The following is a 62,937-nucleotide window of genomic DNA, read 5'->3' as shown; positions in this document are numbered from 1 at the left end:
GTGCAGGCATGCCATGTCCGACTGTTTCTCAGAAGATAATAAGAAAATGCCTGCATGGTCGACCAGAATTAATTGTTGATCCGTTAAGTTTGATTATTTCTCCTGTAATTTGATCATATACATCTTCTGATCCACATACCTATCCCTGATTTCTGTTCATCTTCTTCGATGGTTTTCAAAGTCAATAACATTTATTTACAGAAGCCACTTCAGATCAAAGATCAAACTCCTAATATGAAAAGTTGAAAACATACAAGAAAGAAACCTTCGTGAAGTTAAACCATAATCAGCCAATAGTTTCTTTTCCTTTTCCAGGAATGTGTGATTTAAGAGGAGCAATCCTAGAAGCAATCACATACCATTCAAACCCACTTATTCTCTGAACACCAAACCACAAAACTCCTTGGTACGAAAGGTTGGTTCAATTCCATCATAAACTCTTCATAGAAAATGAAACTAATTGGAAATAGTTTTGCTTTGACATTAGGGTTAATTACTTGTTTCCACACCCCAATTCTAAACATCAAGTTCTTGTAAACTACAAAACATGAACTTGCTGTCGTAGTTCATGTTTTGTTTTGAATGTTTACTTATCAAGTTTATCCATCCATGGTAAGGTTCTCCCCTAATCCCAACACAACTTCTCTTAAATTTCCCAAACTCAAAAATGTACGCAAGCAACTCACTCCCTCAACTCTATATATAGAGACATATGTGACCTGGGTATAAGCCATAAGTTCTAAGACATCATTCATACAAGATAAAGCAGCAAACCATTTATCATGTCTTCTGGTTCTGCTTCTTCTCAACCCAGTGTCCGTGAAGCTATTTGGCGCAAGGAACTCGGATCAAATTCAAATCCACCAGTTAGTCAGCCCGTGGCTACTCAGCCAACTGCTCAAGCTTGTCTAACAAAAAACAAAGGGAGATAAGCAAATCAAATGACGTAATGTGCGCTAGCTTTTTGTGCTTCTGTTTCATATGTTGATAATACATAGCAACTGAAGGGCTCATTTGACACCATTTTTCTTTGTGGTATTCTTTTCCTTCACATTTACCATTTCTATCATCAATCTCTATTTGGTAGAAAGAAACTACAAAAAGAGGAAAGTAGTTACCAAATGGGCCCCAAATATAATAATACGATTGTTTTTATTCATTGTAGAAATTAATGTTCTCTTTTTAATTTTTGCTTTCAGTTGTACTATGCAATAAGAAATACATGTAATATATTATTTGATCTTGTTCGTATACGATGATGCTGTACTTGAGGATTTTGATTGTTTCTTAATTGATTGTCTAGTAGACGATTCAAAGTTGTTGCTGTTCTTTAGTTTTCTAACTAACAAAATGTTGGTCGCTGCACTATTGCATCTCCCTAAACCATGAACCAGAACAGTTATTTCTTCCTCGCTAATTACTTGCTGACTTTTTTTTTTAATCAAATCACGATGATTTCTCATTTAACTCAAACCAGAGTGACACGTTACATATTTTTCTATTGTCATGAACACAAGCAAATAAGAAAAGTGACATATAAAAGGCAACACTCATTAAAACATCAAATGTTCACTTATTAAAATTAGCCTATGAACTATGAAATAACATAATAAATAGTTTAAGTTAAAAAGAAAATAAAACTTAAATTTTCTCCTTGCTCTTCAAACTAGGGCTATGAGGCTTTGTAAGATAAGCTAGGCAAAGTTCCTGTGCTTCAGCTACCTTCTTTGACTTGGTGAGTTTTTTGTTCTTGGAACCAAGTGGCGGTGTACCCCTTTTCTTCTTTGGTTCAACTTTCTCCTCATGTATAGCTTCCTTAGGCACCAAAATGCTTCATGGAACCTTGATCATGCCAAGAGACTTAGCAGAGAACTTTGTAGTGAATCCGGCAGCCTCAGCTTCTTTGTAGGCGCATCCGCATATTTGTTCAGCAGTTCTGGCAACAATACCTTCAGCTTCTTTGGAGAGGAGGCTAGTGATAACAACTTCATTAACCAGATCAGGTTCCTCTATAGGTACATGCTTCTCAACTGGGCACATTACAGGCTGACTTAAAAGATCGCCAACCAAAGAAATACAATAGCAACAAGAACAACCAATAGTCCAGTACAAGAAAATAAAAAAGTTATTGGTACATATTTAATGTATTTTGGGTTTGTTTTGGACATGAATAGGATCTCTGCCATTACTTTTGACAATGATGAATTTTGATACTGTTAAGAGTGAAGATTCTAGTTGATTCGATATAATCTTGTATTGACTGTCATTTAGGATTGTTTCCTAGAATGCCTCCTACAAGTTAGGAATGTTATTGTAACTCTTGTATATATTGGCAGAGCCACTAATCAATTGAATACATACGAAACAATTCAATCACTCTCTGTTTCTTTATGGTATCAAAGCCATTGCGCTCTTGAGACCTTGAAAACCTCCTCAAATCATTCCCAGGGCTGGCGACGAAGAACATAAATCCCAACACCAACTCGTGAAGGGTTCAGCAACTTCCAGGGCTGCAGCACCATGGGAGAACTCTTCTTACCCACTCTTTATCCACCACTCAGACCAACCGGGGGTCATGTTGGTTTTTGAGCCTTTGGCGGAGGACAATTACTCAATATGGGCACCTTCGATTATGATGGCACTCGAAATCAAGAACAAAGCTGGATTTGTAAATGGAACTCTTAAAAGGTCACAAATCAACGAAGAAGAAGCTCTTCAATGGGACAGATGCAATACTCTCGTAAAGAATTGGCTCATCTCGTCTATGACAAAGAACATGTCCAAATCTGTGATTCACCGTAAGGAGGCTCGAACCATATGGCTGGAATTAAAGGATCGTTTCGATCAAACAAATTTTGTTGCCCTGTTCTGAATTGAAGCCAACATACACAACTGTGAGCAGGGAAGCCGTTCCGTCACGACTTACTACACGGACTTGAAAGGGATGTGGGATGAGAAAGACGCTCTATGTTCTTTCCCTTCATGCACCTGTGATGCAGTGGCAGAAATTAACAAATTCATGGAGGCACAGAAGACAATGAAGTTTCTTATGGGTTTGTATGAAAGCTTTGAACAAACCCATGGAAACATAATAGGTATGGATCCTCTACCAAGCTTGAGTAAGGCATATGCGATTGTGCATCGGCATGAGAAGCAATCACAAGTTGCGGCAGACAAAGCCACTGCAGTTCTAGAATCTGCAGCTTTCTCCGTCAAAGGTTTGGGCCGAGAATCCAATGTTGTAGACAAGGAAGTCGCCGACTCCTCCATCAACTTTGTCAAGAAAGGGAATTGTGATCGACGTTCTGAAGGAGCGAGTGACTTTCGTCGATCTGATGGAGGAAGCAGGTATTGTGAGAAATGTGATATGACTAATCACAGTACCAAATATTGCAGAGCTCACATCACATGTTCCTATTGCAACTTGAAAGGACATTCACAAGCGTATTGCCGTAAACGGAAGAATGATATTGCAAATGGTAGGTTGCAACAGTCCAAGGCAAACCTTGTTGGAGCACAGGACGCCTCAGAGGGACACAATGAAGACTTTCCTCTCACAAAACAAGAGTGTCAACGCTTCCTCAACAAGCTCATGGCCCAATCACAATCATCTTCTGCGAACTTTGTCGGTAATATACAAAATTATGAAGAGTTATCGGGTAAAGTCCATCAACTTTCACAAAATAGCACTAGGCCTTTTTGGATCTTAGATAGTGGTGCCACTGATCATATTGTGTGTAGCCCTAAACTCCTCTCCTCCTACAAAACGTTTCCTAATCGCTTTGTGAAGTTACCTAATGGCACTTCAGTTTGTGTCACACACATAAGCACTGTCACTTTTTCATCTCAATTTGTTCTTCACAATGTGCTATGTGTCCCGCAATTTTCTCTCAATCTCATATCAATTAGCAAACTGGGATTTGATTCGTTTTATATCACCATCTTTCTAAGACAACTTTGCTTTATACAGGACCTACGATCGGGGAAGATGATTGGGACGGGAACTGAACATGAGGGACTCTACCGCCTTGATCTTCCAGGGAAAGCCACGTGCAATACCGTCCATCTTGAATCCAATAGCTTGTGGCATCAGCGTCTCGGTCATCCGTCTGCTAAAGCGTCTTCTTTAATTCCCTTTCTTTCGAATAAGTCTTATGACACCACCATATGTTATGTTTGCCCTCTCGCGAAGTTAACTCGCAAACCTTTTCCGTTAAGTGTTAATCGAAGTCTTTCGAGTTTTGATTTGATTCATGTTAACATTTGGAGTGGATATAACGTCCCCACTTATTCTGGTGCTAAGTATTTTTTGACTATAGTTGATGATTATTCACGTAGTACTTGGGTCTATTTGATGCAACGTAAATCTAAAGCTCGATCTTTACTCATCAATTTCATTCTCTTTGTCGAAACACAGTTTTCTAAGCATGTTAAGATGGTTAGGAGTGATAATGGTGCTGAGTTTAATATTCCTGTTTTCTATTCTTCACGGGGCATTGTTCATCAGACGAGTTGCATCAACACACCACAACAAAATGGTGTGGCTGAGCGCAAACACCGTCATTTACTCAACGTTGTTAGAGCACTTCTTTTCCAATCACATTTGACAAAGCCCTTTTGGGGGGATGCTATCTTAACCGCCACTTACCTAATTAATCGAACCCCGACTCCTAATCTTCAAGGACATAGCCCATTCGAAAAACTCTTTGGTCATCAACCTAGCTATTCTCATCTTAGGGTTTTTGGTTGTCAATGCTTCGTATCCACGCACCCATCATGTTCGTCTAAGTTTGATCCAAGGTCAGTTGAGTGTATCTTTCTCGGATATCCAAATGGGAAGAAAGGCTATAAGGTATATGATCTCTCCACAAAACAGATCCTCTTTTCTCGAGATGTTGTTTTCATTGAAAATATCTTTCCATACAAACACATTGTTGACAAGCATAAAAACATTCCTAATTCCCTTCCTTATCCTATCCCTTCGAAATCTCTCTTCCTTGATTTCGACTCTTCTCCTACAATATCTCCTCACGACTCCACTCCTATAATCTCTCCTCAAGATTCCACTCCTCTATTTTCTCTACAGCTCACGTCGCCTCCTACTTCTCCTCCGTCAATCCCACACAGCATCACAGATTCCTTCCCTCTATCGTCTCCTACTTTCTCTCCTACCTCTTCCGCTGATAATTCTCACGATCTCCCTCCTTCTCCTAACTCTTCTCCTCAATCTCCTCTTGCCACCGAATCTCCACCTTCACCCACAATCTCGGCCTCACATCCGCCACCCTCTCCGATACCAGTTCGACGCTCCACTCACGCCACCAAAGCCCCTATGGTACTGCACGACTTTCATGTTGAGGTGGGCCTCCCATCACGCACCGTCACTTCATCTTCTCCGGGCGAGGTCGTCCATCCTGGTATGGCTCACAGTCTCTCTCATGTGTTGTCCTATTCTCACCTTTCTCCACCCCATCGGGTTTTTACTGCTAACATTAGCTTGCACCGAGAACCATCCACTTTCTCACAGGCAGTACAAGACCCTAAATGGAGAGGGGCGATGCGCTTGGAAATAGAGGCATTACAAGCCAACAAAACGTGGAGTTTGGTGTCTCCCCCGCCACACAAGCAACCCATTGGATGTAAATGGGTCTACAATGTGTACAATCCGGATGGAACCATCGAACAGTATAAGGCACGCCTAGTGGCCAAGGGTTATAGCCAAGTTGAGGGACTTGATTATCGCGAGACATTTGCTCCTGTTGCCAAGCTTACCACCGTGCGTGTTTTGTTAAGTTTGGCTGCTCTCCAAAATTGGCATCTTCATCAATTGGATGTCAACAATGCTTTTCTGCATGGTGATCTTCATGAAGATGTTTATATGCACTTGCCACCTGGATTCGAACGAAAGGGGGAGAAACCTGTTGTCTGCAAGCTACACAAGTAGTTATATGGGCTGAAACAAGCCTCTAGGCAATGGTTTCTGAAGCTTTCGGCAGCACTCAAGGCTGTCGGCTTTCGACAGTCATGGTCAGATTATTCTTTATTCGTTCGCAATCATGGTGGCACCTTTACCGCTCTCTTAGTCTACGTGGATGATGTAATTCTGGCGGGAAATAGTTTGGATGATATCACAAAGACTAAAGCCTTCTTGTCAAGTCAATTCAAGTTAAAGGATATGGGCAAATTGAAGTTCTTCCTTGGATTTGAGGTGGCACGATCAAAGCGAGGCATTGTGTTAAGTCAACGAAAATACGCCTTAGAAATTCTGGAGGATACGGGGTTTCTAGGGGCCAAATCTTCGCGTTTTCCCATTGAACAGAACATATGTCTCACGCAAGGTGATGGAAAATTGTTACAAGATGCATCAAGGTACAAAAGGTTAGTTGGACGTCTCATCTACCTTACCATCACAAGGCCAGACTTGGTTTATGCAGTGCACACTCTTAGTCAATTCATGGACAATCCACGAGAGCCTCACTTAGAGGCAGCTTATAGGGTATTACGGTACCTTAAACACACTCCTGGGCAAGGCATACTTCTACCCTCTAGTGGGTCTTTAGATCTAACGGCATATTGTGATGCAGATTGGGCAAGATGTAAGGATACAAGAAGATCAATTACAGGATATTGCATATTTCTTGGTAATGCCCCAATTTCATGGAAGACAAAGAAGCAAAGCACGGTCTCTCGTTCAAGTGCCGAAGCCGAGTATCGCTCTATGGCAACAACTTGCTGCGAGGTAACATGGTTGCTATATATTTTACGTGATTTGAATGTTAGGCAAGTACAACCAGTGAGCTTATATTGTGACAACAAAGCAGCGATTCACATAGCTTCTAATCCCGTATTTCATGAGAGAACAAAGCATATTGAGATTGATTGCCATGTGGTGAGAGAGAAGATACAAAGGGGGATGATAAAGACACAGTATGTTAAGACCCAAGAGCAGCCGGCAGACATCTTTACAAAGCCATTGAACTCGAATCAATTTCTGACATTGTTAAGCAAGTTAGGAGTGATTAACATCCACTCCAACTTGAGGGGGAGTGTTAAGAGTGAAGATTCTAGTTGATTCGATATAATCTTGTATTGACTGTTATTTAGGATTGTTTCCTAGAATGCCTCCTACAAGTTAGGAATGTTATTGTAACTCTTGTATATATTGGCAGAGCCACTAATCAATTGAATACATACGAAACAATTCAATCACTCTTTGTTTCTTTAGATACATAACCTTTCTTGCAACTACATATATAGATTAATGAGAGATGAAAGTGGTGATATGAATTTCAATTTTATTTCTTATTGTCAGACAATAAATTTTCTATAATATACTTTTTTTTTTTGCAAGAGTAATAGAGATTTCATTTAATCCCAAAGCCAGCACATACAAATAAACCCTATATGCTTGTACCCTAAATCAGTGGTTAAGCAGGTAAGGGAATACGGGTACCATCCACTAGTACAATGATGCTCATTTGAATTTTACGAGCCTACACAACTACAAATCTCAGCGTACACTAAGAAAACTATTGCGAATCTCCCTTCGTCAATGCACTCAATTGTGGTACTCAAGGAGATTCATTAACTTGGTGTAAGAAGAAACCATAGCAATATAGACTAAAGCCCACTTAAAAAGCAGGCCTAAACTGGGCCAAAACCCACTACTTTCCCCGAACAAACTAGGGAGTTATTGGAATTTAAAAAAAAAACCTTAAAAAAACCCTAAAGCCCAAAAGAAAATCATAACCCAAGGTCCACCTGTGGCCCAGCCCATTCCAATCATCCCTTCCCTGTGCAGCACTGCTATACACACCAAAACTCGCCGCCAACTTCACACCGCCGCAAGCAAGCCAAAGCCACGACGCCTAAAGGAACGATCACCAGAAAGCATCGATGAAGCCTGAGCAAGCCAGCCAAACTTGGATCGCCGTCTCAAGCCGCTACCAGCTCCCCCCGAAGTATCCATCTCCGCCGCCGAAACCCACCTCACGCCGTGAATCGCCTCCCTCGAGATGATGTCCATGGCCTCCATGGCGTAGAGAAGAAAGATCCCGAACTACGCCGCCGCCACAGACAAACCTCAAACCAGAAATCCCTAAGCCAATAGGGTAGCCCAAAACCATTCCCGTCCGGCAAACGATACAACAACAGCGAGACAGAACCGCCAATGCTGTTGTCGACAGCCGCCGGACGAGGAAAAGATCACCGGAGTCCGCCTTGCCTCCTTGTCTCCGACTTCTCCTTTTTATTTCTCCTATTGTAGTGTTTGGTAAGTCATAAGAATACCAATAATAATAATAATAATAATAACTCTATAATATACTTAGTGACAATAAAATTCATGTTACAATACCAATTTAATAAAGAACGTGTCAATCATTACAGAAGGGCCTATTATTGCACGACTTAAGTTATTTGAAACATCACAATTTCAATAAAAAGATATGCATTCTCAATAATGGAAAAGTAATAAGTGATAACAAAACAAACAACAATAGCGATACATCATCATTCGTGAAAAACTTTTGACCTAGCCGTCTTTGCTAGGGTTTCTCGGTGGTCTCTCCATCGACAAATTACCAAAACTTCATCGCTTGTGTCTCGATCTCTCTTTCTCCCTGATGGCAGGCGGTGTGGATGGGCTTCTTGCGTCGGTCATCGACACAGACTCGTCGTTAGTTACGCTGGGGGAGGCAGGGGCTGCTGCGTTCCATGGTGGCTATTGGTTCATGGCTGGCCGTCTGTTGGCCCCAAAAGCTACGCTTCCAAGCTTTAAAGGAACCATTGCTGCTATTTGGCACCTTAGATCAGGGCTCACTATACAAGATGCCGGTGAGCGATTTGTTTTCCAGTTTGAGAGTGAAGCCGTGCGGAATCGTATATTGCATGGGGGTCCTTGGTTCTATCGCAATACGATGTTGGTGGTGGGTGCGTATGATGGCCTCTGTCCGGTGGAGGCTGTGCCGCTGAATACAATGGAGACTTGGGTTGTCGTGAAGGGTCTTCCTTTTGCTCTTCGTAATAAGACGGCACTCGAGTTGGTGGGGGCGTCATTAGGGTTAACTGCCCGGGTGGATCAGAACGCTATTAAATGAAAGGAGGAGGAGCAGCGGGTCAAGATTGTTTTTGACGTTCGACGTCGGATCCGTACCTGGAAGGTCATCGAGTTTTTCCCTGTGGTGAAGCCGGAATTGCCCTTCATTTATGAGAAGGTTAAGGGTTTTTGTCGGGACTGTGGTTTGTTCATCCATGATGCTCTCGGGTGTGATAAGTTGTTGATTAAAGAGAAGGCAGTGATTCAGGCCTCTCCACCAGCATCTGCTATGGCTGGGTTGTCTCTAACCTCGGAGTCAGTGAGTCATCGTTCACCGGTGGGATCTGGCCGTGTGTTGGAGATTGAGAACTGGATGCCGAAGAGCTCTACTGCACCAAATTTGGAGAACGGCTCGGGATCAAATAATAAGGGTGTAGTTCCCGCTGGGAAGGGAGGCCAGGAGGTTTTGAGATCATTCGGGGCCGTGGGATCCAAGTTGGTGGGAGCTCCCATTATCTTGGGAAACACTCTACCTGGTCTTAAAGATGGGGTTGGTATGCAACTTCCTGTGGTTCAGGGTGGGGTTAGTGATTTGTCATTGGCAGTGGTTCCTGCTGCTACGATGACTATGCATGAGATTGGCCATGTGAAGTTTGCCTCCATGCAAGTGGAGTCACTGGGAAGGAAAAGAAAAGCTATCACAAAGTTGGATAGGTTTGGGAAGAAATACTTGGCATTGCCTGATTCGTCGCTTGAGGTAGGAGAAGATGTCTCATTGATCCTACAGCATAAGAATGGTAAGATTTTGGTTTCACCGAAGAAGAAGAAAATTGGACGTCCCAAAGGAAGTAAGAATAGGGTGAAATCCACTGATGAGAAGGAAGAGAAAAAGCTTCGCAAGTATAAACGCCGGGGAAAAGCTTTGACTTTTGATTCCATCCTTGAAGCTTCTGATCCTGACAAGGGTGGTGGACAAGCTATAGTGCTGGAGGGGGTGCCTGAGTCTATTCCTTTGGCGGTGGATACTGCTGTGGAGGGAGCAGTGGAGTGTGATTGTTCACAGTCCACCAATGAGTTAGTTTAATTCTGTTTTGGGTCGCAAAAACCAGTGCCTTAGTTGGTTACTTTTAAGTCTTGCTTCGAGGTTTCTTGGTTTTTGTTAGAATAAAGAGGCGTGAATTTACCAAAAGGTGGGTGTACTCGGGATTTTGTGGGATTTTATTCTTCTAGAATAGGTTTTCATGAGATTCTAAGGGGCGATTCTTTCTGACGACCCCATAGGGGTGTTTCGTTCTTGTACTGCTTGCTTAATTATAATGAAAGGCCAGGGCTGACCTATTTCTCTCAAAAAAAAAAATAATGGAAAAGTAATGTTTGGGAATTAATTTCTACAAGCAATGAAAACATAAGAACTCAATTTTAGCTCACAATTGAGAAAGAAGAATGAGGTTTAGAGCACGAAAGGTAAGATAATGATTTCGTCCAAGTAACTGAGGCACAATTTTTTTTTTTTTTCAACTTGGATCCAAATTGAGCACAAAAGGAAATTAATCATATATATATATATATATGTAAAAGTAAATTGACAATTGGAATTGGTCTACTCATTTCATTTCATAGTCCCTTTATATAGGGATAGAATTACAACGGAAATATCGATTACATTAATGATACTAAATGCTGATTGATCCGTAATTGTGCTGATTGATGGTAATCACTGATTCCTTGATTCCCTCTCCGTCAGTTGCTTTGACGAAGGCACACAATATGTTTTTCCTTTAACACTCCCCCTTGTGCCAAGTCAAAGCGAAATGGTGCATGAGTTGTTGCCTCACTAAAAACCTTGCCAAGTAACAATAAAAACCCTGTGGGACAAAAAATACGCCTTGGTCGAAGGAAAAGAGCACAACGCACCTTTTACATTTGAGGATGACATGTGTGTGTTAGACTCCCCCTGACGTCTACACCTCCCCCTGATACTTACATTAATCAAGGGAGCTTGGAAAGTCTTCACATTCCTATGCTTTTCACATGTTTCTCAAATATGGCCTTAGGCAATGGTTTGGTGAACAAATCTGCCACATTCTCCTCAGATCTTACTTGATTCACTTGAATCTTGAGGAGGGCCTGTTGTTGCTAATTGTAGAAAAACTTTGGCGATACGTGTTTTGTATTATCACCCTTGATATATCCTAGCTTCATCTGTTCGATGCAAGCTGCATTATCTTCATAAATGCAAGTAGGCTCTTCAGTGGTAGAACTCAAACCACTAGTCCCTCGAATATGTGTGATGATAGCTCTTAACCATACACATTCACGAACCGCCTCATGTAGAGCAATGATCTCTGAGTGGTTCGAGGAGGTAGCCACAAGGGTTTGCTTGGTTGATCTCCAAGATATCGTCGTGTTCCCAATGGTGAATACATAACCAGTTTGGGAACGACCTTTATGTGGGTCAGAGAGGTACCCAGCATCAGCAAAACCAACCAAAACGTTATTTGGCGTTTCGGTGTAGTGAGTGGCGCTTTCGCCATCAACATTTCCTTTAGGGATTGCAGTTCCATTTGCGGTCCCTTTTGTCTTTCTGTAGGGAAAGAACAGTCCCAAGTCAATGGTTCCTTTTAGGTATCGAAGATGTTCTTGATACCATTCCAGTGACGCTGCGTTGGCGCTGAGCTAAATCTAGCTAACAAGTTCACTGAGAATGCAATCTCTGGTCGAGTACATTGGGCTAAGTACAATAATGCGCCTATTGCACTTAGATAGGGAATTTCAGCTCCCAACACATCTTCGTCATCTTCCTTTGGACGAAATGGATCTTTCCTTGCATCCAAACTTCGACCGATCATGGGAGTACTAGCAGGATGCGCTTTGTCCATGTTAAATTGCCTGACTTTTGGACATATGCAGACTGGTGGATTAGTATTCCACAAACTCGGTTTTCTAGTTCAAGGCCTAGACAGAATCGAGTTTTCCCAAGATCCTTCATCTCAAATTCGGATTTCAAGTAGCTCGCGGTTTCTCTTATTTCATCAAGAGTACCTATTATGTTCATATCATCGACATATACTGCTACAATTGCAAATCCGGAACTTGTTTTCTTTATGAATACGCAGGGGCATACTTCATCGTTCTTATATCCCTTCCCAATCAAGTAGTCACTTAGACGGGTATACCACATCCGCCCGGATTGTTTCATTCCGTAAAGTGAGCGTTTCAACTTAATTGCAAACGCACTCCGTGGTTTAGAGTCACTTGACTTGGGTAATGTAAGGCCATCAGGCACTTTCATATATATCTCTGAATCTAGATCCCCCTAGAGATATGTTGTAACCACATCCATGAGCTGCATTTCCAGTCCTTCGGAAATTACTATGCTAACTAAGTAGCGGAACGTTATAACGTCCATTACGGGAGAGTATGTCTCCTCGTAGTCAATTCCAGGGCGTTGTGAGAAACCTTGCGCCACAAGGCGAGCCTTGTACCTCAGGACTTCATTCTTCTCATTACGCTTTCTGACAAAGACCCATTTATGTCCTACAGGCTTTACACTTGGTGGGGTTAGCACTACCGGACCAAATACCTGTCTCTTTGTCAGAGAATCTAATTCTGCCTGGATTGCTTCTTTCCATTTAGGCCAATCTGCTCTTTGTTGACATTCTGCAACAGAGCGTGGTTCGATATCATCGTGCTCTATGATTTCTTGAGCAACAGTGTATGCAAATATATCATCAATGTGTATGGAAGATCTTTCTATCAACTCATACGCACTCTCATAATCCATTGAGATTTCTTTGTTCTCTGGAATCATTTCAAACATCGGAGCGTCCTCCAGTATTGATTCATGGACATAACTATAATCAGAGACAATCTCATGAGAGGGATTCTCTACATTGATGATTAATGGATCGGTTTGTGCCTTACTCGCCCTCTTCTTCCTTGGGTGAGTGTCAATCGAACCAAGTGGCCTCCCCCTCTTCCTTTGGGGAGCCACGGCCTCAACCACACCTCCACTAAGTGTGGTTGCAGTGCCTCTATCTGCGGCACCGTGCCCCTTGTTGGGGACTTCTAACCTTGCAGGCACATTTGCAGCTGGTATATGTGATCTCGTCACTTTTACGATATCAGTAAACGCATCAGGCATCGAATCTGCTACGTTCTGAAGATCGATTATTCTTTTCACTTCACTTTCACTTTGTGAAGTGCGGGGATCAAAATGAGACAAAGTGGGGACAAACCACGACAATTCCTGTCGTTCCCTTGGAAAATCCTTTTTCCTATCTCCCCCTAACGACGGGAAGACTGTCTCATCAAAGTGACAATCCGCAAATCTAGCGGTAAAGAGATCGCCTGTCAAGGGTTTCCAAATAGCGGATAGTTGTTGGGGATTCGTATCTAACATAAATACTTAATCGTCTCTGATGACCCATTTTGGTGCGCTGTGGGGGCGCAATAGGCACATATACTGCTCAACCAAATATGCGTAAGTGTGAAATGTCAGGCTCATATCCAGTTACCAACTGGTACGCAGAAAATGGTTGGCTAGCTGTGGGTCTTAAACGAATAAGTAAAGCTGCGTGCAATATTGCATAACCCCATGCAGATATAGGCAGGTTGGTGAGCATAACCAATGCCCTAGCCACCATCTGTAGCCTTTTGATGGTGGCTTCTGCGAGACCATTTTGTGTATGCACATGGGGTACAGGATGCTCTACATCGATCCAAATAGATATGCAATAATCATCAAATGCTTTTGATGTAAACTCTCCAGCATTATCAAGCCTTATAGACTTGATAGGGTGATCAGGGTGGTGAGCCCTTAAACGTATAATCTATGCTAGGAGTTTTGCAGCATTTCTTGTGGACACTAAAGCGACATGTGACCAGTGTGTCGAAGTATCCACCAGAACTATAAAGTACTTAAAATGGTCCGCATTCTGGATGGATAGGTCCACAGATATCTCCTTGTATCCTTTGTAAGAATGGAATGTTTTGTTTTGTATCTTTAGCATAGGAAGGTCTCGATCCTGTTTTTGCTAAAGAGCAGGCTTTGCAAAACGAGTGATATGCCTTTGAAATAGTCAATGAGGCATAATGGGAGGGAGGTAGTGCTTCTGGTACTTCAGAAGGCAATGACTGTATTTGAGCAGTACTAGGACCGACACCTTGCAGTGTGACGGATTTTTGTCCCATTTTATTTTTCACTCGAAAGAAGGGATGTCCATATGAGTTCTTTAAAATACGGATCATCATGTCACGACCGGGGTGCCCTAGGCGGTCATGCCAAAAGCCTCTATGAGTCAGAGTCCCATATTTCATTATTGGTGACAACATAGGATTCAATGATCCGAATCGTAGTGAGGTACAGTCCACTAGATTGACTCATAAGTTTCTCTAAGATGCGTTTCCTTCCACATTCATTAGAGGTAATATCAAGGTATTCAGTTCCATTCTCACGGTGTGTTTTTACATGATAATCGTTGGCACAAATTGCTTTGAAACATTAACAAGGTTCGATTAGCTCTTGGTGCATATAGAGCTTCTTTAAATATATCTCATATTCTTTAGAGTATTTCTATTTTAGTAGAATGTTGATAAATTTTTTTTCATTCTAATAATTTTTTTTCTAGATGTATTGCTTTACATCTTTATAGTGCTTTTTCGAACCATGTGAAGATGTGTAGTAAATAAAAATCGAATAAATTCAATGCTTCAGAATAAAATCCGAAATTTATTAATAAGCCAACGATAATCAAATCAAGGTCTTGTTCAGAAATCTAATTCATCAAACTATTATTGAAATAAACTTTAAGACCAAGTAATAGTCTAATTAAAAATGAGGCATTATGCCTTCACAACTGTTTTTGGAAAATAAAATAAATAGAGCAGATCAGTCAAAATCTGAAGCATCCATTGACTGAGCAGGTTCCTTGTTGCCATTGAAATCTGCAATTGTGAGGTTGACGTCTGGGTCATTGCCTCCTTCTTCCATATAGCCTCCTTCTTCCATATAGTGAGCCTCTTGTTCTTTAGACTCCCTATACCTCTTGTAATTGGCTGCTACTCTGTTGCTTGCTTGGCAGTTCTTGTACCAATGCCCCATGACTCCACACCTATAGCATGGTTCATTGCCAACTCTTCCTTGTTTGACTGAAGGGTTCTTAGGTGCCCTTTGCACCTTGTTTCCTTGACCACTAGGGCCAGCACCACCATCTCTGCGCCACACATTGGGAGGGCCTCCACGGCCCATACCACGACCCCCACGTCCCTTGCCACGTGGTGCATTGTTGCCACGTGGGTAGGGATCAGCACGTCCAACTCCCTTTGCATTGGGGTTCTTTCCACCTTTCACTTTGCCATAATTAGCTTCGGGAATTTTCTTTGTCCCAACAGGCCTGGCATTGTTGTTCAAAAGAACCTCATTATGTCTTTCAGCCACTTGCAGTAGGTTGATCAGCTTATTGAAGGTTGTGATTCTTTTGTTGTCATACTCCAGCCTATACTGGTTCGCTAGTATAATTGCTGAAGTAGGAAAAGTGGAAAGAGTCTTCTGGATCATATCATCTTCTGTGAGTTCCTTTCCACAGAAATTTAGACGTGCCTTTAGGCGCAACATGTCCTTGTTGAAGTCATTGACCCTTTTGTAATCAAGCGGATTTCATTCCACTGAACGGTCAGTTCTGGGAGCAAGGTGTCATGAATGTTCCCAAAACGTCCCTTAAGGGCATCCCATAGTTCTTTGGGTGTCTTCAACTGAAGATATTCCCAACGTAGGCTAGGATCAATATGTTTCCTCAAAAACATTAAGGCATTTGCTTTCACCTTATCAGACGGTCCATCGTCTTTGGGGTCAGTGGGAGTTTTGATGGTGGCAGTGTATTCTTTTGCCACAAAAGCAGTTTCTACATCGGAAACCCAACGGTGGTACTCAAGTCCTTCTGAGTCCAAAATGTCAAATTCAGGTCGAGTTGGATCAGCCATCTACATAAACAAGAGAGAAGAAATAAATTACGCAGTCATAAAGACATCCACGTTAATTATTTTCCAAACGTATGAATTAGATTTCAAGACCAAGATTCGTAATGGTCACATTTTTTTTCGATGCTATGTGAAAATACTTTATCACAGTAAGTGTGTGTATAATGCACATGAATTTTCATTATCATGGCAAAATGGAATTTATATGTTGCATTACAAAAATAACTATAACACATTTAATAATATAAAAAAAAAACATTGCATATATAAAAATGAACTACATGACATGCTCAAATTGCACAAATATACAACAAAATATATGTTACATATATCATGCGTAAAAATAAAATATAAATAATAATATAAAGGCATGCTTAGGAATAATTATATAAACGTAAATAAAAATCACAAAACATGCTCAAAGTTTCATAAATAATATATAACAAAATATAAACAATAAAATATATAATCATGCTTAAAGATAATCATATAAAGCATAAATAACAAGACATACTTTAAATGATCAAAATTATCTAACTAAACATGCTTAATAACAAAACGTAATAAAGGTATAAACAATAACGTATAAAGCATAGAAAATAAATAAAATTTACATGCTTGGCTAAAATCATAAAATAAAATAAAATAAAGAAAACATACTTGATTTCGAGAAAACAAAACGATCCTACTGCACGCGCGTGTTGATGCAGACGTGCGTAGCGAGGTTTTCCTTTTTTTTTCTGTCTTTTCTGGGCCGGGATTCCTTTTCTTCTGGGCAGCAGGGCCTGTTTCTTTGGGCCGAGATTTTTTCTGTTTTTTTTTTTTTTGTTCTGGGCCTTTTGTTCTTTGGGCCCCTTTTTTCTTTTCTTTTCTTTTTTTTTTTTTGGATTGGGATTTTTTCTTTCTGGGCCGGGTCCTTACTTCGGCCCGAGTTACCTCTTTTTTTTTCTCTTCTCTTCTTCCTCCTCCTGCTTTCCTTCCTTCTGGTTTGCAGAATTGCAGGTACTGCTGGGGGCGCGCCAAGCAGGGATCGGGGATGCGCGCGGGGACTGGAGCGTTCTGGGCTGGGATCTGCAGGTGCCGGGGAGGGCGCTTGGCTGTTGGTGCGGGGCTTGCTACGTCGTCGCCGATGTGGGTGCTGCGACAGTGGGGAGCGGACGAGTCCGATCTAGGTGCTGCGACGGTGGACTGATGCGGTGATGCGGGCTGGTGTTCGGATCGATCTGGAAATGCAGCAGGCGCGGACGTCCGGTGGGTTGCAGGAATCGATCGGTGCGGGGGCTGGGTTGCAGCGTTGGGATCGGGCTGCGATCGGTGCTGGGTTGCAGGGATCTGCAGGTGGGAGGCAGCCGCGATGGGTGGAGGCTGGGCTGTGGTTGCGGCCGGATGCGGGGCTGTGGTCCTGCTGTTGGGTGCGGAGATCAAATGCTCTTGGCTGGGTGCAGTGAGGCCGCGAAGGGGTGGAGGCGGGATTTCTCGATGCTGCACGGTGCAGAGCACGCTGGGCTGCGCTGCAGGAGGCTGGAGGCGTGCTGCTGGAGGCTGGAGGCGCGGCCTAGTGAGGTGGTGATAGCAGAGGGTGGGGCTGCTGCACGAGGAAGAAGAATTTTTTTTTTTTATCTTTGGTGGCGGCAGAAGGTTTTTTTTTTTTTTTTTTTTTTTAGGGTTTTGATTTTTTCTTTGGCTATTGGCTCTGAGCGTGCTGATAACGTGTAAAAGTAAATTGACAATTGGAATTGGTCTACTCATTTCATTTCATAGTCCCTTTATATAGGGATAGAATTATAACGGAAATATCGATTACATTAATGATACTAAATGCTGATTGATCCGTAATTGTGCTGATTGATGGTAATCACTGATTCCTTGATTCCCTCTCCGTCAGTTGCTTTGACGAAGGCACACAATATGTTTTTCCTTTAACAAAATATATATATATATATATATATATATATATATATATATATATATATATATATATCTTGCTATATTATTGTGACACAAGCTTGATGAACTATTGAATTAAGATGGAGGTGCTTGATTGGTGTCTTCAATTACGAGCTATGATCCTGATTCTTTGGTTTTCTTTTTGCTTGATGTGTTGTTTCAGTATTTCATTTTCCTGGACAAACCCATCACAAATTACGGAAATTGAGTGATGGAGTTGTGAGTTTGTGAGAAAGTTCGGTAGAGTGGGCTGATGAAGGAGTATGGTGGGCATGGTGGTGGATGCAGAGCTGCCACTAAATGGATGGAGGTGTATATTTAGTTATCACCAGCGGTAATGTAGGAAGTTATGGAGATAAAAGAACAAAAAAGAAAAGAAAAAAACATAGAGATGTGTGTTAAATAGTAGTTCAAGATATGCGATTAAAATTTTCATTTTGCATATATATTTAACTCATTAAACATACCTGAATTTCATTTCCATGAACCAAACAAAGACCTTATTGAAGACTCTCCCCATTAGTTGAGTTGATATAAACTCCAAGGGTTCGTGGGAGCAAAATAATGGGCAACTTGAGCTTGTTTTTTTTTTTTTTTTTTTTAAATAAACAGAATATTTCATTAGTCCATAGGCAAATTGAATGATACATAGAATAACATCATATAGTTGTGTCCTACATTAATGGGCAAGTAGTTTAGACATAACTAGTACCATTCACTAGAATATTGACGCACACTTATTTAATAAGGAAAATCATGGCCAGTCTTACAAGATTAAAATTAAATATGTATACCTTCATCAATGGACATTGTGGTACTTGGAAATTCACTTAAACTAATTGTAAGAAACACTTAATAAACTAATTGTAAGAAACACTTAAATGAATGTTAGGCGGCTATCCTAAGCATGAGGCCCAAGCCCACTAACCACTTGCCCTTGAGAAATGAAGACTTTTAAAAAAAGAAATACGTGTACAAGAGTCTAGCGCTCCACCTCATTAGGCAGTTTATGACGGTCCTGCTTGTGTGAACAGCACCCAACCACTGCCTGAAAAAATTGGTGCATGTAGAACGAATGTCCTCAAATATTTCCCCGAGTAAGACTATGAAACCAATACCCTCAGAAATCTGCAAGGAAATGACGCGGGATTTCTATCTTGGTCTCAAGAGTTGCCCGAATGAAATAAAGTAATTAATGAGAAAACAATGAATTGGGAACGAAATCTACAGGCCAAAGATATAATACCAAGCAAGCTACGTGTACCAGAAGGTGGCAATGAAGATGGGACTCAGACCCGTCAAACCTTTGGTTTAAACGCGGTTTAGAATTTATCTGAGTGAAGTTATGCAAGTTCCTCTGAATCGCATAGCAATTCCTGCAGGAACTACTATAGATATTCCCCAGTCTTCTGTGAATTTGTTTCTGGGTCTGTGAACGGTCAAGTAGATAGAACTTGCTGCACTCTCTTTGGTGGGTCGCTCTTCACCATTTCTTCTGTACGTCATTTGAGATCTCATTAGTTAGTATGTCCCAATCAATTTCCTAGCTTGTACGTATGGATTTGATCAAGGATGGATTCGTGTGCAGTGCAGCTGTGGGCTAATCTGTATTTTCTGGTCATCTTTATCAACCGACTGGTTTTGAAGTCAATTAATTAATAACGTTAGTTAATTACAGAAGGAAATTCAAATAACTAATCTTCTCAAGGAAAACAATGAGAAATAAGAAGGAAAACGGGCACCACTTAGAGACGCAATTCTTCAAGAAATCATGTGATTCTGTATGACAGCCGGCAGAGACGGAAATTTCAAATTTTAAGTATGCTGCGATGCAGTAATGTTAGTAAAGAAAAGAAGAACAAGAAGGGAATTCGAAAGAGATATATTCTATCCAAGGTCAGAAAGTTGGTTCAATACCACAATAAACCCTTCATAGAAAATGAAACTAACTGGAAATAGTGTTGCTTTGACATTAGGGTTACTTGTTTCCATACCCCAATTTTCAGCAACAAGTTCTTGTAAACTACACAACATGAACTTGCTGTCATAGTTCATGATTATGTTTGAGTTAACAGACGATTACAGAAATTTTCTTGGTAAATTTCTTTTTTTTGTTTTGAATGTTTACTTATCAAGTTTAATCCATCCATGGTAAGGTTCTCCCTAATCCCAACACAACATCCCTTTAATTTCCCAAACCAAAATTGTACACCAAGCAACTCACTTCCTCAACTATATATAGACATATGTGACCTGGGTATAAGCTATAAGTTCTAAGATATCTTTCATACAAGATAAAGCAGCAAGCCATTTGTCATGTCTTCTGATTCTACTTCTCCTCAACCCACTGTCCGTGGCACTTTGTGGCCCGGGGAACCCCCATCAAATTCAAATCCAAATCCACCAATTAGTCGGCCCGTGGTGATTCAGCCAACTACTAAAGATTGTTTTTTTAAAAACAGAGAGAAATAAGCAAAACAAATGACGTATTGTGCACAAGCTAGCTTTTTGTGCTTCTGTTTCATATGTTGATAATACATATATAGTAATTAAAGGGCTCATTTGATACCATTTTTCTTCTGGTATTCTTTCCCTTCATATTTACCAAGAAACTACCAAAACAATAAGGTATGTAGTTAACAAATGAGCCCCCCAAGTATAATAAGAAATAATACGATTGTTTTTATTCATTGTGGAAATTAAGGTTTCTCTATTCAAATTTTGCTTTCAGTTGTACTATGCAATAAGAAATAATACATGTAATATATTATTTGATCTTGTTTTATTCATCGTGGAAATTAATGTTTCTCTATTCAATTTTTGCTTTCAGTTGTACTATGCAATAAGAAATAATACATGTAATATATTATTTGATATTGTTCATATATGATGTTGCTGTAATTGAGGATTTAGATTGTTTCTTAATTAATTGTCTAGTAGACGATTCACAGTTGCTTCTGTTCTTTAATTTTCTTACTAACAACATTTTGGTTGCTGCAATATTGCATCTCCATAAACCATGAATCAGAACAGTTATTTCTTCCCCTCTAATTACAGGCTCACTACTACAAAATTGGCCGAAGGACACCCTCCATTAAGGGTGCTCATTGTTCACAAAAGCCACCAAAATCTTCATTAGCCACCCACAGCTTGAGAGTGTCATTTGTTCCAGTTTCCTTTAGAGCATAGGGCATCAATACGTTATCCGTGGGAAAACTTTTACCAAACTGACATAGTTGTCACATCACCCCCTCATATTACTTTGGTCAAGTGCCACGTCATCTTTTACACCATTTATGTCTTCACTTAGCAACTCTTTGAATGGTGGGAATCGTGCACCAAATTTTTTTTAAAAGGTGGTGCCATTTTTTTTTCTTCATAAATATGGCCCCACACTGGAGACTTTCTTCTTTTACCTTTTTTCTTCCTGGTCATCATATTATAGCATTCCACAATACATGGTAATACACACTACTGATAATAACAAAATAATTAACAATAAAATACATTTAGTGATTCCAAGTATACTGAACATCTGAAATTAAACAATAAGTTACAGAGTAGTACTAGCACTTTGCGCTCTATGAAGACCCTCTCTGGTCTTTAGCTCTGTCCAACTTTTCAAGTCCGCCTGTAAAATGTTAAACACTTAGTAGGCTATATATAGACTTATGTAGACTTATGTGTGAACATACACAACACCAAGTACAATCCTGTCACCATTTGTTTGCATACTAAACCAAATCTTAAAAAGAAAACAAAATATTAGTCTAATTCCAAGTGCCCCAAATTACAAAAGCATAATAACTTGTGATAAAGAAGCCACCCCATGTAGAATAGCATAATAACTTATGGTAAAGAAGCCACCCCATGTAGGAAAGTATAATGACTCATACCTGCAAGTGCAACCCTTCAAAGCAATTGAGAATTGAATAGGTACCTACAGTTCAGAAAAAAAGAATATCACAGCAATAAAAGTATTAGAGCAGATAAAAGTATTAGAGCAGGGAGAGTCGATCTCATCAAAGCATTAACAAGTGTATAGAAGTACAGTAAGTAATCATTGAAAATCATTTGCAACATTGGCAAAATACATAACCACACAGGCACACATATCCCAAGTAAAACATTCAAGAACATAAAACTTATGAAAAATTCCAAGTAGAATAAGGAATCTGGAAACTCACATCCCAGACTACTTGCAGATTCACTGTGACCCATCAAAGAATGCACCAAGGTACCATCAGAAGCATTCCGTGCACATTCTACAGCTAAAAGAGTACCAGAAAGGAGAAAACATAAAATGAACACATTAAGTGCGAATTTTACACCACAGTCAGAAAACAAAGCAAAGATGGATGAAACAATAATCCACAAGCATATTACCTTCAACCTGCAGAATGAACACAATCGCCCAGTGCAAATTGGACCATAAACTAAAAGACCGGTCACATGAACAACAATAGGGGGAAAATCTGTCAGAAGAAACAATACTTATTAGCGTTCTACATATCCAAGAAAAAAGATCAAAAAGAGGGTTGTGACCTCAATCAAAAAGCAAATATGATGAAGATACCGCTGCATAATCTTATAAAGAACAAAGTTCACAATGTAGAACACTCAAAAAAGAATATGAAGGAGATGATATTTTTAGCTATACATGGCCAAATTACAAACTGACAAACCGATCACACACCTGCTTATGATTCCAATAAGGCACATAAGAGAGTAATAAAAGGAGTGATCATTAGTTTTCAAGTTTCCTTTCCAATGTACTTTTGGAAGCAACTTTTATGGTATTCATCATAACCTGCAATTTGAAACCACAAAATAGCAAATTTTCATCAGTTGATAAGTATAGACAGATGATACGAAAATCAAGGGAAAAATATATACATTACAATAAAAAAAAAATCAAAGTACTTCAATTACTACACTAATATAATTAAAGGACCAGGCCCCCTTCAGTAGGCATATCAAATAAAAACAACTTACAGGAACATAAATGCAAGTGTAGTGCATTAGGAAAGAAGTACTTCTAAGAAAGAAATCATAGTCAAACTCGAAACATTTCTCAGATAAACAAAGACAATGGTCCAAAAAATTTACTCAGGATTCAAACATAGATTATTGGAAAGAAACCACAATAAGAATTTTTATTTACTACACTTCATTCTTATAGGTGACATGCACTACCCCATGATACCTCGATTTCATGACATGTATAGTAACAGCCCCAATTCTGCAGAGTGTACTCCTGAGGCTGCATCCCTAAAAATAAATACGAAACTCAATTCTGATGGTAAGCTGAATAACAAAGTTCTCTACCAATCAAAGTTTATAGCATATGTGTCCAATAAAAACAACCAAAATTATAACCTAAATCTTCTATAAAACAAGTGCGTACAAATGAAACAAAATTAACCCAATATCATTCACCTTTAGAACCACTGATAGGTACAATGTAATCAAACATTAATGTCTAAATGCTGCCCTAATGCATTAATTAAATCACCATTTATACTCCATTACAAATTAATCACTACAACTCCCTCATGCTCAGATTTTCTCAGACATGAAATCTGATTTCTTTGCTCATGGAAAGTTAGAGTATGATTCAAACTTTTGCTATTAAGTGACTCATAGCATCAGAGAACAATAATTTCAAAATAAGTAATCAACCAAATAAAATAAAATAAATAAGAAAACAATGAATAATTGGGACACGAAATCTTGGTGTTCGATCTTGGTGTCAAGAGTTGCCCGAGTGAAATAAAATAAATAAGAAAACAATGAATAATTGGGACACGAAATCTGCAGGCCAGATATACAATACCAAGCAAGCTCTGCGCACCAGTAGGAGGCAATGAAAATGAGATTCAGACCCGTCAAACCTTGTGGTTTAAACGCGGTTTAGAATTTATATGAGCAAAGTTATGCAAGTTCCTCTGAATCGCATAGCAATTCCTGCAAGAACTACTGTAGATTTTCCCGAGTCTTTTATGAATATTTTTCTGGGTCTGTGAAGGGTAGTCGACTAGATAGAACTTGCTGCACTCTCTTTGGTCGGTCGCTCTTCACCGTTTCTTCTGTACGTCATTTGAGATCTCATTAGTTAGTATGTCCCAATCAATTTCCTAGCTTGTACGTATGGATTTGATCAAGGATGGATTCGTGTTCAGCCGTGGGCTAATCCGTATTTTCAGGTCATTTTTATAAACCGACTGGTTTTGAAGTCAATTAATAGCGTTAGTTAATTACAGAAGGAAATTCAGGTAACTAATATTCTCAAGGAAAATAATGAGAAATAAGAAGGAAAGCGGGCACCATTAAGAGAAGCAATTCTTCAAGAAATCGTGTAATTCTGTATAACAGCCGGCCAGCATTGTATAATTTGCATTGGACTGTTGAAAACCAGATAACTAACCATATCTCTTGAAAACTGGTTGTTATGACCGTTTGGGTTCATTAATAAAACTCGCTATCGTAAAAGCAATTGACCTTTCTGCGCATTAGGGTTACTCATTGTAGTAAAGTTTCCCCTCAAGTTCCTGAACTAATCCCCCAGTTACTAGCAACCCTCGATTAGCTATAAATATCGTATATCGGAGAGCAAAGTTATTTATCTCCAAAACCAACATCCTTTAGAGTTAAGACACAGCTTAAATTACATACCTAAGTTTACAGTTAAGCATGCCTTCCGCTCAGGACATGTTTGGGAAGGGTTCAAACGTACAAGGTGGCTCAGGAAAAGGTAGTGTGTGTTCTCCACCATCTGGTCAACAGGTACGGGGCAGACCGAAAACGAAAACCAGGCATGGCAATTAAGCCATGTTTTCAGGTCTCAGTAGCCTGTTCTTGTTCGTGTATATATATATAGGTTGATCAAACATACTTTAATTCTTGGTAGCCAAAAAATAAATAAATTGTTACCATATGTGTGTGGGCTATATAAACCGATTACATTTGCATTTATAAATAATTTATTCTTTGTACACATTTCAATTTGATTCGAAGGAGTAAACATTTAGTTTCAGTCGTTGTTATACATTATTGTAGTGTGAGAATCCCACTTGTAATAGAAAGAAGAAATACAATATATTTATTATTTCATTTTGTTATGAACTACGTTGTTGTTGATTCATTTCAAGTGTGAAAGTGAATCTATGCCTATATAATCTCTTTCATGACCTCTATGAATGGCATCCACGAAGAGCAAGAGGAAAAACCATGAAAGCTTGATTCTAATTAAACTTCTAATCCACATGGGGGTTGACAACGATGGGGGATTTTATTCAATTTGGACCACTAATATCTTTTTTATATGATTCTTGTTGTCTTGTCTCCATTATTCCATCCGAAACCGTACCGTGTGCTACTTGGTTTTAATTTTTACGTTGACATTTTGTTTAGGATTGTTATGACTCGTGACGTTAATCTAAATGTCAACTTAATTAGCCATTTAGCGGTGTACGTGGTACGTATGTACTGTTGTCGTACGGAATTAAACTCATCGATTTATATGTACGTATACACACTGTGTACATCTTTAGCATGACATTTCTTAAGATAACATGTATAATCATACGTCATCCCGAATGTCCGTCAATCTCTTTAATTGTTGTACAGTTTATAATTTCAATGATTGAAGAACTAAATTAAATTTGGGGATAAATAATCACGTCTAAATAAATTGCAATGCACTAGCCTCCTTCCATACTTCCATGCTTGCGGTTTGGTGGTGCCTCTTTGTATCATCGGACGGACCAATTGTCTCTCTTTCTGGTTCATTGAAGTGGTTTCTATTCATTTTTAGCAGTGGCACTGTGTTTAGAGGACTTCCTGTCAAGCTATTGTAGGATTCTTGGAGGTGGGATGCGACTCGTGGCGGCATAATATTTTATTTCCTAATTTTGTTAGAGTTTTATTTTTTTTTGTTATTTGTTAATTCATAAAAGTTCCTACTTGTTTTCGCCAAAAAAAAAAAAAAAGGTTCCTACTTGTTAAGGTAAGATGTATTTCAGATTGATGGTTTCTATATATATATTGGCGATCTCTGAGTCTTAATTGTGGTCTTATAAATATTTTATTGCATGACCATGTTCTGGGAACTAACTGTTTTATTATTGGCGTGTTCTAACTTGTTGTCAACGTTCTTGTACGTGAGCCATCCTCGCACGTGGTCTCAAATATTTGAAAAACAGTGTGGAAGAGGGTACCGGTAAAATTCATGGCTATTAGGATAAATTGTACTATTAACTATAGGTACAGATATGAAATTCTTTTGAATTCCTTCATGCATGATACGTAATGGAAAAACCAAAGCTAGGGTTTGAGCAAAGTGGCCGACTTAAATCTAACACCGGCGAGACTTCTCGTTAGGGCAAGGCATAATGTGGCACACATCTTCGCAGGGCAGATCGGCGCCGGAGATTAGGATAGTCGAGGATTGCGTGGACTGGTTTGGGTCAACGGGTCCGGTTTTCTTTCTAGGCATCTTGACGAGAGAGATCGATTTCTGGGCTAGGGGACTGGCATCGGCGACATCTCTGGCTTGAAGATCGTCGCTGCTTCTCCGGTTTCATCACTTGTTGGTATAGCTTGCAGGGGTGCTCCAGGCTGAGTTTTGGCCAGTTTAGTGCTTCAGTTTTGACACTAGTGTCAGTTGGATGTGATTTGTGGACAGGGATGGCCGCCAGATAGGACGGCGACGATGCAGATGGCGGAGGCGACTCCTCTGTTGGCTTGGGTTTGGACTTGGGATTGGGCTCATCCTTGGGTTAACGGAGCAGGGGAGTCTTTCTGCTAGGCAAGTGTTGATTTGGGCTTGGGCCTACGGCTTGGGCTCAGGTCAAGGCAATCTGGGCTTTAATGTATTAGAGTATTGAGCTTGTATGAGGTTGAATTAACTTCTATGAGTCTTCTATGACGTTTCTAGTGTTTTGCTTGTACCACAATTGCGTGATTGGCAAGTGGGGATAGTTGAATGATTTCTAGGAGGCGAGGTTTTTTCATTCTTGTATAGGCTCGCTTAAATGTAAGCGTTCTGGTGATCTTTAATAGTTTGCATTATCTTAGATAGGTTACTCCGGATTTCTTATGTAAGTTTCAGTAGGCTACAGCCAATTTGTTGTTGATCTAATGAATTCAACTTCTATTTGAAAAAAAAAAAAAAAAAAAAAGAGAAAATTTTACAAATGGTACCTCAAATAAAAGTCATTCATCACTTTAGTACATCAGTTTCAAAAATTATCATATTGGTACCCCAACATTAAAACTCGAATAACTTTTAGTACCTGCCGTCTATTATGCTGTCAACTCCATTGCCACGTAAGCTATTTCAAGGGTAATTTCGTCTTTTCATTTTCTTAGTTTTTCTTTTTCTTTGTTCTTCGGCAAAAAGTTTTTTTTTTTTTTCGTTTTTCCTCTTCTTCCTCTCCTAATCGCCAAAACTCTCTCCCCCCCCCCCCTCTCTCGGATGGAAAGAGATCTCCATCCATGCCACCTAAACCCATAAAGCAAAACAACAATTTCAAACCAAAGAAACAAAATTGCTACAATTTTGGATTGAATTGATCAATATAGAGAATTAGGATTTCAATTCAATCTCCGACGACCAGTTTCCCAGCTAGTGCAACTCGCTGCCGCCACTCGTTTCATCTCCACCTTCAGGCGGCGGTGGTCCTAGGCCTCTCAATACCAACTACTACAATAATGTTGCAATTAACACTGACAGCTCTATCAGAGGACAACGAGAGGTTGATGCGGAGCAACACCATGCTTATGTCCGAGCTCAACCACATGAGAAAGCTTTACAACGATTTCATCTACTTCTTTCATAACCATGTCAAGCTTGGCGCACCAAGCAATTCTTATCCAGTTTCTCTGCTTTACAACCCAACGCCAAACTCACACAATCCCAACTCTTCCGCCGCCATAAACAAGCCTCTGAACTAGGTTATTGGGTACTACCCCGGTAACCCTAAACAAAGCCAACCACATCATCAGCCCGTGGCCCATGTTTCTTTTGTTTGAAATTGCTGGTTATGCTTTCTGGGTTTTTGGTGGCATGGAGAGAGAATGAGAGAGAGAGAGAGAGAGAGAGAGAGAGAGAGAGAGAGAGAGAGTTTTTTTGCGATCATGAAGGGAAGAAAAGGAAAAAGAAAAATTGAGAAAAGAAAAGACGAAATTACCCATAAAATTGCTTACGTGGTAATGGAGCTGACGCCGTTATAGACGGCAGGTACTAAAAGTAATTCGAGTTTTAATGTTTGGGTACCAATATGATAGTTTTTGAAACTGATGTACCAAAATGATGAATGGCTTTTATTTGAGGTACCATTTGTAAAATTTTCTCAAAAAAAAAAAAAGGATACTGTAATGGAAATAAAAACCATAATTCTAATCTACAAACACATTTGTTTTTAACAAATTAAAAAAATTGCGTTTCAAATACAAAAATCAAAATGTACGCACATGCTTAAAATTCGGTAACTGTGCTTGACTAGTACTCTCATATTTGCAAACTGCTTCATCATGTTATGCCTATAAAGGCATAAATTTCAGATTATGCTCGATGGAGTTGCGAGGTTGTGGCGGTTCTTACTCCTAATATCTGTTATTAATCGTAGTTCTGCCCAAAATGCAAGAGCTAATATTTTCCTCAGCAAAGGAAAAAAAAAAAACATGTTATTCAAACAATAACCATTAGAAAGTCTCACTAACTACAACTAGTTTACAAATTTTAGAGAAAAGTGAATAAGTGCCACTGGGGTGGCTTTCATTTTTTATCATGTTAATAGGTCTTTTCCCTCATCCAGTGGTAGTTTTCGATGTGCTTCATTGCTCTTTAAAAATGTTGGATGGCTTATGTAACGACATAATGGTTTTTATGCGTAATTCGAAAAACAAAAACAAAAAAGTCAATTAAGTTTTTTAATTTCCCAGTATATTCCCAAAGATTATTGGGAACAAAAACGCGCGAACATAGCGAGACTCATTCAAATAAAAGAGCACGTGTGAGACGTATTGCGGGATTTGCGGTATAGTGCTCATCCTGGGTTGCGTGAACAGAACCCAATCAACCACCGTCACTCCGTCAGTCCCAGCCCCAGCAGAATTCATCATATATTTCGCCGAAACAGGAGACTCCATCATGCTTCTGAGGCCTGTGTTCGATCCTGGTCTGAAGAGGTGGCGACAAACTGAAATAAACAAATAAGAAACCAATGAATTTTGGGTGCACCTGTTGTATACGTACGTAGACGATGAATAATGTTTACAGGCCCATTTGTCAAACCTTGCAATCTTAACGCGGTTTTATAAACCTCTTAGTAAATCCTTCCACATAATGCTTACAATATTCCAGACTCTCTGCTATATTTTTACGTAGACATTCACAAAGTGCGACCTTGCTGCCTTGTTCATCTGTCTGGCCAATTTTCTGCGTCTGTAATTGTTGCTGTTTGGTTGGTACGTCTTGACCATTTTTTCTTTAATTTGAGATCTTTGTCGATCCACCTACGCACAGATTTTGTTTAGCATTATTTTATAATTTAAACAATTTCCTGCCTAGCTTGCTTCTAGGTTTCTGATCACGATGGCGGACTTGTGATTTGTGTGCTGGTTTGGATAAAGTACATTAGTCAATTACAAGGTTTTGAAATATCAAATATTAATCTGATTAAGGAAATTAACGAGAAATATGAGAGAAAGTACCATGAAGAAGCTAGCAAATTTATCACGTAGTTATATTTTTCAGCCTTGCACTGAATCCCGTGAGAACGTCCCGGTTGGTAGGACAGTTTGGTTTAGTTTCATAAAGCTCATTAGGGCAAAATAAGTTGAATTTTATGTGTTTTGCTTGGACGTTAGGGTACGTAACTCATTATTGTAAAGTTCCCCCTAATTTCGCTACCAAGCTCATATGTGTATAAATAGGCACACAATCAGAGCAGATAATTTGTATCCAAAATCAGCATCCTTAAAGACACAAGATTAGTATCAACTAGTTACAAGCATCAGCATGGCCTCTCCTCAAGAACTGTTTGGAAAGAGTTCAGGCGTACAGGGTAGTTCCAAGGGAAGTGGTGGATCTCAACCGACTGCTCAGGTCGTGTGCGGCAAATAAAACGAGAAGCATGGCCGTGAAGAAAGGAGTAGTGCAGAATGATGTGTGCTTTATATATATGGAAGTTTCCAGTTAGCTAATTGTTGTTATATATATATGTGTCCTCTATAAACAGAGTAGATTAGATTTATATATCTTCATTCTTTGTACACATTTCAATTCGATTCAAGATGTGAGCATTATTATTATTTCATTTAAGTTGTTATAGTTGTAAGTTGAATTCCACCATGTGTAATACATAGAACAAATATAATAGATTTATTTTATTTCAATTTGTTCATAAATTGTGTTGGCTCAATCACTTCTAATTTCTTGGATGGGGAATCCCAAATGTAGAGAAAAACGCCATGAAAGCTAGCTCATCTCTGATCCAAACATGGAGCTGAGCTTTTAACTCTTACTTTAATTAGGGCCTGATCATTAATATGTTTCAAGTTTTGTCTTGTCTTCATTTTCAATTAGAAACTGCTGGTAAAGGACATAGATATGCTGCTTTTGATTTCCTTTTTGACTTTTGTGATACTTTCTTTATAAATATTAAGCCAGAAGAACTTTACAAGAAACTGTGCTTATTAATGTCAACCCTGCACGTAGAGGTGTGGGCGTGTGGCAATTATTATTAATGTCAACCCTGCACGTAGAGGTGTGGGCGTGTGGCAATTATTATTAATGTCAACCCTGCACGTAGAGGTGTGGGCGTGTGGCAAACGGGTCGACTCATCTAAAGCAGGCCTATTCATACTTCGGGCAGTGCTTAGATTGGCCCATTATTATCGTGCCGTGTTTGGGCCATCTCATGTTTACTTGAACATTAAGCCCAGCCCGGTCCATGACCCATGCCCATATAGTGCCGAGCCGTGCTTGTGAATGGCCAATAAACGGGCTGTGCTCTGGTCATTCCAAAATTAGGCACGATTTTAAATTTTAAATTTGAGTATTTCTTTTTTATTTATTTGTAATTGACAATTGATTTTATATATTGAACTACTGAGTCAAATAAAATAAATAAAATTCTAAAGCACTATTCCTAACCTTAGTTTTCTAAGATTAGTTTCCTAATAGTTCTTTATATTCCACTATAAGAAACAAATGGCAAAAAAAAAAAAAAAAAAAACTAAAAAGTGTATCGTTTTTTATAAAAATATATTTAATATTTAGGAAAAATACTTATGTCAAAAAAAGGATATAATGTTTTGTTTCATTATTTTATCAATATTAATAGAATAATACGCGTGAAATTGTTATAAATTTTGAATAGAAAGGTCTAATATTCAAATCTCACCATTGAAAATCTTTTATATTTTCAAAAAGAAAAAAAAAATTGTGTTTATAACTGGCCCCACTAGTAATATGTCGTGCTTTGGCAATGTCAAACCCATAGCGGGCTCGGACCGGGCCCATGGGCCAATATACCACGACCCAGCCCGCAAGAATGGGCAGTGCCAGCCTAGCCCACTCTTAGTTATACTCAGCTCGTGCCGGGCTCGGACCTAGCAACCCATTTGTCACCTCTACCTACACATCGATTAATTTTAGGGCATAAAGTTCGAATGAATTTCTTATGGAGTGTCCTAGGAAGTTATATATGTGTAGCCTTATGGGATGAATTTTCTTACCATCCTGTAGCTAGGTGCACGTAGGTTTGTGTAATTATATCGATTTCCAAATAACTTTTTCTTAAATACGTTAAGAAAATGGATATTTAAATTTAAAATCTCGTTCATAATTATAGATACAGTAAAGTTACGATAAATTAACAAAGTTAGAACCGCAAAAAATTATTAATTTAGCAGAGTTATTTTTTAATCTATAAATTAATAATTATTAGTTTGTCAATAATATAATAAAGAATTCTATGCTTGATATACATTGAAGTTAGTATGTACATACAGAGTACATGCATCAAATCAAGAAATACACAAAACAACAAACAATTCCCTAGAAGCTAAGTGTTTCAACTTTATTAATGTGGCTTGGACCATTGATGACAAGACAACAACCATTGAAAATTGTTTCCGGCATTGCAAGATCCGCTCAGTTGAAGACATGGCTTCTCAAACATAAGGTGGTGAACATCAAGGCATCCTAGAATTATCTTGTGTGACTTGGATTTTTGTTATTTAATTTGTTTATACCACATGTGTATAATGTGCAAACAACGGAAATATACTGCTTGATAGCCACTAAAAGCCATGAAATAGTCGCCAAATGCTATAAGATATGTGCTGAGCAGTAGTCACCCAGCCCTTGACATATAAGGGAAGACACTCCCACATTGAATAAAAATCAAATACATCGCCTAACATCTCCTATAAAAGGGGGAAATCCTCCCTAATCAAGTAAGTCTACTATTCTACTCTATACATTTCCCTGTCTTTATCTCACAAGCAGATACTAACTTAAGCATCGGAGGGTTATAGGCCGGCAACCCCGGCCTCCCCCTGACATATTTCTGTCTTGACAAGTATCGGGATAGAGTGTCCAAGCCCACAACTCTTAGATAGTGGCTCCTGACACTGCATGAACATAATTCTTGCAACTAATAATGGACTAGTTGTACAAATTGTTGTTTTTATGCTTTGGGTGTACGCTGTTTGAGAAATGGAATCATTTTTGGACGAATAATTATTCAGAACACATCATTTTAGGGAGATTGGAGGTTTACCTTTTGTATGTTGAATTTCTCCAAAAACTTCATTCATACATGCGTAAATCGAATGTCGTACGAGAAAGTTATGGTTAGCGGAAGTTATTTCCTTTTTGAAAACTTTAGTATAAACTGGGAAATTTCTGGATTTAGATGCACGATAATCAAAGTTTTCCTTTTTTGTTCGAAATTCTAGAATATTTCCGGAAATTCTCTCTCTCTTTGAAGCCCTAACCCTACCCGGACCAGATTTTTGGATCCAATCTTTCCAACAAATTCCGGCTATTACAGACAGCAACACCGACCCAGGTCGAGTCGCCTCCTCCTTCTGATCCCCTCCTATAGCGGTGGCTTGCACCGGTTCTCATAGATCGAAGCCTCAAAGATCAGTAACGACTGACTCGGTTGGCTCTCAGTTTTCCAGCGACAGCACGACTTGGAACCTGTCTCGTTCGATCCTTGGTGGTTTGGTTGATCGATTTTCAATGTGGAACTTGGAATCGTGTTTTGTAATTTAATCCGATTTGTGGTGGTGATCAGCGGTGATCTAGGCCGAATGGGCCAAAGTCTCTAGTATTGAAGTTGATCATCGTGTTGTGCTCAACATTTTAGACGGTTGGATTGAGCCGGTGTGGAGTTTGGCACGGTGGCACGTTCAGCTGTGGTTGGGGTAGTTTCTTACTCCATTATCATCTACTCATGGTTGTAATTTTTGGCGATTGATTGATTGATACATGTTAGGATTTTTCTAGTTTCAGTTGGTTCGATTTTCGATCTATATATAAGAATCCAACCGTTGGGGGTCACTTGTCATTTTAACATATCGATCCCAGAAGTGTTCCAGAGACTTTGGATGACTCAGATGAAGTTCTGTCTCGATTGACGTTACTTTCGGGATTTTAGTTCAATTGGGGGATTCGAACTTTGATCGCTTTGTATTTCATATACTGAGTTGAGACTGTACACCTTCCTTAGGTACTTGACAGAGTGTGTCCTATAAGTTATCTAGTTTAGGTGAAGATGCAATGGGAATTTCGAGGTGAGTAAATCTCACAATGTTTATTTAGGAACAAAGTTACCTTATAGTCTTGGGGTTATTTATTTAACTGTGACTATAGTTGGTATAGTGACATTCCTGAGCGAATGACTATGTATGTATATATTTACGTGAAATGTGTGTGTGTGTGTCCTTGTGAGTGTGATGTGTGATGAAAGCAATATACATGATTATGTTCATTTTATTGTTTTGAGATGTGACTTCTCGGGAAACAATATTGTCGAAATGATGTTTTCTATTTTTTTTGAAAAGTATTGAGATTGGTGTAACATTTTGAGTCAAGTGTGACTTATTTTAAATGTATTGGTCTTTGTACCAGGGATCATAGATGGTGATCAGGGAAGGGAGAATCTTTAGTCAGATTTATGTAAGGTCTTGTGCGACTTATTCAAATGTTTGGTCTAAAGACCAGATAGGTCTGAAGACCACATGTCACAGATGGTGACCAAGGCATGTAATCGGGGACCAAGCCTTTGGCCGGGTGATTGGCGGTCAGTTAGAGCTCTAGTCTGTTTGCCATTGTAGCGTATGGGGGTAACAGTAGAGGTTGCTTGAGACTCATGAGTACATATTTTAAAAGAGAGTCACGAGAGTATTGTTTCTTTTATTGTCCATGAGGAAGTTTGAGTTTTATATTGATTTGTTGTGTTATCGAATAATATATTTTTGTCACGGCGGTGACTTGTGTTGTTCCTTCTAAGAAAAGGACTTGGAGTTTGAAAGGAATAATGGGTAAGTTGTTTTCCTTAGGTTGATTGGTGGTTTTGTCGTGATTAGTGTGAGTTGTTTGATTGATGTATTTGAGTTTACTCATACAAGCTTTCATAAGCTTACCGGGTTTGTTGTGTGGCAACCCATTGCACTATTCGATGGAGTAAAGGTTAATCGCACATGTCAGGGTAATCGTGGCTGAAGCTGAGATATTGTGTTTGCAGCTGTAAGGGTAGGAAACAAATTTTGTTGGCTTTGCCATTGTTATAACTTCCGCTATGTAGTAAGCTCTGAGGAGCATTTACATTATATTTTGTGGTGCAACTTAATTCGTAAACTTTTGTAATACATGACTCTGCAGAGCAAATCTGTATTGACATTGTTGATTTAGGGCATCAGTATGTACTTGGTTTATAAAGAAAAAGTTTTCCAGGTATTTTGTATTGATAGCTGAACTATCACATCTGTATTATTGTGAGAATTATCTTGATTTCTAATGATGTTCAAAATTTGGGGCGTGACATAACTCAAGTCATTTCTAGTCTAAATTATAGAAGGCTGATGGATGTGGAACTTCTTTTAAATTATTCAAGTAATGATACACTAATGGAAAAGCCTACTGATGAAGAGATTATTCAAAAGGTAATAGATACACCTAATGATGATGATCATGATCCTGATGATAGTTGTGTTTTACCAGTTGTTTCTCTAAAAGATGTCTTTCAAGCAGTAGTTACCTTAAACCACTTTTTGCTACAAAGTGATAAACATATACCAAATGTGGTATATGCACTCCAAAAGATCAAGGATGATATTGAGTTTTAGGAAAACAGAAAAAGCAAACAACTATAAATGCATATTTTGAGAAAGAGAAAGAATTAGAAAAAGAAGTTGTGAAGTTTTGTCTTTTTCAAAAATAAGTTGTGAAGTTGAGAATAAGAGAATAAAAAGAATTTTTAATATATCCTATAAATTTTTATATGTCATTTTAATCAATTATTAATTTATATATTTAATGGGACTATAAAGTTCAAAAAAAAAAAAAATTAAAATCTTATGCATTTAGCGAGAAGATTAATTTAGTACATTGGCCCAAGTCGAGACATGAAGATTTTATTATTTAAACGCGAAAATTAATTTATTGAAGTTTTACCATATCTCAATCTTCATTATATCTTCAAGATAGATGAATGTCTACATCTCTTATGTCTTTAGAGGGGAAATTCAGCAGCTGAGAAGTTAGCAAACTATGATGCTGTATCTTCATCTCTCATGCTCTAATTGGTGGGATTCATTACCACAATTCTTCTACTCTTTTTATTATGATTTTTTTAGTAGAATAGCATATTGTTTTAGTCGGTTTCTTGGTGTTTTGGACTCATGTTTTTGAGCTCCAGCTTGTATGTTTTTTAAAGTTAGTTATTTTGCTCGGCAACGTAATTTTTTTTAGTTATTTATTTCGCTCGGGAATGTATTATTATTTGATTGAGGTTGTTCTTGGCCTAGACTTTATTGTTAGCATTATAGCCAACCTCAAGTATAAGGAGTTCCAAGTTATAGTGTAGTGAGGTTTTAGAAGTAAGGGATATCGTACTCAAGGGATTAGTAAATCTCACTTTAACTAGGGAAGTTCTAAGGTAAACTAGAGAGGATATGTAAATTTTAAATGTACAATCACAAACAAAGGTTCACGAGTGAACCAAAGCTCATGGTGAGTATGTGCAACCTGTTGTGTAGTGATTTGATTTGATGTTTGGAATAGTGTCGAGTCAAATTGAAACAACTAGAGCAAGTAAAGTAACTGAGCTAAGTTGAATAAGTTGTTATCAGATGGATGAGAGTTAGAGTTTAGGTTGTCCACCATAGCCTCATTTGCATGCATTGATGCTCAAAGTACAAGTGATGCAATCTCAAATACCCAATTACTCTCTTTGCATCCGGGCAAGACTACTAAGGCCTAAACGTTTTTTATTTTAATAATTTCAACTGGGCAAATCTAGAATTAACTACTTAAGAACAAATCCTATTACCGGGCAAGTCTCAATTCATTGTTTCTATATGCATAAACATTAGAGTTTAGATAACCAAGCAAGCAACCCAATCCTAGGCCTAGGTGATTTTAACTCACTACCCTCACATGCACACATGGTGTGCTTTTATGCTCTTAATATCTAGAAGTGACTAATCTCGAAACACTATTCATGAGATGATACATGCATTATACTTAAACTAGTCAAATTCAAATACAAGAATTCACTTTTTGAATTAGCATGTGAAGGTGGTAATGGAAAATTGCATCAAACATTGTATTCACATCAATATCATACAAGATTGGCTACAGTATACAACTCTAACCCTAACAAATTCACTACTCACTCAGTCATTTATAACTAGATAGACAAACTTCAACATTCTAAGATACATCAAGAATAAAGAGTTAGAGAGTAAAGAGTGACTATTAGTGATGCCAAAAATGGTGGTGGAGATGGGTTGTGGTGGATGTCTCATTCTCTTTGCTCCAAGCTCTTGATGATGTGTGGATGGTGAAAGCAAGAGAGCTAATAACGATTTGTAGTGATCGAGGGTTATGGAATTGTTGAGGAGATGAGTTTGGTGGTAGAAATGGAGGTTATGGAGGTGGAAATGGTGGTATAAAATGTTGTAGAGGAAAAATGGGATGTCTTGGTGAGATGTTGATGATGGAATGGAGTCAAGAATGGTTCAAGATGAAGTCCTTGGCCTCTTTTGATTAGCCATGTCCCTTTGGTCAGAAGATGTGCAAGAGATGCCCTTGCACCCTACCCTTGTCCGCCTAATGGTCCCAAAATTGCAAAGTGACGAAAGAATAAGGTGTAGAGAGATATTTGAATTTCAATTGGTGGGAGATTCGCGCAATCATGATCCTCCTTAGCTAGATAAATGGTTCTGCATGACTAGTAGCTTGCACGAAAATATTGCCAGGAAGTTCGCCAGAAAATCCGATTTGCATTCCCCCCCCCCCCCCCCCAAAATTCCATGCCTTCTCCTCCAAACTTCACTGATTCACATTTCAAGCCTCATTTGGTCATTTTATTCTCAATGCACAATTTCTTGGAAAGAAAAGGAAATGGATTAAAGTTAATAAAATAATATGGAAGACAAGGCAATTTCCATAGTTTTGAGGCACAATTGCATGCATAAGTAAATTGTAGCTTAACATTTACCCTCATTTCTTTGTACTCTCATTGTTTTATAAAATTTTTAACGAGGGACAGACAGTGGGTTTCCCATTGCGGTGGTCTCCTTCAGAGGTGCGTTGATGCTTTGTCACCCTTTTTTTAAACTGCAGAGGAGCCGATATCATTTAATCCTTGCTAGTGTGGATTAGTTATTACTTTTGAAAAGTTGTTTGAGTTGAATACTGAGGATATTCTGCCAAGAACTTAGAGATCGATTTCTTATTTATCTTATTTTCCTTTTTGTGACAAAATAAAAGCAGCTCGACGGCTGGTAGTTATGTTTTGGTGATTTTTTAAATTTGAAGTGGCTTTACAACAAGTTAAATGCATTGCTTTGCAAGTCAACTTACTATGTAATTCAATTTACTTGTTAAACTTGTCTAGTTACTTGAGAGGCTTTACTCTTTTATATAGAAAAGTAAATAAGTGCCAAGCATTCTAAATTAAGATAAAGTTTCAACAAAAATTTTACAATATATTAACATATGATATACATGCATTTATCATTCTTAGGATTTAATTACTAAAACAAGTGCCTGTTTTACTCTAGTGGTGACCTTATTTACCTTAATAAGGATTTATTTTTTCGAGTTATCACATTAGTTTTTGATGAATCATCTAAGTGGTATATATTATATAAAATAAGATATGTATGAGGAATATTAACATATCATAACCTTATTCAAAATTTTAACAAAAGATTGGTTGTCCATTTTCAAATCTTTCGTAGCAAAAGTACAGGGGAAACTACACTTGAGCAAGACTTTTATAAATAACAGTGTACGTGTAAGCCACCTTGTTTATATATGACGGGTTGCGCGGACAGCACCCAATCCACCACTGTATCAAATTTGTATTTCCCAGAAACAGCTATCCGGAGAGGAGATTAATTACATCTAATTGTCTAAACGATATTATCCGAAACCACGAAGGTGTATTCGATCCTGCTCGGAAAAGGTGATGACGTCCAATTAAACAAATAAATAAGATAACAATGTACTGGCATGGAAATAAATAAGATAACAATGTACTGGCATGGGTTCAAGCAATGCGGCCAGAGTTATAATGAAGCACGCTACGTACACTAGTAGAAAGATTTAGTTGACAATGAAAAATGGGTTAATTACAGATCTACCTGTCAAACCCCACGTTTTTAACGCGGATTCTTCGGTATTGGTCTAACACACATATAATTACAGCACTCTTTCCTTCATTATCTGTATTGTAAATGTTTCTGGGTCTGTTCAGAGAGAAATTGTTGCTATTATGTCGGTCTTGACCATTTCTTTTGTAATATTTTGATATCTATCCAAGTTCATTCACAAGAGTTTTATTTTGTAATTTAAACAATATCCTAACTAATCAGCTTGAAGGTTTTGGTGGACGACGACATTTTTTTTTTTTGAATCAATCCATCAATGATTGCATTACTCAAGCCAGAATGGCCATTACATACCCCTCCGCTACCATTCAAAGATAGACAAGAGGTTGTGGAGGTAACACACGGTACATAGTACTAGACCACTCATTAGACAAACCAGTGCTCACTTATGAAAGCAAGCCTATTACTGCGATAACCTAGGACGTAGTAATAGACCAAGTAAAACTATACTCATTAGTGCTCGAAAGAAAACTAACAAGCATAGGTTCCTAATACAAGGAATTATTTTAATTTAGACAAAACTAAAACATAGTAAAGGCCTAGGGCAATAACCCTAGCCCAAAATAGCAGGCCCAACAGCATCCAAAAGAAAAGTCCAACTCCAGAGCCCATCAAGCTGGTCCGGCCCCAGCCCATATCCTCAACGACATGTCGTTTGCCATAATCCCAGCGTGCCTGACGCCATGCCACATGACACAAACCCAGCAGCACTACCCGACCCGCTCTGCTACGACTCGTGCCACGCCGATCTACGCCGCCGCGACTACTCCCCGCTTCGGCCCAAACCCCCGCGTCTCACGCCGCCACAGCTCATGCCTGAGACACGCCGCCACAGCTCATGCCGCACCGTACACCGTTCGAAAACCCGTTGGTCTTGATCAGCACACCCCGTCGCCGATTGAGATGCGGCCAGAACCCCAACCCCGATCAGCCTGGAAACCCCGAAGCGCACCACCCATGGATGATTCGGCTAAATAGGATCGAAAGCCCATCCGGCAGCAACCCCAAGACGATGGCAAGGCCCGGAGGCCAACACCGGTCGGAGAGCCGCCGGACGAGATCGAATATTGGTGTGGAAAAAACTCGACTTGTAGGGATTTTAGGGTTTTCTCTCTAGAGAGAGAGAGAACTTAGAATTTGCTCACGTTTAACCCAATACTTGGTGGACGACGACATTAGTTGATTAAAAACTTAAGAAAATTCAAATAAACAATCTAATTAAGGTAATCAATGAGAAATAGGGAAGAAAGCATGGAGAACCAACCGTACATTCAACACATTACACTTCCGTTTAAGAGCCTATTGCATATTTGGATTGCATCGTATTGCACTGAAAACGAGTTAACCATATCTCGTGAGAACGTCCTACTTGGTAAGCCAGTTTGGTTTAGTTTTATAAAACTCATTATGGTAAAGAAATTGAAGTTTTTGTGTTACTTGGACATTAGGCTACGTAACTCATTACAGTAAAGTTCCCCCCAATTTCCCTAGCAAGCTCATTTGTATATAAACGAGAGGATTAGACGATTGAAACAAAACCGCCGCTTAGCTACCGTTTCAAAAGAGATGACGGTGCACTTTGCATGTTAGTCTCTTTTTAAAATTTGACACGTTGTTCAAGAACTTCCACATATTGATCAAATCCTATGACTTCAGTCAGAAGCTTCTTGAACTTGTTATTAATTGATTTCACAGACACTATAAATAGGGATGCAAAGCAATTCCATTTCTCAAACCAGCCTACTTAGTCCACTAGCTTAGCTTTCAGGTTTTCTCTTGCAGACTTGCAGTTTTAGTCTTTTACATATATGCCCGAGCAACATACTTATAGACACAAGATTAGTATTAACTAGATACAATCATGCCTTCTCCTCAAGAAATGTTTGGAAAAAATTCAAGTGTAAAGGGTAGTTCTAATGGAAGTGGTGGATCTCCACCGACTGCTCAAGATGTCTGCGGCAAATAGAAACAGAAGCATGGCTGCGAAGCAAGGCCGGATCGCAGTTGTGCAGAATGATGTCTCTTACATATGTTTTCAGGTTATTGTCGATTCATAAACGTGCATAAATTCATGGCAACGTACGAAGAATTTGTGTTTGCTCTAAACAAACTTATTTAAATTTTAAAATCTTTATTCTTTGTACACATTTCAATCAGATTCCCAGATGTAACCATTTTATTCAAGTGTTATATTGTAAAATCCCATTGTGTGTAATAGATATATAGAAAAAATATATAATATATATGGTCATTATTTCATTTTGGTCATTAATTATGTTGCTTTAGTTAATTTTAAATAATAGAATAAACCGTTGCTTTTCTAATTTGTTGCAAATGGGAAGCCAAAAACCATGCATGAAAGCTGGGTTCTAATATATCCATGGCTCCATTTAATCATCAGTATGGAGCTAGATCATGAAATGGACTTTTAGTTTTGGACGCTAATCAATAATGTTTTCGTAGCTATAGATATGGTTCGAATTATGTCTGTCTCTACTGACCAATTAAATTTTTTAAATTTCAACTTTAATTAATTAGGGCATGATCATCAACATTCTGCTTTTGATTTTCTTTTTGGCATGTTTCTATTCTGTTTACGGCGATCATGACTTGTGAAGTGACATGTTTCTTGATAAATATATATTGCGAAGGAAGGACTTTTAATCCAATGTCAACTTGTTAACCCTATTGCATCTAAATGTCAACTCCCACGCGTATTAGACACAATGTGCCGGTTCGAATGAATTGCTTTGCAAGTATTCCATTTTTGGCATGAATTTTCTTGACACCTCGTCGCTAGACACGTATGTCTATGGTTATCCCGATCTCTAGTAGATTTAATTTTGAGGACTAGCTTAATTTCAATAATTTTAAGCCAGCATGTGACCTTAGTCTCTTGTTTTATGATTTTGTATTTTATGTTACTTCTCAGATCAAGATTTATTATGTTTATTAGTTATTTAGACGGTAAACCATAAAGCTCTTTTGAATCTTGTTTAACATTTTTAGGAGGCTCTAGAAGTGACATTTTTTCATTTGTCAAATTTTTAAGAAAACTTCATTTACAAAAGCTATAGAGACGGCCGTGGGGCTGAGTTCCAAACCCCTTAAAAAAAAAAAAAAACTATAGAGAGAAATTTGAAGGTCTCAATTATAAAAAAAAAACTCTTTGTTTTCTATAATAGTAATTTTATATTAAGATAAATAAGTAATCTGATAATTCATAAAGAAAATAGGTAAAATAAGAAATTAGAGGTCGCAATAGAAAAACTCTTATTTATACCTGATCCTTTAAAAAAGCATACACCACATTTGGTATAATTTTTTTTCATTATATGGGACATTAAATTTTGAAAACACTTGATCCTGTAGTTATTAACGTCCATATGTAGGCCATTAAAAAATTTTGAAAACACTTTTTATCTTTATATGCGACTTTTTTTTAGGAGAGCTTCTATTCATACCTCCAAAATTAGCATTTGGACCTTCATCTTTTTCCAAGTTATAGTTGACTTTGTCAACTAATGTCAAATTACGAACAAGAACACAAAAGAGACCAAAAAAAAAAAAAAACCCTCTTCTTACCTCAACGAACAATATATAGTCTTCCTCCTGATGTTTTGGAAGGAAAGTAAGTATTTATTTTTGACTTCACTATTTCTTATGCTTTATAAAATATGAGCACGGATTCTTCTTGTGGGATAGTATGCATATATATATATATACAGAAGAATTACTAACTATTTTTAACTTTTTCCTAAACAGCTCTGACGACAAGGTTGCATGTCAAATGATCCTTGATAAGATGGGATTGACTGGTTATCAGGTGATTCAAATTGCCATGTATATATCATCTTGATGATGTTACTTATCTATGGCTGTTGGAATAGTGTGGCCCTCATATACCTTATGTTTTTTATACATGAGCTTATATGTTGTTTGTTAGCTCTTAAGGTGAGGCCATCAGTGCACCAACCCCTACTGTGGCCCTCTCATGAATTTTATCTAAACCTGACTGTCCATAGTTCCATACCTATTGCTATCGCTAATAGCTATCTGTCATTTCTTTGTGTTTCCTTGTGCATACTATTAAACCCTATTCTATAGATGTTGTTTAAGTTGTGTCGTTTGAAGTTTCCAAGTGTATTTTACTTGGACTGTCACAATTTGCCAAACATTTTTTCAATGTTGTTGTTTTCTAATTTTATTTTTTCAAACATGCCTTGGCAGGTAGGCAAGACAAAGGTCTTCCTAAGAGCTGGTTAGATGGCCGAGTTGGATGCTAGAAGAGCAGAGGTACTTGTAAATGCAGCGAGAACCATACAGAGGCAAATTCGTACCCATATGGCACGCAAAGAGTTTGTTGCAATACGTAAAGCTGCTATTCAATTACAATCCTATGTGCGAGGTATCTTCTTAAATTCCACTTAAATAGTGCTTCCTTGATACCTTTTGCTTTTAATTGAATGGCATTTATTTTGCTGTGGAACAAAGCCAATTATTAGTCGACATTGTGAGGATGTTGAACTTTAAATCATGAAACTCTAATATTTATTAATGGGAATGATCATTGGGATATGATAATGAGTAAAATGGGGTATAATTTGTGATTACATTATTTCTATGGCATTGAAACCCATCTTGAATGAGCTCAAGAAGTTTGTTGGGTACTTGAATCACTGTGGTTGATGATTTTTGTTCATTTGAGTCATTATGTTTGATTGTTTTGTATATGAGTTCTCAACGTTTATGCATTTGATTGATCATAGGTAGGTTTGGCAAACGGATTCTCTGTAGCATTTGGTTCACACAGAAGCTCTCTTTCTCCTCCTTATAAAACACACACACACACACACACACACTCACTCTCCTCCTTATAAAACAGTTTCCCATTTTTTGTAATTGTTTGCTCTGTTTCGTGATCTCTCTCCCTCCCTCTCTCTCCCATTTGAAACCTTTAATTCTATTTCAGGCATGGGAGTTGATGATTCTGAAATTGACGCTATAATAAATTGTGAGATCAAACTAGAATTCTGATGTTCATATACCTGTTGGATCATTTCATGCCTTGTTAAGAGATTTGTATTAGTTTTCTGTTAGCTTGTTTTAAAATGAACTTTTAGTCAACCAGGTGGCATTGGGTGAAAAAAGTGCTTATCTAACTTCCCATCATTCATACATACATAAAGGAGAGGCATCAAGGCATTGGGGAGTGACAACGAAAGTAAAGGCTGTTGTTGATGCAACTTCTGCTGGCATCTTCATTGTCATCACAAAGTGTGTTCTTCAAGACTTGGTTGGTTTCAACATTTTACTAAATTTTGTTAGAAAACTAGTTCTGTTGATGTAATGACTTTGTTGGATATATGGATGAATGTATCGGATTTTAACATAAATGAATGTGTTTTGGATGTGATGTCATTTTGAATGTCTATCAAACCATTCAATCCAGTTAAAAACTATTGTCCAATAATTGATCATCACAAAATGCCTAACAAAAACTGTTGTATGAGCCATCTAACTATAATACTATAAGGACTAAAAGAATGAGAAAGTCATTGTCCAGCAAAACAACAAACAACAGTTTTTTGGAGAAATCTATAGTATCAGTAAATGATGGACAATGGGATTTGCAAGTACATATTGTCTGATTAAGCCTTCAGACAACAGCAAGCATATAAGCCCCTGTTGTCTGGCACAGCCTTCAGACTACAGCAAGCATATAAGCCCCTGTTGTCTAGCACACCCTTCAGACAACAGCAAACATATAAGCCCCTGTTGTCTGGCACAGCATTCAGACAACAGTAAGTATATAAGCCGCTGTTGTTTTTCTTGGTGTTCAGACAACAGATAGCATAGTAGTCGCTGTTGTAGTAAACTTTATTAGACGACAGTTTTTTGGTATTGTCTGATCCATGTATCAGACGGCATTGAGATAGACAACAGCAAAGTATATAATCAGACGACAGTGAAAAACTGTCGTCTGATTGAAAAATTGGTGTAGTGTTTGTTAGTCTTTTCGTATCAAAAAAAAAACAATATATAGTCTTCAACTTGGAGAAAACATTCTCCTCCAACATAAACCCGCAAATATACATCAAACTCTATGAAAGAAAGTGATGATTCAGTAATTGAGCAAAGCATCATTTTGGAGTCTTCGCACAAGTCATGGGTTTAGAAGTAAATGACTGTTATCTAGGGCAACAGTGTAGATGACTATTAGTTTTGAGTTGCCACGAATTGATTCCCGAAATAAATGTGTTAAGCAAGAAGACTAGTATGACACATGCATCTTCAGATTTTCCAAAATGATGTGCTTTTGCCAGAGTATTTACCAAAAGTCTGCACCAAATTAACATCAACCATTAAAAAGTCACATCAATGGCCCAAGGCAAAGTCTATATATACTTTGATATATGATGATACTTCGATATATCAGAATGCACATGTCAATTGATCAAAGAAATTGTTTCTCTTTTATCTTCTTTAGAAATGCATCTATCTGATCATAACAATACCACCAAGTTGTCTACGATCTAGCATTTGATGGAACCAGTATCAAATAAAATGGATATGGAATCTTACCCAACAAGGACTTCTTTACATATTTGCCTTTCCTTGCATAATGTCTACCCGTGTCCTTGTCTATATTCATATCCAAACCAGCAAGATCAACAAATCTCATTCTGCTTGTTTTTGAACAACCAAAACACTTGGGATGAGGTCTCCTGTGGAATCAAGTAATAAATCACTGAATGAAGCGACAGGCAAAAAAATTATATAACTATTAAACCACCTTCTATCCTAGAAAAATTAATATTCATGGAAAACATAACTATTTAAGACAACAATAAAAAAAAAAAAAAAAAAAGAGGAGGTCCAACTATCGATTTTGGAGGTATGAATGAAACTTAAAAAAAAAAAAAAAGAGAGGCTTTTATTGATTTGATTAAACTATGGGTATTGTGGGAAAATTAGGGAGGTGTAAATAGCAAATTGGTTATTCGTGAAAGTAAGTTGGAGGTCTATTAAGTGGGGAGGTTCAAATGCCAATTTTGAAGGTATGAATAGAAGCTCCCTTTTTTGAGTTCTTTTTCTTTCTTAAACTCTCTTGTCTTCTATTCTACGTACCAAATCTCCAAACCTTTCTTCTTTAGTTCCTCTCTTCAAACACTAGGTCCATGTCTAGTTAATTATTCTCTCAATCTCTTATCCTTCATCAAATCATTCACAAATTCTTCAGCAAACTCTCAATCTCTTAACCTCTCATCATCAATCTCCTAATCTCTCTGTTTCTCATGCATCCTTTGAAAGTGTCAAAACTCATATACCAAAAATTCTTTTAGACAAAGACCGAAATCCATATGATAGGCTAAAACTAGAGAAGAAACTAGACCCAATAAATCCACTAGAAAAGGCTAGACAAAAATACTAGAACAAGATATCCAACCCACATACCCAACCACCAAGGCTAGCCCAGAACCTTGGCGACTAGCAGCACCACGACCCAAAAAGCCATCGAAATCGTCACTGGCAACCATTGAAGTCGTCATCGGCGTCGCCATAGCACATAGGGTGACCACCTTACCAACACACATTGACCCAGCGGAACCAGCCTGAGAGAACCACTGTCACGCCCCGGATTTTTAATGATAAATTCAAATCCGAAACATGAATTAAACCACTTAATCAAATAAACGTTCTGAATTTTCTTCTCAATATAATCTCACCACAAGGTACACAACTCCAAATCTCGAAACCTCGAGTTCATTATTACAATTCACTCTCACAAGCAATATTGTAAAGCTCTAAATGAGCATAATACACCTCACAACTTACAATTGCTGTAAAACTCTAACAATTGCTCTAACCGCACGATCACCGTCCTGGTTCTCCTGTCCTGTAGGATTACCCGCTACACAATTTGAATAGTGTACCGGGAGTTGCAACAACACAAAACCCGGTAAGCTTTTGACAGCTAGTATGAGTAAACAAGAAAGAACTGTTGATTTATTAAATTACAAGACCACCACAAACCCACGTTACTTTCTCACTCTCATATATATATATATATAGACACTTATGAGTTACTCTCAATTTAGCTCATAAGATCACTCACTCTCATATATATATATAGACACTTATGAGTTACTCTCAATTTCACTCATAAGGTCACTCCACATTTGGCAGACAGACTAGAGCTCTAACTGAACGTAACCACTCGTCCGGCCACAGACGTGATTACGATTTAATACTATTAATAACCACCAGCCCGGTACGAGAGCGTGATTCACTAATAGATGCCATGGTCACCTCGTGACCTAGTGATCTCCACAGATCACAACAATTTATTGTTCCTCAACAATAAAACTCAACACCTCTCACAATATATTGTTTCTCAACAATAACTCAATACAACTCCAACAATACATATTATTTCACGTAATAATATATATACAGACATTCACACAGGAATGTCTAGTAATACCAACAATAGTTCATATGATTGCAAAATAAAGCAATTAAATATATTGGGTTCGTAATATGAACCACGTGAGGTTTACTCACCTCTAATCCAGCTGCGTCTTCTTAACAGCTCCATTAACAATCTCACGAATCGTCCGCCAAATAAATCCATCGATCACCTAATCCAATAATGATCTTAACTTAGCCAACAACTCAAAAGCACACATATACGGAAACCCACGGTCGGATTCTAATTTTAATGATGATCCAACGGTCAGATCGAAATTATACGATGATCCAACGGTCGGATCTGAATTTAATGATGATCCAACGGTCAGATCGAAATTATACGATGATCCAACGGTCGGATCTGAATTTAATGATGATCCAACGGTCGGATCCTCACGGATCGCCTTTAGGATCATCCTCCAAAATTTTCACGAAGACCCCGATCTTCTTGAATCACTCTAACAAACATCTCCATAAAATTATATGAAAATCCGACGGTCAGATTCTCACGAATCGCCTTCCGAATCACTATTTCTCAATTATACGAAGATCCAACGGTCGGATCTTCGCCCGTGACCTCACAAAGTCACCGGGACAGTCATACGATCAACATATCCAAAATTGAAGCAAAACCGATGGTCAGATCTTCACAGATCGTAAACCGAAGATAAACGTAAAAACGTTAAATAGTAACGTCAAAACGAAAATCCACTATTTATCAACTTTTTCTAACATGACCATGTTATATATCAAAACGCTCGTATGGATGCATAGATCATCACCTAGATAATGAAAACTCGAAATATGGTCTGATGCGCCGCCACAAGCGGTGGTCAGTGGGCGGTCAACGCGGCGGTCAACGCCGGTCAACCACCTCAGATGGCAAAGTGACCAACTACAAACTGGTTCAAAATGAAAGGGTGGTCGACTTTCATACCTGGAGCTAAGCCTGGTTCGGCCTAGATCGTCCTAGATCAAGCGTTGAAGTTGGATTAATCTCGTGCGTCTGATCAGATTCCAGATTGAATCAGGGACGTCGAAATCTTCAACTCGTGATCTTTCACTCCACACTCCAAATCGTCAAGCAAGGAGGATATGAGGATGATCAGGGGAAGGAGGAGATCACGAAAATGGGGAGGATCGGCCCGTGCAACGCCGGCGTCGATGAGATCCGGTCGGGTCGGTTACTTCGCCTGGGGTCGCTTCGATCCAGGTTTGGGGGCAACGGCGGTGCAAGGCAGTGGCACCAGGCGACTGGGCGGCTTGCGGCGATCACAAGGAGGGCCGGGTCGTGGCCGGAGGACGCCGGAGGCCGGAGATGGGTCCGGGTCGGGTCGGTCGAATAGTTGCGGGTCTGAGGGTTTTCGATCGAGAGAGAGAGAGAACCGGAGGGACTATTTAGCAAAAAGGGAAAAGTTTCGTCCTTAATGAAAGAATTTGGAAAATTTCTCTATTTATAGAAAAAACCCAATTTTAAAATATTCATAACTTAATCATACGAACTCCGAATATTGCGTTCCACATGTCCACGAACTCGTATCGACGAGCTCTACAACTTTCATGAAGGAAGTTTTCCCAAATTTTGAACGTATAAAAAGTCAACTTTGTTGACCCCCTAAAAACGTTCGTTTTCGAAAATAAAATCGTTCGAACTAATTCCACGACTTCTCCAAGCTTCGTACTCGCTCCTACTATCGTGAAATCATTTCTAAAAATCCACGGAATTTAATTTGGATTTTTTCGGGTATTACAACCACCATCAGAACAGATCCAGTAAAATTCGTCCTCCCTTCACCATAACCAACCCTCGGAACGACCCTAGCCATTTGCATTTGAGTCACATCCTCTTCCAAATTGAGAGGTCACGTCAGATTGCACCCCTCAAGCACTACCACCAACTGCCGCCAACCACCTGCAGCTGCCAAACGCTTCTGATCGATCCCATCATCAGGCCGTAACCAAATTGAAATCGATCTGATCACCAACCCGATTTAGGTCTCCTTCACGCCTAGAGCCTCGCCGCTCATCTAGAATCATCCCATAAAACTAGTCTTGTCCAACCACGAACGACGCACGCCGGCAAAGCCTAAGGCTCGCCCAACATGGCAGCCAGTTGAACGAGCGACAAAGCCAAAGTGAAGTAGATTGTAGGTCAGGGAGACGAGTACGAGGTTTTTTTTTTTTGGTGATTTTGTTAACGTAGCTCTATAGTATATGATGCTTTTGGTCTGGTCCTTGTCAGGTCCCTATTGAGACATACACTTGTTTTGGACCCGACCTGTAAATTTTTTGTCCAATCCCGGCCTAAGAAAAATCATGTTGGGCCGGCTCGTATCTAGCCCTAGTTTGTGGTTAGTCATTGGCTGGCAGAAATATAAGAAAACAAATGTTTTTTCTTGGCAAAAGAAAGAAAAAAAGGAAAAAAAAAAAAACATGTTAACAAAACAATAATTAATAGAAAGTCTCACTAAATGTAAGTTTACAGCCGAGACTAGCTATTTCAAGTCGGGGTAAAAGTGAAATAGTATATGCCACCAGGGTGGCTTTCGTTTTTGATCTGGTCAGGTGATAGGTATAGTTTCTTTCATCAAGTGGTTGACCTTGCAACACTCTCTTTTCGAACCCAAGTTCGTCACAACAGCTTCTTTGGACTGGTTCGGGCCGCTGATTCTAGCGTCTCAATGACGACAGTATTGTGGGGCAGGCTTGACATCCCATTGAGGTGGATTGTGTAATTTCGTTAATGCATAAATGAGTTCAGAATATTCTTTAACTAATTGAAAAAAAAATTTAAAAAAGGTGAACTATGATTTTTAAATCTATGTATTCACAGAGGTTGGGAACAAATACGCGGGAACTTTACCCTTGACTATTTCAAATAAAAGCGTACATGTAAGTAAGACGTATATGGCGGGATTGGCGGTATAGCGCTCTTCCTGGGTTGCGTGAACAGCACCCAATAAACCATCGTCAGTCCCTGCCACAGCAGAATTTCTCATATACTTCGCCGAAACAGGAGACTTCATCGTTAGAAGGCAGGCAAGCCTTGTGTTCAATCCTGGTCTGAAGAGGTGGCGACCAACTGAAATAAACAAGTAAGAAACCAATGAATTTAGGGTGCACGAGTAGCATACGTATGTTGACGATGAACAAAGGGTGATAGAGCTGTCTGTCAAACCTTTGCGCTTTTAACGCGGTTTATCAAATCCTTCAAGACTTATTATATTTACAATATATTATATATTATACAACGTTGTTTCTCTGAACATCTGTCGACGTCTGGTTAATTTTCTGGGTCTGTGCAGATAGAAATTGTTGGCCCTGTCGTCGGTCTTGACCATTTCTTCTGTAATTTGAGATCTGTGTCAATCCACGTACGTACAGATTTTGTTTAATTACTAGTATATTATTTAAACAATTTTGTACCTAGCTTGCTTCTGGGATTTTGATTCACGATTCCCTTGTGAATTTTGTGCATGCTTTTCGATAACGTACGTTAGTCAATTACAAGATTTTGAAATATCAAATATTAATCTGATTAAGGAAATTAACGAGAAATATGAGAGAAAGCACCATGAAGAACTGAAGAAGCTAGCAAATTTATCATGTACTTATATTTTTCAGCCTTGCATAGTTGCATTGCATCCCATGAGAACGTCCTGGTCGGTAGGACAGTTTGATATAGTTTTTATAGAACTCAATAGGGCAAAATAAGTTGAATTTTATGTGTTGCTTGGACATTAGGGTACGTAACTCGTTACTGTAAAGTTCCCCCTAATTTACCTAGCTACCAAGCTCATTATGTGTATAGGCACAAAATCAAAGCAAATGATTTTCATCCATAATCAGCATCCTTAAAGACACAAGATTAGTGTCAAGTAGTTACAAGCACAGGCATGGCTTCTCCTCAAGAACTGTTTGGAAAGAGTTCAGGCGTACAGGGTAGTTCCAAGGGAAGTGGTGGATCTCAACCGACTGCTCAAGCGGTGCGAGGCAAATAAAACGGAAGCATAGCTGTGAAGGAAGGAGTTGTGCGGAATGATGTGTGCTCTATATATATATATATATATGGAATTTTCCAGCTGGTAGCTAATTGTTGTTATATATGTGTGCGTGCTCTATAAGTAGAGTAGATTAGATTTATATATCTTCATTCTTTGTACACATTTCAATTCGATTCACGATGTAAGCATTATTACTATTTGATGTAAGTTGTTATAGTTGTAAGTTGAATTCCGACATGTTCAATTTGTTCATAGATTGTGTTGGTTTAATCACTTCTAATTTTTCTAGGATGGGGACTCTCAAATGAAGAGAAAAACGCCGTGAAAGCTAGCTCAGTTCTAATCCATGCATGGAGCTGAGCTTTTAACTCTTACGTACTTTAATTAGGGCCTAATCATTAATATGGTCCTAGTTTTGTCTTGTCTTCATTTTTCAATTAGAAACTGCTGGTAAAGGACATAGATTTGCTGCTTTTGATTTTCATTTTGACTCTGTCACACTTTCTTTATAAATATTAAGCCGGAAGAACTTTACACCCAATTTGGCTTAATATAAATGTCAACCCTGCACGTAGATTGATTTCAGGCTAGGGCGTAAAAGTTGGAATGAATTTCTTATGGAGTGTCTTACGAAGTTATACGTGTGTAGCCTTTTGGCTTGAATTTTCTTAACACCCCGTGGCTAGGCACACAGAGATTTGTGGGGTAATCTCGATCTCTTCAATTATTTCTTTTCGTCAAAATAAAAAAATTATAAAGCTACAAATTAGCTCCTCTAACAAAACTTAAGCCACACATACAAGACATAAGCAACTGAAATAGGTAAAAGAGAAGGTTGGACCTGGTCACATCTATGGAATGATTGAGTGAGTCACATAGTCAACAAGAAAATTTACTTCACGCTAGAGATGTTTGAAGGAAATTAGGCTGGGACCGAATTAAGCCCAAACTGAAATTTGTTGGACCAATTTTCCAGGATTTCAGGTCCAAAGAGGCTAATATATATATATATACAGATCCAATCCAGAGCGGAGCTCCGCTTTGAAATTAACGTGTGAAGTTCGAGTTTTGGGCCACTTTTTGGTCGCATATCCACATCTCGACCGTTCAGTTTTTAGGTACTAGTGTATAGATCATCTCTGCAAATTTTCAGCCAAATTGATGATCGTTAAGGTATCTAGCTGGCTTAAACCAATGGACGGACTGAATCTGTCAACCTGAACCGTACTAGCTTTAAGGCAGTTATCAATGCCTTAACGATCATCAATTTGGCTGAAAATTTGCAGAGATGATCTATACACTAGTACCTAAAAACTGAACGGTCGAGATGTGGATATACGACCGAAAAGTGACTCAAAACTCGAACTTCACACGTTAATTTTCAAAGCGGAGCTCCGCTTTGGATAGGATCTGTATATATATATATATAGAACACGCCACCTCAAAATTATTGAATTCAACGCTCCTCTAGTTTTGATAAACCTCTTCGGATGACAAATATAAATTTCAAAATGCTACATACTATGATTACAGCGGCAAGGCACAACACCTAGCCTAATAGCAAGTTGAAGCGGAGTCGTGAGTGAGGTCTTCGGCTATGAACTCGACCTCATCAGTGGTCATGGATAGAGTGGCCTGGTCTAAGAGCCTGTTTTCTTCTCTTTCTTCTCAATACTACTCCATGCTTTGTAAATTTAATTCCGGCCTTCACCACCTTAAATTAGGTTCTTTCTCTTTTTGAATGGAATTGATTGAATGGCCACCTGTTCATCCAATTGGAGGGGGGAGGTTAATGGAGGCCAGGTTCCAGGTCATATGATCGCGATCAATGAAATCAAAAACACAAGCATGAGAAGGAACCAAGGCTGCAGAGAGATGCTTAGAGGGAATTAAAGGCAGCCAATTATCTTCCCAAAATCTGACAGATTGGCCATCTCCAATTTGCCATAAGGCACCAGATTGAAGAATAGAACGAGCTGCAAGAAGATCGACCAAATCCAGGAAGGAGAACAACCTCGGGATGCATGAAGAAACAAGGAATTAGGGAAATATCTAGCCTAGAGAACCTGAACCTAAAGAGCATGAGAGTTGTGCATAAACCGCCAACCTTGTTTTGCTAATAATGCATCATTAAACTCCTTCAAAGAGTGAAAACCCAAACCGCCATCCAGTTTCGAAGAATATGATCAAAACCCCAGCAGAATTTTGCTAACACCGAAATGATTTGAGAACACAGAGTCTTTGGGAATTTGAAGCAAGACATAGGATATGCTGGAATAGCTGAAGCAACTCCCCTTACTAAGGATTTCCTTACTTGCAAAGGATAGACAAGCAGATATTCATCCATTGATGTTTTTTCAGAATCTGATCCTTTACAAAACCCAAAGCCGCTGACTTAGATTGGCCCCAAATATTTGGCAAGCGAAAGTACTTGCCCGGATCAAATACCACCTTCATACTAAGAATAGAACTGAGAATGTGCACAATACAATAATCAGTATTAAGACTGAAAAAGAGGGATGATTTATGAGCATCTACTCGTTGTCTTGAAGTAGAGCAATAAGAGTGAAAAATATCCTAAAACACCTCACAGTCTGCAAGAGTAGCCTTCATGAAGAATATGGAATCATTAGCGAAGAATAATTAGCTAACTGTTGGACCATTTATACCAACCTGGAGAGCATGAAGCAAGTTTTCTTGGCAGACTTTCCGAATCATGATAGAAAAAGATACGAAAACAGAGGGTCTCCTTGACGAATACCTCGAGTGGGAAGAAAGAACGGACCAGGCTTCCCATTAATCAAAACAGAGAGTGAGACTGATTGGACACAATTCATAATCAATTGAATCCAAGGACTAGCAAAACCCATTTTAAAGAGGACAACCTTAAGAAAAGGCATTCAACTCTGTCATAGGCCTTAGACATGTCCAGTTTCATAGCAAAAGCACCATCAGGCCCAGAACGTTGAAGCTTCAGAAGATGGAAAAGTTCATGAGCAACAATCAAATTGTCTTGAATCTGGTGTCCACCAATAAAAGTTGACTGATTTTCAAAAATCAAATCCGGCATAAACGGTTTCAACCTATTAGCCAAGACTTTAGAAAGGATTTTATAAGAGAAGTAACATAAAGCAATCGGACGAAAATTTGAGGCAACAACATGTGCATGAGTCTTTGGGATCAAGTCAATATGAGTTCAATTCATAGTTGCAAGGATGGAGCCAGAAGCGAAGGAGTCCGAGATGGAGTTAGTTATTCCCTCATTAATAATTTTCCATTATTTTTTATTGAAAACACTGGAAAAGCCATCCAGTTCAGGTGCGCATGCGGCGAGTTGAGGCGGAGGTTTCATCATGACGGCGGGTCGGCTCAAGGTGTGGTGGTGGTTCTCGCTCAATGAAATTGAAGGGAGAACTGGGCTAGGCCAACTATTGGGCCTAGGGTTTTGACTTTTCCTTTGGGCCATATGGGCGTCTAAATAATTAGTTTTTTCTTTCTTTTAATTCCTTTTGTTTTAGAGAAATCTATATTAGTAGATTAGTCAATTTTCAATAATTCTTTAATTTTTAGGGAGCTATGCACTTTTATGTGCTTTGAGCGAATCTTCTAGAGTTGTATCAAAGGAAGAGACCCATTATTTCAATGTATTTGATGTCTACTGAGTGGACCTACTTCTACGTACCACTGTGGATACTAACACATCTTCTTGCTGTCTGTCTATAAATGGCAGCGGAAGGGTATATAATTGTCATTCTGACTTGAGTTGAATAATATTTCTACCCTTTTGGGTTTGATTCAAAATGAAAAAAAAAATTATTACAATTTTTATTAGGATATATTATATAAATTATTGGAAAGGGCTGAAAAGCCCTTGTCAAAATTTCAAAACACTAAAAAGGACATAATTTTTATATTTGTGCTAGTAAGGAGATTATTTTATTAATAAGGACAAACTTTAATGAGCTGTCATATGTCATGTTTTTTTTTTTTTTTTTGTAAAATCAAGTCAACAACTCATAATTACAACAACTTGTCTTCCTTGAGTTCGTCTTCTTTAAGTATCAATTATTGATTAATGGTTATTGCCTGTTTCTTAAGTATTTTTTTTCTTAGAGGTAAAATTAGATTTGAAATTGTACAAAAAATGAAGAAGATTCATAGAGTAAATTTGGAGGGGTGAGTAGAACTACCTCAAGTGAAGTCTCACGCACACGACACTTTTTTAACCTGGTTAACACTGATGCACATGGATCAGTTGTTGTGTGTCCTAATGTGATTAAGTCTAATGACTATGGGATTATCCGTGTTTTGAAATTTTGTCATACGTGTGTCTGAAAAGCTATATGATATTACTAATTTCTCTTAATTACCATAAAACCAGCTTAACACTTCGGTCCTGCTTGCGTGAACCAACCATCGTTCGTGAAAAAACTGCTGCAGAACTTTCTTCAACTATTTCCCCGAAACAGCTAACAGGAGACTATCAAACCAATATCATCAGAAATCTGTTGAGGAAACCACGCAAGTGTTCCATCTTGGTCTCAAGAGGTGGCCGAGTGAAAGAAATAAGATAACAATGAATTGGCCGGGCACATGAATTCCCACCAAAGATATACCAGTAGGTGGCAATCGCAATGAAAAGTGGGTTTTAGACCTGTCAAATCTTCCGATTTAAATGCAGTTTATATTTCATTGAAGTCAAATAGAAATGAAAGTTCCACTGAACCTCATAGCAATTGCTTCAAACTAAATAGATTTTCCGGAGTCTCTGAATTTGTTTCTGGGCTTGTAAATGGTCAAGTAGATATAACTTACCGCACACTTTCTGGTCGGTCGCTCTTCACCATTTCTTCTGTACATCATTTGAGACCTCATTAGTTTAGTATGTCCCAATCAAATTCCTAGCTCTACGTATGGATTTGATCAAGGATGGATTCGTGTGCAGTGCAGCTGTGGGCTAATCCGTACTTTCCGGTCATCTTTATCAACCGACTGGTTTCGAAGTCAATTAATAACAGTAGTTAATTACAGAAGGAAATTTAAATAACTAATCTTCTCAGGGAAAATAATGAGAAATAAGAAGGAAAGCGGGCACCACTAAGAGAAGCAATTCTTCAAGAAATCATGTAATTCTGTATATCAGCCGGCCAGCATCGAATAATTTGCATTGGACTGTTGAAAACCGGATAACTAACTATATCTCTTGAAAGCTGGTTGTTATGACCGTTCGGGTTCATTAATAAAACTCACTATCGTAAGAGTAATTGAACTTTCTGTGCATTAGGGTTACTCATTATAGTAAAGTTTCCCCTCAAGTTCCTGAACTAATCCCCCAGTTACTAGCAACCCTTGATTAGCTATAAATATCGCATATCGGAGAGCTTATTTATCTCCAAAACCAACATCCTTTAGAGTTAAAACACAGCTTAAATTACATACCTAAGTTTACAGTTAATCATGCCTTCTGCTCAGGACATGTTTGGGAAGGGTTCGAACGTACAAGGTAGCTCAGGAAATGGTAGTGTCTCTTCTCCACCATCCGGTCAACAGGTACGGGGCAGACCGAAAACGAAAACCAGGCATGGCAATTAAGCCATATGTTTTCAGGTCTCTGTAGCCTGTTCTTTTACTTCTGTCGTCTGTGTGTATATATATGTATGTAGGTTGATCAAACATACTTGGATTCTTGGTAACCATAAAATAAATAAATTGTTACCATATGTGTGTGGGCTATACAAACATATTACATTTGCATTTATAAATCATTTATTCTTTGTACACATTTCAATTCGATTCAAAGGTGTAAACATTCAGTTTCAGTTGTTATACATTATTGTAGTGTGAGAATCCCACTTGTACTAGAAAGAAGAAATACAATATATTTATTATTTCATTTTGTTATAAACTACGTTGTTGTTGATTCATTTCAAGTACGAATGTGAATCTATGCCTCTATATAATTTGTTTCGTGACCTCTATGAATGGCATCCACGAAGAGCAAGAGGAAGAACCATGAAAGCTTGATTCTAAACTTCTAATTCACATGGAGGTTGACAACGATGGAGGGATTTTATTTAATTTGGACCACGAATGTCTTTTTTATATGATTCTAGTTGTCTTGTCTCCATTATTTCATCAGAGACGGTACCGTGTGCTACTTGGTTTTGATTTTCATGTTGACATTACTCGTGACATTTATCCAAATGTCAACTTAATTAGCCGTACATATTGCTGTTGTTCGAGATTAAACTCATCGATCTTTATGTATGTATACACATCGAGTACATCTTTTGCATGAAATTTCTTAAGATAACATGCAATAATTTGAAACATGTATTATATGCCATCCCGAATGTTCGTCAATCTCTCTAATCGTCAGTTTCTAATTTTAAAGATTAAAAAATTCTTAAAAAAATCAATTAAATTTGGGGATAAATAATAATGTCTAAATCGTCGGTTTCATTAATCAAGGCTTGAGAACAGCTGTACCGATCCTTATTTAAAAAAAAAAATGCAAATGGACTAGCCTCCTTCAGTACTTCCATGCTTGCGGTTTGGTGGTGCCTATTTTGTATTATCGGACGGACGAATTGTCTATGTTTTTGGTTTGTAGAAGTGGTCTCTATTAATATTTGGCAAGCTATTGTAGGATTCATGGAGGTGGGATGTGACTCGTGGCAAAAGAAAAAAACATGTTATTCTAACAATAGTCATTAGGGAGACACCTACAAATAATTCACAAATTTTGGAGAAAAGCGTATAATAGGTGCCCACTATTATTGAGAAGTTTTTAATTTCCCGACCAAAAAAAAAAAAAAGTCAACGAAGTTTTTTAATTTCCCAGTATATTCCCAAAGGTTATTGGGAACAAAATACGAGCGAACATAGCGAGACCTTTTCAAATAAAAGAGCACGTGTGAGACGAATGGCTGGATTGGCGGTGTAGCCTGTAGTGCTCATCCTGGGTTGCGTGAACAGCACCCAATCAACCACCGTCACTCCGTCAGTTCCAGCCGCAGCAGAATTTCTCGTATATTTCGCAAACTGAAATAAACAAATAAGAAACCAATGAATTTTGGGTGCACCTGTTGTATACCTACGTTGACGATGAACAAAGGTTTACAGACCCATCTGTCAAACCTTGCGATCTTAACGTGGTTTTATAAACCTCTTAGTAAATCCTTCAAGACATAATGCTTACAATATTCCAGACTCTCTGCAATATTTTTACGTAGACATTCACAAAGTACGACCTTGTTGCCTTGTTCATCTGTCTGGTTAATTTTCTGCGTCTGTAATTGTTGTTGTTTGGTCTGTACGTTTTGACCGTTTCTTCTTTAATTTGAGATCTTTGTTGATCCACCTACATACAGATCTTGTTTAGAACTGTTTTGCCTAGCTTGCTTCTAGGTTTCTGATCATGATGCACTTGTGATTTGTGTGCTGGTTTGGATAAAGTACATTAGTCAATTTCAAGGTTTTGAAATATCAAATATTAATCTGATTAAGGAAATTAACGAGAAATATGAGAGAAAGTACCATGAAGAAGCTAGCAAATTTATCACGTGGATATATTTTTCAGCCTTGCATTGAATCCCATGAGAATGTCTCGGTTGGTAGGACAGTTTGGTTTAGTTTCATAAAACTCATTAGGGCAAAATAAGTTGAATTTCATGTGTTGCTTGGATATTAGGGTACGTTACTCGTTATTGTAAAGTTCCCCCTAATTTCCCTGCCAAGCTCATGTGTATAAATAGGCACATAATCAAAGCAGATAATTTGTATATCCAAAATCAGCATCCTTAAAGACACAAGATTACTATCAACTAGTTACAAGCTTAAACATGGCCTCTCCTCAAGAACTGTTTGGAAAGAGTTCAGGCGTACAGGGTAGTTCGAAGGGAAGTAGTGGATCTCAACCAACTGCTCAGGCGGTGTGCGGCAAATAAAAGGAGAAGCATGGCTGTGAAGAAAGGAGTTGTGCAGAATGATGTGTCCTCTATATATATGGAGGTTTCTAGTTATCTAATTGTTGTTATATATGTTTGTGCTCTATAAACAGAGTAGATTAGATTTATATATCTTCATTCTTTGTACACATTTCAATTCGATTCAAGATGTGAGCATTATTATTATTTCATTTAAGTTGTTATAGTTGTAAGTTGAATTCCACCATGCGTAATACATAGAACAAATATAATAGATTTATTTTATTTCAATTTGTTCATAAATTGTGTTGGCTCAATCACTTCTAATTTCTTGGATGGGGAATCTCAAAGGAAGAGAAAAACGCCATGAAAGCTAGCTCAGTTCTAATATGGAGCGAAGCTTTTGACTCTTACTTTAATTAGGGCCTGATCATTAATATGGTTCAAGTTTTGTCTTGTCTTCATTTTTCAATTAGAACCTGCTGGGAAAGGACATAGATTTGCTGCTTTTGATTTTCATTCTGACTTGTATAACGCTTTCTTTATAAATACTAAGCCGGAAGAATTTTACACCCACTTTGGCTTGATATAAATGTCAACCCTGCACGTGGATTGATTTCAGGGCGTAAAAGATCGAATGATTTTCTTATGGAGTGTCCTACGAAATTATACGTGTGTGGCCTTTTGGCATGAATTCTTTTAACACCCATGCGTGTGTGTGGTAATCCCGAACTCTTAATCATTTTTTTTTTATGAAACAAAGAAAATGCAAAGCTATAAAGTAGCTCCTCTAATACAAGTTAAACAACATAAGTCAGACACATCAAAATACCAGTGGCGTAACCAGTCACAAGGCTGGTTGGGCTATAGCCCAAGGGAGAATCAAGGAGAAAAAGCCCCAAGTATAGGTATTGCAGCCCACTTAAAAAAAAAAAAAAATTATATGTGTATATCTGTATCATATTCGAGTAGCCCCTTTAATTCCTTACTCTGAGTAGCCGACAGCTCTCTCCTCTTCTTGAATTTTGACGCCGAGTCGCCGACAGCACCTCTTCTCTCCTCTTCTTGAATCTTGACGCCGACAGCTCCTCTTCTTGAATCCTCAGACCTCAGTTCCTCTTCCTCTTCCTCAGACCTCAGACCTCAGTACCCTCAGTTCCTAATCCTCAGCTCCTCCGAGGCTGCGACCGAGTTCATCAGTTCGTAAGTTCCTCTTCCTCAGTTCTGTAATACCCCGGAAAATCCAAATTAAATTCCGTGGATTTTTAGAAATGATTTCACGATAGTAGGAGCGAGTACGAAGCTTGGAGAAGTTGTGGAATTAGTTCGAACGATTTTATTTTCGAAAACGAACGTTTTTAGGGGGTCAACAAAGTTGACTTTTTATACGTTCAAAATTTGGGAAAACTTCCTTCATGAAAGTTGTAGAGCTCATCGATACGAGTTCGTGGACATGTGGAACGCAATATTCGGAGTTCGTATGATTAAGTTATGAATATTTGAAAATTGGGAATTTTCTATAAATAGGAAAAATATCAGATTTATTCATTAAGGACGAAAAAATGCAAATTTTGCATTTTGGCCCCCGGTTTCCTCCGTTCTCTCTCCTCCCTACGCAGCCGACCCGACTGACCCGACCCGGACCCATCTCCCTCCTCCGGCGTCCTCCGGCCACGACCCGGCCCTCTCCGGACTCGCCGTGCCACGCCCAGCCGCCTGGTGGCCTCCCCTTGCACCGCCGCTGCCCCCAGACGTGGATCGAAGCCCCCCAGAGCCTAGCATTCGACCCGACCGGATCTTGGCCGTGCCGGCGTTGCACGGGCCGATCCTCCCCATTTTCGTGATCTCCTCCTCCCCCTGATCATCCCCATATAGGCCTTGCTTGACGATTTGGAGTGTGGAGTGAAAGATCACGAGTTGAAGATTTCGACGTCCCTGATTCAATCTGGAATCTGATCAGACGCACGAGATTAATCCAACTTCAACGCTTGATCTAGGACGAACCAGGCTTAGCTCCAGGTATGAAAGTCGACCACCCTTTCATTTTGAACCAGTTTGTAGTTGGTCACTTTGCCATCTGAGGTGGTTGACCGGCGTTGACCGCCGCGTTGACCGCCCACTGACCACCGCTTGTGGCGGCGCATCAGACCATATTTCGAGTTTTCATTATCTAGGCGATGATCTATGCATCCATACGAGCGTTTTGATATATAACATGGTCATGTTAGAAAAAGTTGATAAATAGTGGATTTTCGTTTTGACGTTACTATTTAACGTTTTTACGTTTATCTTCGGTTTACGATCTGTGAAGATCTGACCATCGGTTTTGCTTCAATTTTGGATATGTTGATCGTATGACTGTCCCGGTGACTTTGTGAGGTCACGGGCGAAGATCCGACCGTTGGATCTTCGTATAATTGAGAAATAGTGATTCGGAAGGCGATTCGTGAGAATCTGACCGTCGGATTTTCATATAATTTTATGGAGATGTTTGTTAGAGTGATTCAAGAAGATCTGAGTCTTTATGATAATTTTGGAGGATGATCCTAAGGGCGATCCGTGAGGATCCGACCGTTGGATCATCGTATAAATTCGATCTGACCGTTGGATCATCATTAAATTAGAATCCGACCGTTGGATTTCCGTATATGTGTGGGTTATGAATGATTGCTAAGTTAAGATCGTATCTGACTAGGTGATTGACGGTTTGAGTTGGTGGACGATTGTGGATCGTATTTTGAGCTGAATTTAAGACGCAGCGGGATTATCGAGGTGAGTAAACCTCACGTGGTTCATATTACGAACCCAATATATTTAATTGCTTTATTTTGCAATCATATGAACTATTGTTGGTGTATTAGACATTCCTGTGTGAATGTCTGTATATATATTATTACGTGAAATAATATGTATTGTTAGAGGTGTTGAGTTTTATTGTTGAGGAACAATAAATTGTTGTGATCTGTGGAGATCACTAGGTCACGAGGTGACCATGGCATCTATTAGTGAATCACGCTCTCGTACCGGGCTGGTGGTTATTAATAGTATTAAATCGTAATCACGTCTGTGGCCGGACGAGTGGTTACGTTCAGTTAGAGCTCTAGTCTGTCTGCCAAATGTGGAGTGACCTTATGAGTGAAATTGAGAGTAACTCATAAGTGTCAATATATATATGGTAACCTTATGAGGGAAATTGAGAGTAACTCATAAGGGTCTATATATATATATGAGTCTGTCTACCAAATGTTGGGAAATCTTATGAGCGAATTTGAGAGTAACTCATAAGTGTCTATATATATATATGAGAGTGAGGGATCTTATGAGCTAAATTGAGAGTAACTCATAAGTGTCTACATATATATATGAGAGTGTCACGCCCCGGATTTTGAATAATAAATTCAAATCCGAAACATGAATTAAACCACTTAATCAAATAAACGTTCTGAATTTTCTTCTCAATATAATCTCACCACAAGGTACACAAACTCCAAATCTCGAAACCTCGAGTTCATTATTACAATTCACTCTCACAAGCAATATTGTAAAGCTCTAAATGAGCATAATACACCTCACAACTTACAATTGCTGTAAAACTCTAACAATTGCTCTAACCGCACGATCACCGTCCTGGTTCTCCTGTCCT

At 38.7% G+C, this 62,937-nt stretch overlaps 1 protein-coding gene and 2 long non-coding RNA genes across 3 annotated transcripts; 1 reads left to right on the top strand and 2 right to left on the bottom strand.

Moving 5' to 3' along the window:
* Positions 1 to 14,774: 14,774 nt before the first annotated feature.
* LOC133732129 (uncharacterized) lies at positions 14,775 to 17,914 on the bottom strand. The gene is made up of 2 exons (XM_062159598.1): positions 16,676 to 17,914; positions 14,775 to 16,018 (listed from the first exon to the last, which is right to left on the bottom strand). The coding sequence occupies exon 2, from the start codon at positions 15,651 to 15,653 to the stop codon at positions 14,928 to 14,930; it is 726 nt and encodes a 241-aa protein (XP_062015582.1). The 5' UTR covers positions 15,654 to 16,018; positions 16,676 to 17,914; the 3' UTR covers positions 14,775 to 14,927.
* A 24,579-nt stretch (positions 17,915 to 42,493) lies between these two features.
* LOC133732362 (uncharacterized) lies at positions 42,494 to 44,308 on the top strand. The gene is made up of 4 exons (XR_009857067.1): positions 42,494 to 42,518; positions 42,653 to 42,713; positions 43,118 to 43,295; positions 44,019 to 44,308. It is a non-coding gene; the product is annotated as an uncharacterized LOC133732362 (long non-coding RNA).
* Positions 44,309 to 46,640: 2,332 nt separating this feature from the next.
* LOC133731142 (uncharacterized) lies at positions 46,641 to 48,371 on the bottom strand. The gene is made up of 3 exons (XR_009856678.1): positions 48,300 to 48,371; positions 47,456 to 47,532; positions 46,641 to 46,802 (listed from the first exon to the last, which is right to left on the bottom strand). It is a non-coding gene; the product is annotated as an uncharacterized LOC133731142 (long non-coding RNA).
* Between the last annotated feature and the right edge of the window lie 14,566 nt (positions 48,372 to 62,937).

This window comes from Rosa rugosa, chromosome 2 (genome assembly GCF_958449725.1).
Source record: "Rosa rugosa chromosome 2, drRosRugo1.1, whole genome shotgun sequence".
Lineage (NCBI taxonomy): Eukaryota > Viridiplantae > Streptophyta > Magnoliopsida > Rosales > Rosaceae > Rosa > Rosa rugosa.
Note: the sequence above shows the minus strand (reverse complement) of the source record. Positions and strands in the feature narration are given on the sequence as shown.

Excerpts from the sequence above, each read along its gene's own strand:
- LOC133732129 (XM_062159598.1), bottom strand. The coding sequence starts at position 15,653 with ATGTTGCGCCTAAAGGCACGTCTAAATTTCTGTGGAAAGGAACTCACA.